Source organism: Gastrolobium bilobum, unplaced genomic scaffold (assembly GCF_033153095.1).
Source record: "Gastrolobium bilobum isolate Gb01-03AN ecotype WA unplaced genomic scaffold, APGP_CSIRO_Gbil_v1 utg682, whole genome shotgun sequence".
NCBI classification, from domain to species: Eukaryota; Viridiplantae; Streptophyta; class Magnoliopsida; order Fabales; family Fabaceae; genus Gastrolobium; species Gastrolobium bilobum.
The window spans coordinates 274131-345736 of NW_026898450.1; the positions used below are offsets into that span (position 1 = coordinate 274131).

The window sequence follows — 71606 nt, forward strand, 5'->3', positions numbered from 1 at the left end:
CTTTTATTGAAATGCTACTGAGTTGTTTTTAAGTGCAAAATGCTTATGATATGTATGTGGTGTTTCGCCTAGACAGGAAGCCATGAGGTTGTCCTGTGGGCGGGTACAGCATGGGCGTGTACTGTGTGGGTAATAGACGTATTCCTGCACTTCTCTTATCAGTAGAATAGTTATAACACACATGACATGATTATCTGCTGCATTGCACTGATTTTGGAACTGATATTGAATTACTGCTTTTAGAACTTATATTACACATGTAAGTGAGCTTGGTGTGGAAGATCCTTGAGGACCCCTTGTCTTACTGAGATTTTTGTTTAGAGATCTCACCCCACGTTTGGGGCACATATTTCAGGTTCAGGTAATGCGGGGGTTGAGACCTCTAGCGGCAGGAGGCCGAAGCTTAGCTGATTGTATATTATTATGATGATTTTGCTGGATACTGACATTGCTTTATCTTTACTGTCATGTTATTTGATTTGAGACTATGTTTGGCTTTGTTGTCTTATTTGGTGAGCATGGGGATTGTCCATGCCACTTTGATTGACTATGTCTTAGTTTAGAGCTGTGTTGTATAAACTATCAGGGTTTGTCTGGTCTACGTGTTGTAATTCCGTGGCTAGAGACACATTTATGTCATATATATTTATGAGGTATTTCAGTTTGCTATCTATATGCAATTTACATACAGGCAATGTTTTGAAATGATTTAGTAATCAAGTTGGTAATTGATAATGACGTCATAATTGAAAAGAAAAAGAATATTCCGCATTTTAATTAAGCGTGGCTTAATACGATGGCATGTTAACAAACCGAGTATACACGGGGTGTTACACTTTATGGTATCAGAGCACTTTCTAGGGAAAAGTCTGTATGTATTGCAATAGCTTAGGATGTTTTGTTGTTAGTCGTTTCTGTGTGTTCTCTCTATTAGGTTTTGCTATGATAATGTATGTGTGACCACACTGCGTGAGCCTGATCAACTCATTCTTTATGTAACTTATGCAGAGTCATGGTACTACCTCAGAGAACCGAGACCCTAGCGGAGATCAACCTGATCCTGTCCTGGCTGCATTGGTTGAGATGCAGGCGGCTCGACAAGCCGACTAGGAGGTCATGAGAATGGCAAACCAGGCTATGTTGGACGCCGTCAGAGAGGGGAACATGAAAGCCACTGAGGATGTATTGGAGGCGAACCGCCTGACGAACATGACTATGATAAGGGTCATGTTGGAGGAGATGAGGGTTAGTCCTGCTGTTGGTCAGTTCCCTCCGCCATCACCTCCACCGCCACCACCACCTCCACCTAGTCTGCAGGACGAGAGCCAGAGCCATGTTGAGGGCACTGGTCAACTCACTGCTGAAGACCGTGATGTGATTGATTTCCGGCTTAATGCTTTCCGCAAGCATAAGCCACCTACCTTTGATGGGTCTTATGATCCTTATGCTGCAGCGAGATGGCTACAGGCGTTGGACAAGATCTTCCGGGTCATGCAGTGTACTGATCTGCAAAAGCTGATGTTCGCCACGTATATGCTGGAGGGTGATGCCCATGAGTGGTGGATGAACACCTCTCACGCTTTTGAGATGCAGGGTCATGTTATGACATGGCCATTCTTCGAGGACTGCTTTCTGAGTCAGTACTTCCCTTATGATACGCGGGAGAGGAAGCAGGGGGAGTTCGACAAGTTGGAGCAGGGCTCGTTGTCTGTTGACGAGTACCTGGCAAAGTTTAATGAGATGGTTAAGTTTGCTCACTTTCGGATGGTTATGCTTACTCTGACCTTTTTGGCTGCTAAGTTCCGTATGGAACTTAGCGAGGAGATAGTTGTTCCTCTTGCTGGAGCGGCTTCGAGAGACTTTGGGACACTGGTACAGCAGTGTCGTGACATCGAGGATGTCTGCATCATGAGTAAGGCCAAGAGGGCCAAGGTTGCTGAGACCAAGGGAACTGGGAGTTCCACTTCTTGGAGAGACAGGAAGTTTGGGGGAAGAGGTAAAGGAAAGCAGTTGGCGACTAGACAAGCGCCGAATCAGTTCAAGGGGACGTCGACTCAAGGGAGTTCAGCTAGACCTCCTACTCCAGATGTACTGGTTGTGGGAGATTCCACGTGGGGCCGTGTGCTACCGGTCATGTCATTTGCTTTCAATGTGGCAAGGAGGGCCACTACTCCAGAGATTGTCTGTCGTTGACGGCGAGAGCTGCAGCGGTTCAGGCAGTTCCATTACAGATGATTCCTTTGGCGTCTTCAGCGGCACCCGTTGTGCCACCTGCTACTGGACGTGTGTACACTTTGGATCGGCAGCAGTCAGACCGAGCTCTGAACCTTGTCAGAGGTACTGTTTCCTTTGGTGGAATTGTTGTTGATGTATTTTTTGACTCCTGGGCTACACATTCCTTCATTGCTACCCCGATTGCTGTGGGGCTTGAGTTGCCCATTGCTGTGCTTTCTCCACCGATGCGGGTGATTACCGCCACCGGAGAAAAGTGTGACACCTCCACTGTATATCGAGATGTCGTGTTTCAGTGGGATGGCCGTGATTACTTGGTAGGTCTGATTGGACTGTCGATGGCTAATTTGGATATCATTATGGGCATGGATTGGTTGTCCAGAAATTGTGTGATGATTGACTGTTGTGTCTAGCGAGCGATGGTGTCTCCGTGTGATTCCACAGCCAGTCCCTCGCCTTTTATTCAGTGCTGCAGGCTAGAAGAGCCTTGTGAGCAGGGACATTGGTGATGTCTTGTGGGGAGGTTTGGTGAGTGGGACACAGGAGGATATCATTGGCATTCATGTGGTGGGGGAATTCCTCGAGGCGTTTCCTGAGGAGGTTCCTGAGTTTCCGCCACAGCGGGAGATAGAGTTCTCCATAGATTTGTTGCCTGGTGTGGGGTCTATTTCATTAGCTCCATATCGGATGTTGCCACCTGAGTTGGCGGAGCTGAAGAAGCTCATTGAAGATCTTTCGGCAAAAGACTTCATTCGATCGAGCGTGTCTCCATTGGGAGCACCGGTCATTTTGTAATAAGGTAAGATGTCTTACGCCATTACATAAGTGTGATGGTTCTTTGTTTGAGAATGTGAAATTCTCTTCTATGAAAAGTAAGTGTGTAACACTTGAACTTTGTGGCAAGGCCACACGCGATCTTGTATATGCGAGACTAGTGCATGTACAAATGGTTTTGTGAGTTGAGTGGTCTCCATGACTCTAGGTTCATATGTTATTATTGATTTGCTTCATAAGTAGTTGGCATGTTAACACCATGGATAATGTTAAGTATGAAATAAGTGCGATAAATTATGGTAATGTGGCAATGTTATTTCACCTTTAATTGACTCTCGATTTTGCAGATACCATGGAGATTGAGGTATACCATTGCATTGAGTTTTTGATTTATTATGTTATTGAAATTGAAAATTTTGCAGGGGTACGTGAACTAAGGTACGTTATTATGTGAATGAATATGTTAAATAACATGTATTGGTTGAAATGAACATGATTAGGATTTCGTACTGTGAAATGAATATGAATTTATGTTGAGGATGTTGATTATAAATTGTAAGTCTTGTTGAGGTTAGAGTCATGGAATAGGACCAAACTCACTCAAGTTTTGTGTAGATTTGAGTATGTGGGGTTAGGTCACCTCTATTGAGAGAGTGACTGGTGATCCCAGTGTGTTGAGCGACACTTTCGATGTTTTTGAGAAGTTTCGAGTTCTGACGGTGACTTCCTTGTTTGGGGTGCTCTTCTTGAGATGGAGACTGCGAGGGTCAGGAATGAGCTTATGGAGGAGATCCAAGATGCGCAAGTGCAGAGAGAGTGCCTGGACTACGTGAAGAACCAAGACGGTGTGTCTTGGAATGGGGATGGACTTTTGTTGTTTCAAAAGAGGATTGGGGTTCCTCGAGGTCCTTTGACCGAAGAGGTTATAGCAGAGGCCCATAAAGGCCAGTTCACGGTCTACCCTGGTGCTACGAAGATGTATCAGGACTTGAAGCGAAATTTCTGGTGGCCGGGTATGAAGAAGGACATAGTTGTGTATGTGTCCAAGTGTTTGATTTGCCAGAAGGTGAAGGTAGAACACTAGAAACCGTCTGGTAAGCTTCAACCTCTTGAGATTCCAGAATGGAAATGGGAGAGCATTTCCATGGACTTCGTGGTGGGTTTGCCGAAGACTCAGGTTGGCTGCGACTCTATTTGGGTCGTTGTGGATAGACTGACGAAGTCTGCCCATTTTCTTCCAGTGAAGGTGAGCTTCACTACTGAACAGTTGGCCAAACTGTATGTTCGCGAGAATGTGAGGCTTCACGAGGTGCCTGAGAGTATCATTAGTGATAGGGACCTGAAGTTCACATCTCGGTTCTGGGAGGCGCTGCAAGGAGCTTTTGGTACTCAGTTGAGATTGAGTACAACCTATCACCCTCAAACTGACGGACAGACTGAGCGGACCATCCAGACCTTAGAGGAAATGTTGAGGGCTTACACTTTGGAGCAAGGCTCAGCATGAGATAGGTACCTGCCATTGGTGGAGTTTTCGTATAACAACAGTTTCTATGCTAGCCTGGGCATGGCACCCTACGAGGCGTTGTATGGTAGGAGGTGTCGGACTCCTACCTGCTAGTCTGAGGTTGGAGGTAAGGATTTTTTTGGCTTGGATTTTATCCAAGATACTACCCAGCAGATTTAGTTGATTCGGGAAAAGCTGAAGCAGGCGCAGAATCGCCAGAAGAGTTATTATGATGTTAAGAATCGTCCACTGGAGTTCAGTGAGGGTAAGCATGCACGTGTTTGTGAGACTTTCATCTGTCATCGGCAATAAAGCACGGATACGTTGTTTTGAAAAAAAATACGTGTCGAACACGTGTCGGACACCGACACGCTCCGACACGCGTCTGACACGCGGTCAATTTTTTTGGACACGTTGACTATCTCGACACGCGAATTTGACCGTGTCCGACACGATCTAGGGGTAGAAATGTAATTTTTTTGAAATTTTTACAAAATTAAAATAATTGTAAAATAAAACTAAAAAATCACCATGACAGAATCTCTTCATCGTCTTCAGACGTCGGGCACCGCCAATCATCCGGTGGCTTCTCAAACTGAAATCTCGCCGGAACCGGATATGAAGGGCCACCAACGGCCTCGTGATATTCATACCCACAAGAACAACAAGATCTCAGTATTCATCACCGCAAATTTCTTTCTAGTCTACGCTTTCCCATTATCCCAGTATTCCACCCACTTGCATTGCTGAGTTTGGTTGCCTAAAGTGAACCTGTCTTGTATTGAGATGTCAACAGAGGTTAGGTGGATTTGTGTTTTCATGGCCATGTAAATTTTAAGGCTAAGATTGAAGCTTATCTACGGTTGTGGTTTTTTTTTTTTTGCTATCCGTGTGCTTTTGCACAAACCAATAGAATGCCCTTATTCAACCCTTTTTCTTCTATTTGTACTGGGTTTTCTCTCTTTTTAAATAGCTTGACCACGTCATTCTTAATTGGTTGTTTATAATTGTTGTCTAGTGCCATTTTATGGATTTTAAAAATAATAAATTTATTTGTGCTTAATTTTTTTAAAGGAATTCTAAAGAAGTCTTGAGTAAAAAAAAAATATTTTCCTTATATAACTTATTATGAGATATTATATGTATTAAATATAAATTATATTATATATATTAAAAATATTATTTAATATCAAAACATGTCCTAACGTGTCGGAATATGATATTTTTTAGAATTTACGTGTCGGAGTGTCGTGTCGTGTCGTGCCCCGTATCGATGTCGGTGCATCATAGGTCACCGGTGGTGGTCGAGCCCTCGGAGTGAGGAAGTTGTGCTCGCGATTCATTGGGCCATACCAGATTCTTGGTAGAGTAGGACCTGTTGCCTACCGGCTTGCCTTGCCACTGAAATTGGCCAACATCCACGACGTGTTTCACGTGTCTCAGCTTCGCAAGTATGTAGCGGATCCTTCGCACGTGGTGCAACCTGATGATGTGGAGGTTCGGGAGAACCTAAAGACTCCCGTCGGACCACTCAAGATTCTCGATCGCGGCAAAAAGCAGCTGAGGTGCAAGATCATTCTGATGGTCAAAGTGTTGTGGACAGGAAGAACTCATGAGGAGTGTACCTGGGAGCGAGAGGACGAGCTTCTCTGACAGTATCCCGACTTCCGAGACAGGTATGTTTGTGATTTTGAGGACAAAATCCTAAAAAGGTGGGGTGAATGTAAGAACTCGCATCATTAATTAAGGAAGTTAATTAATTAATTGTGTGAAATTAGGAAATAATTCCATAATTGACCCTAATAATTATGATAAGGCTTAAATAATATTGGTAAGTGATTAAGAATGCTGAAAGTCGCTTTTCTGACGAAAAGTGCAGATACCGGTTCTGCTCCTCGGTATAAACGCGTACCGATGAAGTATCCCAGAAAATTATGAAAAATATGTATATGTCACTAGAAAAATATGTAAGACTAGCATAACAAGTTTCAGGTCAAAATAATGAGAACTGGTGCCAGAACTGATACTGGCTATGTAAAATCGCGTACCGGAAAGGTGCTGCGAAAAATAAAATAAAAATATGAAAAATCTTAGGAAAATGAGCAGGTTCAGAATCCTAAGTTTGGGAATAAAATGCTAAGCGTACCAATTAGCGCTAATACTGTGTGATTAATCCTTAACCGGCTATAAATAGAGCATTACACAGAACCCTAGGCTGATTCTTTGTGCTCTACGTGCCTCCACTTGCATTCCTCTGGTCAGCCACCTTACCACCTTCTTCCCTCTCCATTGAGCCATCAAGAGATCACATTTTCTCTTGGTTTCTTCACAAAAACTCCATGTGTGAGTGTGTTCAAGCCAATGGAAATAGAAAGGGGTTACATTTCTGAGTTAGGGTGTCAGTTTGAGTGAGGTTTGGGTGCTGAATTTTGGTTTGGTGAAGTGGGAAGCCATTTTCTTGGTGGTTGATGCTCCAAGGAGCTACCTTGTGAAGTAAAAGACCAACCTTGATGCTCATTTTCGTGGACCAGCGTAGTCAGACTTGTGGAGCTTCATAGAGAGCTCCAAGAGCACCCCTCTTTTCTGTTTTGAGCTTTGGGGTATGTCCTTGAACCTTGTTCATGAGTTTTCTTTGTTAAAAGTGAAGTCTTGACATGTAAAATGAGATGAGTAGGTAACCAACATAAACACTTGCTTAAATGTGTCTAAAAATGCATGCTTGGACGTCTGGAAGTGTAAAATGAGATGAGTAGGTAACCAACATAAACATATGAGGTATTTCAGTTAGCTGTCTATTTGCAATTTACATACAGACAATGTTTTGAAATGATTAAGTAATCAAGTTGGTAATTGATAATGACGTCATAATTGAAAAGAAAAATAATATTTCGCATTTTAATTAAGCGTGGCTTAATACGATGGCATGTTAACAAACCAGGTATACACGGGGTGTTACAATCTTTTATCGCTAATTAAAAAGTAACAACCCAATTAAACCATGGTTAATTTCTATTCAAAATAATTTTTTAGTCTTATCATGTGTGATACGTGACAAATCCCATTCGAATGACGTGCAGAATTAATCTTACATAAGATGCAGTACTCACAATATGACATTAATAATATATTTGAAGATCGATTTATTTAAAAAAATTATTTTAAAATTACGCATTAAAATAAGAAACGGGATCTTCACCCAAGTTGGTGGCTCAGTTGGTAGCATGGGGACTGAGTGATGGGAGAGGACCTCAGTTCGAATCCCACCAACACCATCTGGGGAGGGACATAAGTACTGTAATCCTTGGACTCGCACCTGAACTCTGGATTAGTCCCATAGGCGGCTCAAAGAGTCAAACCCGTGGGGATACCGGGAGGTTCTGATTCGCCTCAAAGAGGTAATTAGGATCAGTTTCCAAAAATAAAAAAGAAACGGGATCTTCTTATACCGATATAAGAATAATAAGTCTTACATTAAATCTTGATCATTAATTTGCTTGCATCTAATAGTTGAAATATCTAATAAATCAAATAAGATCAACAATCAAAATCAATGTTATTAAACCCGGCCTGGTTATTGATCCGGTCGAGGTATTAGGTCACTGGTTCAACCAGTGGGTCACTGGTTCAAACGCATTACCCGATAAGTATATGTAAATCTACAATTTATATTAAAAAACTATAAATATACTTAAATACATGTAAAAAAATATATCAATTTCAAATATTTTAATATGAGTATAATAAATTACACATCATTGTCCAACAAAAGATCAATCAAAAATATAATATTTGTGATACTAGTTTTTCAAGTAGGGATGTGCATGGGTCAGGTCGAGTCCGATTTTTGTGCCGACTCGACCTAACTTGGTTTTTATATGTCAGGTATTTTGACTCGACCCGCTTTAATTTGATCCAAGTCAGGTCTGATTTGGTTTGAATTTTGTTTGAACTGGGTCAGATCTGACCTGACTTGGTTTCTGAAGTGGGTCAAATCTGACATGACCCGTTTTTGACTTCATTTTGTCACGAAATTTCGTCGAAATTTTTACGTTGCAAACGACGAAAATTTCGTTACAAATTTATATTTTCATCGAAATAGTTTTTGTCGAAAAGCGACGAATTTTTTTCTCTAATAAAATTTTTTACAAAAATAAATTTTCTTTCGAAATTTAGTTTCCGTCAAAAGTTTTGACGAAAATGATTTCCTCTATCAAATGTTTTAAACGAAAAAAGAATTCCGTCAAAAATTTTGACGGAATATTTTTCGTTCAAAATTTCGATGGGGATGTGTTCTGACGAAAATTTCGACGGAAATTGTTTTGAGGAAAATGCTTAATTCGAAACTTTCGACGAAATTTAGATTCTCTAAACAATTTTGACAATATTTTTTTTGTCAAAATTTATTATCGAAATATTTTTTGTCAAAAAATTTTACGAAATTTTTTGACAAAAATGTGTTCTGTTGAAAATTTTGATGTAAATTTTTTTATCAAAAAACTTGACAAAAATATTTAGTCGAAATTTTTTGATGAAAATGTGTTTCGCTAAAAATTTTGACGAAATTTTTTTTTTGTCAAAAAGTTTAACGAAAATGTTTCCTCCAAAACTTTCGCCGAACTTTGAATTCTGTAAAGAATTTTGATGAAATCTTTTTCCGTAAAAATGAAAATGTGTTTCGTCGAAATTTTTGATGGATATGTTTTTGGTGAAATATATTGACGAAATTTAGATTCCGTAAAAAAATTTGACAAAAAAATTTTTTCGTCAAATTTTTTTACAGAAATATTTTTAGTCACAAATTTTGCTGAAAATATTTTTCGTCAAAAAATTTTCGAAAATTTTTCAGGGAAATATTTTGCGTAAAAAATTTTGACGTTATTGTTTTACGTTAAAACTTTTCTTTTAATGTAATTGTGATTTTTTTTCTTTTTTTTTTTCACATAATGGGTATGGGTCAAGTTTTGTGTCAATGGATCATTATTAAAACCAGTCAGGTCTAAAACTGGCCCAAATAAAGTGGGTCAGTATTTAAACCAGTTCAAAAAAAATAGGTATTTATGGGTCAGGTCAATGTCAGATCAGGGCAGGGCAAGTGAATCAGTTTTTTTGCACACCCCTTGTTTCATGTTCAGTAAACGACATCTCTGGCTATAAATCAAATCAAAATTCCCTGCATTTTGCATAATCAAGATAATATTAATGTTGTAGGTACATAATCTATGTAAGTTAATAAGCTACAAATCACTCAAATATTTCAAAAGAAAACAAATCATTTGTGTTTGAGAGTAAAAAAAAAAAGACATTAATTTATGAAAATAATTTTTTTTTTATAGACCGGGACGGGTCACCAGTTTTTACGAAAACCGACCGGGTCGCACCAGGTCACACCGGTCCTGTAACATGGCCGGTCCAATATGAAAACTGGACCGATTACATGACCGGTTCACCGATTTTCGGGTCGACTCAGTCGGATCGGTTCGATTTTTATAACATTAATCAAAATTGAGAATATAATTTACACTGATGTAAAATGATCCTAATGCTTAAAACAATTATTTACATAGTTTATGCCACGTGACGTCATTTGTGACAACTCTGTGGTGACTTCTTAATGATTATCCATGCAATTACTGAATAAAAAAGAAAAAGGACTTCAATTTTTATTTTGGGCGTTAATCTTATTAGAAGAAATGATTCAATTAGAATCAACACAACGCTATGAAATATGGATAAAGTTCCCTTTCCATATACATTAAGACACATGAGATTCTTGCATGCCCAATAATGACGAATCCATTTTCTCTTGAGGGTGATGTTTATAATAATAAAAATTATTAAATATAATTCATAAATAAAATGTTATTATATTAAGTCAACATACATATCAAAATTACTATTGTTTTTTTGGTATGCCAAAATTACTATTTAAATTAACATTGTAGTTTCACAAATTTTTTTTACTATTTATATAAAATATTTTCATATAACAAAAAATATATATTTATAAGCACTAACATTAGTATGTACCATATATTAATTTATTCTCTGATGTATACCAATATTTTTTACACCGTCTCACTTCTTTCTTACTGTTATTTGATATCGTTGGCAGGGCCAGCCCAACGCTTTTTTGGACCTTACGCAAAAGTAGAACATGTTGGTCAAGTTTCTTCAACAAAATTGTGCCCTTCAACGGACAGAGAGCAAATTTGATTGAGTTTAAATAAACAATGAGACCAAATGATGTTAGCTTAGTTGACGCTAGTGAACTGAGTAAGTAAAGATGAGAGCATGTATTCGACCCTCTATTATTATTTTTGAGAGGGATTTAAAGCTTTAATCTCGGGACCCACCTCGAATTGGACTAGTCACGAAATGAAGAACCGATTAAAATATTTAAAAAATAAATAAATAAATAAACAATGAGAGATTAAAAAAAGATAAAAAAAGTTTTTGGACTTTTAGTATAGAGATATATTTAATTAAAAGATAAAGAGAGTTTTGAGGTGATAAATTTATGGGAAAAGTTATACTTATCAACTTTTTTTTTCTATAATAAAAGTATCATATTTGATTGTGATCCAATAATAAAAAGATTGATTGTAAGGGACGATTAGAAAAAAACGTGGTAATTATAATTTATCCCTATTAAATATACCAAATTTAATTAATTGTAAAAGATTTTAAATTTTGGGACCTTTAATTTCTTTCTGCCAAATGAGGAGGAAGTAGCCTATGACTGCCGCGGTACCACTTGCTGGGAGTATAATTCATCCTTTTAAATGGAATTACATTATTCGCCATAGGATATATCTGCACCTTTTTCTTTATTAGTATTATAACTTAGGGTATTATTCCCTAACCGCCGAAGACTAATCTCCTTGAGGTGTAAAGATTATCGAAGTGAGTTTTGTCTTTACCAACAAAGCTTTTTTTATATATACGGTCAGGAATCAAATCTCTGTCAGTATACTTAAGAGATCCAGTCTTTTCCATACACATTTTAATCGGTGTCTTCTGGACTCATGTAATGGGTTATTTGACTATTATAGGTAAAACCTCCTCTATAAATAAAGAGTTAAGTTTTACAGGCATATTTTTTAAAACTTTAATCTCTCTAACAGTTATTATGTACGCTATGTGCTACGGGTGTTCATCAACCGATCCAAACCGCGGTGACCGAATCGAAAATCGAAAAACCGAAAAAAAATTCAAACCGAATGGATGTTTATATGATCAAACTGAATAGATTTGGTCGGATGATTTTTGCTTCCAAAACCGATCCAATCGAGACCGCAAACACCCCTACCGACACACTTCCCTTCGCTCTTAACCTCTTGTTTGTGTATAGTAATATGCCATCACACATGGTTGTTTTCTCCGTAAACAAATAGCTTACAGATCTAATAGTAGTCCTAATCTGCTAGAATAAAACACAATATTTCTTAAATTAATTATCCAATATTCAACCTAACCTAGTCTTATATTATGATAAAATAGAGGAGAGATATTCTCACTACCAAAATTTTTTACTACCAACTTACTACCTATCTAATCACCATTAGATTAACATTTTCTCTCTCTTCAAAAACTTTTTAATATTCTCTCTCTTTGATCCAATGGTAATGTGATGAGTAATAAGTTACTAGTGAGAATTTTTGGTAGTTAGAATATCCTCGCTCGATAAAATAATATAAGTTTCAAATATAAAAATGGAATTATTTTATCAAACTTGATGTAAATTGCATAGAAAGCTGATAATCAGAAGTGAAGACATAGACAGTTGAATAAGAAAAACAAAGTGTTAATAGAAACAATTGGAAAAGGTACATGAAGATATCCAATTAAGGGAACAACTTAACACCAATCAATTAGGATATCAGTGCTAATGTCAATGAGGTACTTCCACAAATATTATGTGAGAAAAGTTGAAGGGAGCCTATATCTAATTTTAAAAAATAAACAACAACTAAACATAGCATATTCCCAGAAATGATAGCAATACCATTAAGAACATGACAGTCATAATAATGAATGCTGAAAGGCATCTTATTATTACAATAACTAAAAAGATAGGTGGGGAAGTGAGAATCCATTTTTTGTGGCTTTCCAAGAAGAAGAAGAACCAAATTCTTTACTTGAGAATATGATTTATGGGGCTTTAGTCTGAGTTAAGATTCTCATATTCTCATTCCAAAGAATCTTTGAAACTTTCTTTTTCCCTACTTTTCTTTTCTTTTCTTTTCCCTTTTCCCCGTGTGGAATAACATTCCGTGGTCATTTCTCACTTTGCATTTCAACCAACACCATCGTGTTTGCTCAACCAACTCACAACTAGTAACCATATTAACAAATGGTTTTTGCTTTTGATATGATTGACCACTAGTTTGCTTCTCATTTAAAGTTTGCTTCTTGCACTCAAAAGTATATCATCTATCATTCTATATATCTATGTTGATATAACATTTGTAACTTTTTATTTCCATAAAAAAAGAAAATGTAAGTATAATGAAGAATTAAAAAATATATGTATCTAGGATAGTTTTATGATTACATTATAAATACAAAGAGATTGCAGAAAATGGTCTAATGTAATTGTTAGTGTGGTTGCAATTCAGTTTTCAAAATCATCAAAATTGCAATATTTCGTTGCTGTGAACATTTGATACAGATAGATATCTCATAGGAACATTATTGTTATAATTAATTAAATTATTTTTAAATTCTTATTTTAGTCAAATCAATCAATGGCTTTCTGTGCAAGTAAGATTATTGTGAGCATGAAAAGAAATGATATATATATATTGATATGAAAGTGATAAGCCTGTACCAACAAATATTTCTATGTATGGTTAATTTCGATTGTATTAAAAACATTCATTCTTCATTGACACCGCTAAACAGAACCTCTAACTTGCGTAGTCAACAATGATGTAAAAACCAAACAGGCAATGCAAACACAGAGCTTCACCAACTAGCAGAAGCAACAAGGACAAGTAAACATAAAGGTTAATTCTCTTTATATTTTTCATTTGAAGCTGAAACCTCCTTTGATATTAATATTCAGAGGTATATATAGCTGTATATAGAAAAAAATCTGGGGCTATATGTTCATGACAGTGGTGGCTCAGTTGGTAGCATGGGGACTGAATGGTGGGAGAGGACCTCGGTTCGAATCCCACCAACACCATCTGGGGAGGGGCATAAGTACCGTAATCCTTGGACTCGCACCCGAACTCTGGATTAGTCCCATAGGCGGCTCAAAGAGTCGAACCCGTGGAGATATCGGGAGTTCTGATTCACCTCAAAGAAGTAATTAGGATCAGTTTCCAAAAAAAAAAAAAAAATTAAATAGCAGTAGTATTTTTCTGATGAATACTAAAATAAGAAAGTATTCATTGTATCACCAAGTAAATAGATCAACTGGTACGAGATTATTTTAACTTAATCAGTGGTCTCGTACAACACTGTTAGAAACTTGGTCCAATACTCGACATGAAACATTAAATTCAAAATATTTCACATATTTTGCATTGTTAATTATCAAATGTCACAAAATCAATTCTTTTAGCAGTGATGATAAGTTTCCCATATCATGATTTGGAGAATTTGCCAAGTGGTGGTATTAAGTCCATCTAAGGGAGCAAATTCGATATCAACATGAAAAAGTATCAACTAAATCCTCTTGCCCAAATTATTCCAATCCACATGCAAAAAACTACTAAGGAACTCAGCTTTAACTTTGAGAGATTCTCCTTCCCGCATTAAATATTCTCAAAAATCAGTATCAAGAACAAGAATAAGTAGTGATGTGAAGATACTGTTCAAGGAATCTTTGGTCTATTTATTTTTATGGTTAATATAAGTTCTGTACAAAATGTTGGTCTAATTATGCACCTGATTAATGGGTATCAGCATATCAGATACTGTTTATATATAAATAATCCTCTTCTTCTATCTGTAACTTCGGTCTTTTATGGCATATATAAAATTCATCAAGCATAAGCTTTTGATCTTTTAAATGCTTTCAAATTTAATCACCTAGTACTACCCCACTTACTCTTATTGTTCAATTAAAAATATTGTATTTCTTATTGAATAATGCAGATTTGCATTCAGTTGACACATACATTGCCTGTGGAATGCTTGGTTTAAATTAAAACTGAATCAGATTCTGATACATTCTTTAATTTTTTTTCTTAGTGGTTTAGCCTGTATATGCCATGGAGTTAGAGTTAGAGCTACAATAGGCCAAATCTACCATACATCCTAATCCCTTCATTGGCCAACAATAAATCATTTTCTGTTTAAGGCTTTCAGCAGTTTGCTATATAGTACTATATCATTTAGGTCTAAGCCTCTAAGGACATGATCAGCATGCATATGTAGTGAACATTGAACAAGTGAAAGTTCTACATGGATAAGAATAACTTGTACAGAAAATAAAAAAGCTGGCACAGAATCTGCTGCATTAACCAAGGTACAAGTCAAGGGCAAGTGGTCCTATGCTGTAGTACTGTATTTAACCAAACGTAAGTATAGAAGCAAGTACAATTTTTTGCTTTCCCTTTTAATCAGGTCCCTACTGCTCAGGATTCTAGAGGATGGGACTTGCATTTTTTGTGCCAAAGAAAGAATGAAAATTTCAGGGTCCACCCTCCTTTCTATTTTAAACGGTGGGGGCTGAATAAGTTCCAAACTTATGAAAGGAGACAAAATGGAACAAATTCCTATTCTATTTGCTAACTTCAAACAGTCCCATGCAAGCATCTTCCCACAATTTTATTTTATTTTATTTTTTTAATAATTTCTTGTATTTCAAGGTGCTCTAGTCAATGGAATCTTTTTAATAAATTCTTCATGTACAACTAATTAAGACGTTCCTTGGTGTCTCTATCTGCATACTTTAACATACATAACATTCAACCAAACCATATCTATCATGCTAAAAAGAACTATCCACTTTGAGGACTGGTAAAATAATCACAAGATCAAAATGAGGAACAAAAATATTTTTAGTCCTCTAACTTCTAAGAATCTTCCATTAGAACAAAGATAAAGGATGTGTTTTGGCAGCTCCAAGTCGAGAGGAATATCAGATTCCCCAGAACCAAGTCAGGGAAAAAAATATATGTATATATATATATATTCTCTTTCAAATTTGGGAATATGATTCCCACTTTTGCCAGGCAAAAGAATAAGAATGCAAATTTGGTTAAAATTTGAAGGATCAATTCTGGAACCTAATGCAGTTAGGAACTTGATATTTGCACCCCAGTTTTCCATTGGTTCCACCAAAGATTCCATGCGTTACTAGTTCCCCCCATGTTGTCATATATAACTACTGCTTGAGCAGGCTTTGCGCTGAAGAGAAATGTGTAGTAGAGAAACAAGACAAGCATCAAAAGTTGTCAAGGGTTCACTTATTTATTGCTATCAGGTCAAGTGATAATACTTTAAAATAGAGCATTATAGAGTTTCATCTTTCAAAGATAGCAAAGTGACTTAGAAAATAGAAGGCTTCAGGTAAAGGTGCAACTTGCCTTCAGCACATGTGGTTAAGTTGTTTGTTTTTAAATGTTATGGTGCTTACACATGGCTTTTTGCAGGTAGAATGTACCATCATCATCAACACCAAGGAAAGAACATTCATTCTTCTTCAAGAATGTCAATCCCTTCTGAGAGGCATATGTTCCTTCAAACCGGAAGTGGGTCTGGTGATTCTGGACTTGTTCTGTCAACTGATGCTAAGCCTAGATTGAAATGGACACCAGATCTTCATGCCAGGTTTATTGAAGCAGTGCATCAGTTAGGTGGAGCTGACAGTGAGTACAATATACACATCCACTTGTGGTTGATCAAATCTTGAGGAAGATAGAATTTTTTTAAAATTAATTGACTTATTCATAGTACAAACTTTCTAATGCAGAGGCAACTCCAAAAACAGTGATGAAACTCATGGGAATTCCAGGGCTTACCTTATATCATCTAAAAAGTCATCTTCAGGTAAAATTCATTAGTCATCTGTATTATACCATTTAATATTACACCCCCCCAAATAATAATGATAATAGTAATAATAAATCAGGGAATAGGATGCCTGAATTTTTGTTTCAATTATGATATTGTAAATATTTCATTTTTAAGATTTGCATACCACACGAATCAGAACGTGTGTCACATTAAGAAAGTCATGTGCAAACATGATCTTATTCCTCCTTCACCATATATAGTCAATCATATTCCCAAAATTACTTCAATACAATTTTACAGGCTTTGTATATAATATTCTTTTGCTAAATTATATTTCATATACCTGCTAAATTTTATTGTCTGATGCATCATATAGAAACTGCTAATTTGTTATGCAAAGAAATAAATATTTTTATATATAATGTGCACAAAGCTGTAAAAGCAGTATAGCTCTCTGAGCTTTACTTGTATGATACAATTACTGATCTTTTCCTTTTTGACTCCAGAAGTACAGATTGAGCAAGAATATGCATGGACAAAGTAACAATGTGACACACAAAATCAGTAAGAGAACAATCTCTTCCATTATATATAATCTATCTACTTATGTACCACAAAGCTTTGTTTATGAACAACAAACTTATCTTACTAGCCACAGATCCAGGTCCAGCAACAGGAGAAAGACTCTCTGAAAATAATGGAACTCATATGAACAATTTAAACCTTGGCTCTCAGTCTAACAAGTGAGTAACTACTCATTTGCTTTTTATATAATATGAACATTCTATCAAGGTTTTTAACTAACATTCATTGTCTTTGTGGCAGAGATTTACACATAAATGAGGCACTGCAGATGCAGATAGAGGTGCAGAGAAGGCTAAATGAACAACTTGAGGTGTGTGATATCAACTTACTATGCATGCATTTTTAATCTCATCAACTAAAACACTGATACAAACTAATGATATAAATCTTTAACCTTTTTGACACCTCTAAAAGTTTTCTTAAATTCCAACCTCTGACCATGTCCAGGTGCAAAGACTCTTACAGCTCCGGATAGAGGCCCAAGGAAAATACCTGCAAGCTGTGTTAGAGAAAGCTCAGGAAACACTTGGTAGACAGAACTTGGGAATAGTAGGACTTGAAACTGCTAAAGTTCAACTTTCAGAGCTTGTGTCCAAAGTATCCTCTCAGTGCCTGAATTCAGCATTTTCAGAACTGAAGGAATTACAAGGGTTTAGTCCACAACAAACACAAAACAACCAGCCTAATGACTACTCCATGGACAATTGCCTCACATCCCGTGAGGGATCAGAAAATGAGCAAGAAATGCAAAATGGGGGGATGAGCTTAAGACCCTTCAATGGTCATACATTCATGGAAACAAAGGAAGTCATAGAGGCTCATAATCCCAACCTACGGAACTCTGAGATCAAATGGTGTGATCAAGGGAAAAAGAACACTTTTCTTACCCCATTAGGCAAGAATTCAGAAAGAAGAAGTTATGTTGTAGAAAGAAGTCCCAGCAACTTATCTATGAGCATTGGGGTTGAAGGAGAAACAGATGGTGAATTCCAACAGCTAAGCACCATTAGGAAAGAATCAATGAAACCAGGGACTGATAAAGTTTCTCAAGATTATAGATTGCCTTCTTACTTTTCAACAAGACTGGACCTATCCACTGAAGATAATGACGCTGAAACGAGTTGTAAACAACTTGACTTGAATAGATTCAGTTGGAACTGAAAGGCTAAGACACCAAGTAGAGAATGGACAAAGCAAATACAGAAAACAAGGCCACTACAATTTCTGATTCAGTCATTAGTGAAAGATATATGTCAGAAACAATGTATTATTATTACATTACAATATTTATCTTCTGCTCTTTTTTCAGCTTAAGTGGCCACTGGCTGCTAGATGAGTTATTTTTAGTAGAACGCAGGTTGCAACTAACAAAGATCAACGATCACTTTGTTGTAAGCAATCATTATGATTGAGATAACTCTAGCGAAATATCGTTTTATTCTAAGCTTGTTCAACGTTTAAGACATGCATGCCTGATATATTTGACGCATGTCACATGAAATAGCATGCATTATCCTCGTCTTGCATGGAATATTTATCACAAGCATTCAAATTATTTTTACTACTGTGGGAGCTGTAACTATTTATAAATACATTTACTCGTATGTTATATAAGAGGTAGGATCTTTGACACCAGTGTTGAATTTAAAGTTTGACACCTCATAACTTATATGAGAGTCGTTAGATAAAAAAAGATCAATGGTGTCACATGCTTAGTAATCAGAGTCGTTGAACTCTCAGACGAAGTGTCAAATTTCAAATTAAGGATCCTACCTCGTTAATTCAGGCGTCTAAGAGATGATGTAATAGAGCATGATTAAGTAAAAATTCTCGTGTCCCACTCAAATTGGTATTTGACAATTGTGGAGCTATAATAGAAATATACTTATCTTTAAAAAAATTCATATATTAAATAATAATTTTAAGTACCTAAAAAATGGTATAGTATACCTAACTAACTATGTGTTTGGATTTATGTTTCCATATCTCAAACCCCAATTTAGTGAACACTTTTTCCTTGAGAAACACCTTAAGTTTGTGGCTAATGCGTGAAAATTTGTTATAGCTAACAAGGTGATCTAGATCTTACTTACGCGAGATAATAGGCCCAACCAAAGGTAGGCCTAATAAACCCAAAAGACCATTGCTTGTGTAGGGATCTCGCAACCTCCTGACAAATACAACTAGCGGCTCTAACAATAGAATCATGCGACATCAGTTACTTAGAACAACTTGACCTCTACGTGAACCAATAACTGAAGGACAGCACCTCATTCTGCGACATTAGCCTGACTATAGGCATCTCGCCCACAAAGTAGCTTGTGAAAGCTATCATCCTCCTCCAATATGAATGAATACCGCCATATAAACTATAAAGGCGGCAAAAGCAAGACACCTCTTCACTATAAATACAAAGACATTAAGCCGAGTATGATCATTTATCCATCAATACTTGAATACCTTGAACTCATACTGACTTGAGCGTCGAAGTGTCTTGTAGGTACACCCCTCAATCTCCTCAAACTGCCCAAAAGCACCTATACCAGTTCGACTATCTCGCAGAGTATCTCGCCAACAACCCAAACATCTCATAAAGAACATCTCAGCTCAAACATTCACCAACAGTAACAGGATCAACCATATATGATCTAGCCCAATAGTTATTTAACTTAGCACAAAACAAGGCTTTTTTATGATAAGTCAACCATATTCTCTTCTAGATTTTAGGTTTTGCATGAGATATATTCATATACAAATTCAAAGCTCTATAACTAGTTAAGGAAGACTTATAGGTCGAGTCTTCAAAAATCCAGCTACAAGTGACAATTTTGGTTGGCCTAAAAATTTGCCTAATATGTTAATTATGCATGCAAATTATTCTTCCTCCTGCTTTAGCCTTCTATTCTTTCTCCATTTATCACACACACCCGAATGACAAAATAAGATTCCTAAAAACAAATAGAAGTACGAATCTTGCTTAGCCAAAAAAAATCAAGCAAGAAAAAAAAGAAAAAGTATTTGCTTACTAAAACTTATGTTTCGTCTCCTCTTTTCTCTTTCTTCTAAAATTCTTCATATTTCTGCATTTTTCTGTCAATCTCTGACATCCATGTGCACCCATCAGTAGAAAGAAGGCAAATGGAAGAATAAAAAAACCAAAACATAAGCTCAATCTTGAAGAATATCCAGCAACTAGCCATTGTTAAGCGCAAATAATTTACCTCCTCATCAATCTATTTAGCTGATTAATTCAACTATATATGTGATAGTTAATCTGCATTAAGCAATATTAAAATCAATACCCTCATGCTCTATCCCCTGCTAACTTTGTGCTACTTCTAAAGAAAAAGATACGCAAAAGTAGAATTACTCTATCATAACTGTAATGTCCCACATCGGTTGGAGAGGGGAACGAAGCATGCCTTATAAGGGTGTGGATACCTCTTCTAGTGTGAGGCCTTTTGTGGGGTGTCCCAAGAAACAAAACCGTGAGCTCGACGGTGCTTGTGCGCGGGGCAAAGCGGACAATATCATGCTACAGGGTTTGGGGTTGTTATATTTGGTATCAGAGCCTGGCCCTGGACCGGTGTGTACAGCGGGGACGTTGTATTCCCAGTGGGGGAGGATGTAATGTCCCACATCGGTTGGAGAGGGGAACGAAGCATGCCTTATAAGGGTGTGGATACCTCTTCTAGTGTGAGGCCTTTTGTGGGGTGTCCCAAGAAACAAAATCGTGAGCTCGACGGTGCTTGTGCGCGGGGCAAAGCGGACAATATCATACTACAGGGTTTGGGGCTGTTACAATAACAATGACTACTCCTGATCATAGAGCCATAAATATGGTATTTAGTAATTGCCACAGTGAAAGAAAATTATAATACCCAACTATAAATGTTTTTCACTATAAAGGATGTGAACTTGCAAAATAAGATTTTCTTTCACCCATTGTAATTTGCTTTCAAAACTAGTCAAAGTCAAGCATTTCTTCTTACGATGAAATGAAAATTTATATATTACTTACAGGATATTGTAACAATCAAGTTGTGTTACTACCAATCAATCTCACCGTTAGATCGATTATGTTGATCCAACGGTTATATTTATTTCCATCTTTGTATGGTCATGATTCCCCATATTTAAAGTGAAAGCATTAAATATGGTAAATCATAACCATACAAAAGTGAAAATAAATATAAAGTATTAAATTTGAGAAATCATGACCATACATAGATGGAAATAAATATAACCGTTGGATTCACATAATCGATCTATCGATGAGATTGATTGGTATAATAACCCATCTTAAATTATTAGTAAATCAAGTGTAATTAATTAATTAAACATGTTTTAGTGAGTGAAATTAAGTATAAGGCTTAATTAAATGAATCTGAGTCACTTTGGAGTTAAAAAGTGTACTCAGTGAAAATTAAGGGGTATAAATGGGTACTGACGAAAGTGCCCAAAATATAAAATAAAAATAGTAATATTCCTAGAATAATATTCCAGACTTTTGGGTAAAGTTTGGTAATTATTGGAGTTGAATAGATAGATGAACCAATACCCGCTTAAAGCCACTTAACCAATGTTAAGTGACTAAAAGCCAAAAAAATGAGCCCCAAACCCCCACTTTCCCGTCGACAGAAACAGAGAAGAAAGGAAGAAGAAGGAGAAGGAGGAGAAAGGGAGAGAGAAGAAGAGAGAGAGGAGGGAGCAAATTCCAACGGTTTTGGGTGATTCAAAAGCCTAAATCGCTTAGAATCTCGCCCTCTTTCATAATCCAAGCTTAGTTTTAAGTGGGGAGCTTTGTGTGGTGAGATATTGGCTCTCAAAAATTCGGCTCTTTGGTGAAAATTGGGGTTTTGAGAGTTTCTACCTCCATTGAAGCTTGAGGAGCCATCAATCCTTGGTTGTGTGACCATTGGTGGTAAGATTCTAACCCTTGAACCATGTTTTCTTGGAAATTTCATGATATAGGGTTTTGAATGAATAGTGTTATGGGTTTTGTGAGAATTGAGTAAATTAGCTATGTTCTAGGAAGAATGGAGCTTAGAGCATGTTGTGAAAAATGCTAGGAACGACATTTAACCGGTGAGAATGAGCTTAGATAGCTAAATGAGTATACTTGTAAAATGGCAAGAATATGATGCTTGATATAATACCCCAAACTTAAGCATTTAATTGATTAAATTTAATTAAATAATTAAGCATGTTTTAGTGAGTAAAATTAAGTATAAGACTTAATTAAATGAATCTGAGTCACTTTGGAGTTAAAAAGTGTACTCAGTGAAAATTAAGGGGTATAAATGGGTACTGGCGAAAGTACCCAAAATATAAAAATAAAATTATAAATATTCCTAGAATAATATTTCAGACTTTTGGATAAAGTTTGGTAATTAATGGAGTTGAATAGATAGATGAACCAATACCCACTTGATTCCACTTAACTAATGTTAAGTGACTTAAAAGAAAAAAAGAACCCAAAACCCTCCCCATTCCCGTCGCCAGAAAGAAGAAGGAGGAGGAGGAGAAGAAGAAGAAGAGGGAGAGAGAGAGAGAGAACCCTAGAACCTTGAGTTCTTAACCATTTTGGGTGATTCAAAAGCCTAAACTACTCCAAATCTTCCCCTCATCACTAATCCTAGCTTGGTTCTTAGTGGGGAGTGTTGTGTTGTGAGATATCCTCCTCCAAAAATTCGGCCATTGGAGAAATTGAGGTGTTTGAGAGTTTCTACCTCCATGGAAGCTTGAGGAACACTCATTCCTCTATTGTGTGATCATTGGTGGTAAGTTTCCACTCTCTTTCACATGATTCTTGGAGATTTGCATGAGTTTAGGGTTAATGAATAGTGTTTTAGGGTTTTTATGAAATGTTGAGTAGATTGGCTATGTTCAAGGAAGAATGAGGCTTAGAGTATGTTGCGAAAAATGCTAGGAATGACATTTAATCGGTAGAAATGAGTTTATAGTGTTATTTTAGTATGCTTTGATGTTTGGAGAAATCTAGGCTTGGAACTATGGATTTCCTTGCATTGTTAGCATTGTTTGATTGTATTCCTTGTGTTGATAGGATTGAGGCAAGAGGACCAAGTGGAGTGACCAACCCTTGGGGTTGTGTGCAATTGAGGAAAGCTCAAAGAGCAAGGTAAACCTTTGGACCTTGTGGTTGATCCCATTGAGTGTTCCACCATACTCCGTTGAGGAGAAATGGTTTATGAGATGTGATATGTAATTATGATAGTGATTGTATGCTCATGCATTGATTCATGCATTGATACATGTTATGATTGATTGATGATTATTGGTTGATGTTTGATTGTTTAAGAGTAATTGAGGAATGATTATAGAAGTAGCAATAATGAATGAGGTAATGGTTGAGGATTGTGATTGAGGTTATGAGTGATAGTATTATGATGAGGATGATTGGTAGGAACTTCCCTTGAAAACAGCCCTATGTGGATCTCCATGTGGTTAGAGCCTAAGAGGAACAGCCCTATGTGGATCCCTCTTGGAGGTTCCTAGATTGAGGAAAGGACTTCCCTTGGAAACAGCCCTAGGTGGATCTCCATGTGGTAAGAGCCTAAGAGAAACAGCCCTTTGAGGATCTCTCTTTGAATAGATTGAGGAAAGGACTTCCCTTGGAAACAGCCCTATGTGGATCTCCATGTGGTAAGAGCCTAAGAGAAACAGCCCTTAGTGGATCTCTCTTGGAAGTCCATGTGATGCTTGCTGATAAGAATGTGTTAAGCTATTATGATTATGTGTACATCAAAGTGAACCTTAGGGTGGAGTGATCTCCAAGGACCTCTGGTTTACTGTGATATATTCGTATATCTCACCCCGTGTTGTGGGGCATCATTTCAGGTACTGATAGAGGTGAGGTTGATCGAGGCAAGAAGCATGAGTAGACTGTACCTGATAGCTGGACATGTTGAGTTGCATGCCATTTAGCATTGCTATATGTATATTTTGATGTCATATGATGTATTTTGGAGGACTTAGTGCATGATCATTGTAGTAGTAATGGGTATCTGATACATGGTTACTTGCTTTGATCATGTTCATTTTGTAGCTAAGTCCTTTGGCATGTATATGAGATTTGTAATTAAGACATGATGTAATATTGTAAGTAATGAAGATATTTGTGTATGATGATTACTGTAAGTTAAATGCATGAATGTATTTTTATGTATTGGATATGTTGAGCTGGAAAGTCAATTAGGTACCTTGTGCTAAGTTGGGAAACGTTGAGAAAACAAAGGCTATGCTGCCCAATTTCCGTTAAATCAGATGAGAGGATGAGAGTTAAGCAATGATATAGGGATATCACAAGCTTGTTAAATAGGTTGTAAAATGTGTAGGATTGATTCCCCAAGAAAGATACATGAAAAATATGAGTATAGGAAATTGCCCAGAAGAGGGGGCTTAAGCCTGCAAATGGAGGCTTAAGCCTGCTCAGGGGGCTTAAGCGCCCAGGAGGGGGCTTAAGCGCCCTGATGCACCTGTGAAGACCAAAAGCTTTCTGCCGCCTGGGGCTTTAGCGCCCAAAATGGGGGCTTAAGCGCCCAGGTAGCGCGCTTAAGCGCCCTGGAGCGAGCTTAAGCGCCCTTGGTGGCTAAAAATGTAAATTCCCTCTGTCTGTGGGCGCTTAAGCTCCCTGGAGCGCGCTTAAGCGCCCTGCCCGCGTAGTTTTTCAGCATACACCTAAGTTAGTAAAATTGTCATAACTTGAGCTACAGGGCTCCAAATGAGGAGCGGTTTGAAACCACGAGTAGCTAACGAAGAGATCTACAACATAGTAGAAGTTGGGAAATAAATAAGAAGTAAATTAATGGTTTAAAAATGGAATAAGAACATGATGTTAAGCTTGGTTTATCTGATTCCGCAAAGTAATATGGTTATGATCACACAATTGGATATTTTAAATTCGGCGTCGTTTTAAAAAGAAAAATTTGTCCGGATTTTTAATTGAGCCAATGTGATTGTAACTGCGCTTAATATCATAATGCGATGTTAACAAACCGGTTCTAGAACGGGGCGTTACACTTGATATTGGATTTCTTGCATTGTTAATAAATGGTTTGGCTTGGTTGATTGATGATTGTGTCCTAATGATGTCTAGGATTGAGACATTTGGACCGACCGTGAGTGATCAACCGCTTGAGCAAGCTATGGAGCTTGAGTAGCTCATTGGAATTGGTAAGCTCATACTTGTGTAGTGTTTTGAATTGAGTAGTTGATGGTTGATTGTGAAATACTCTTGGATGCAATGTGTTGATTGCATTACACCATGTGTAGGTGTTGGTTTTGGAATAGAGTATTGTTGACATTGGTGGTGAACAAAGGTCGAATTGAAGCTTGAGGTAAGCCTTCGGACCTTGGGTGTAATTCCCTTGATTGTTCCACCAAGCCCTGAAAGGGTAGTGGTGATTATAGTGTATATAAATGCAATGAAATAGTGTAATGCTTTGTTATACGTATGTGTATGCATTTGGTGTGGCATAGGATGGTGTTTCCCTATGTGGTATGTTGCATGACGATGCGTAAATCATACTTGGTAGTTAGCTGGCCAGTAGGACTATTTGCATCTGAGTTTCCTTAGGACAGCTTGAGAGCTCGAGGGATTTCTCCTGGAGATGTATTGCACTTTGCATAGATATGTATTTACTGCATTATTATTGTTATTGCTATTACACTGATATGGAACTGTGGGGTGGAGAGATGCTCCAAGGACCCCTGGTTTACTGGATATATTCGTATATCTCACCCCGTGTTGTGGGGACCCCCTTTCAGGTAAGGATGCTGCAGGAGCCTCTGGTGGCAAGTGGTCATATCTGGATTATGCATGAAATGTGGCATTTCTTATGAGTTTATCCATGCCTTTTGTAGTTGACATGTATAGGATTTTATTTTGAAAGCCCATGGTCATTTGTATATCTTGATTCATTGGATGAACTTAGCCTATGCTCATGCCTTTGGTTACACCTTTTGTTGATGGGAGCCAAGGGAATGATCATAGTGTTTTGTAAGCTAAGTTCCATGATTTGTAATGGATATGTATTGTAAATGATGCCTACTTGAAATTCAATATATGCATGCTTGTTCTGTATTGAGTTATTGAATTGGTTGGGCTGAGAATCAATTAGGTACCTTTTGTTTAAATTGGGAAACGACGAGAAAACAAAGGTTATGCTGCCCAAATTCTAGCTAAATCTCATGACGAGAGGTTGGATGAGTGCTAGGATTTAGTGTTGGGGCATAGACAATTGGGGTTTGGAATGAGGATGCATCTTCCCCTAGACTTGGACTTGAAGAAAGTGGGAATTGGAATTCCCTGGCAGCGCGCTTAAGCGCCCAGGAGCGCACTCAAGCGCCCTGCTGCCCCTGCGAGTGCCAATGCATTCTGCCTCCTCGCACTGGAGCGCCCAAGTGGGGGCTTAAGCGCCCAGGATTGCGCGCTGGAGCGCCCTGGCTTGCGCTTAAGCGCCCTTTGCTGCAGAAAGATGGAATGCTTACTGTCTCCTCGAGTTTTAGCGCCCAGGGCGGGGCTTAAGCGCCCAGGGTTGCGCGCTTGAGCGCCCTGGTCTGCGCTTGAGCGCCCTTAGCCACTGAAGGGGGAGATGCTTCTGTCTCTGCGCGCTAAAACGTCCCAATGGGAGCTTGAGCGCCCAGGATAGCGTGCTTGAGCGCCCTGATGCGCGCTTAAGCGCCCATCTACACTGAAATACCTGATGCTTCCTGCCTCCGTGCGCTTAAGCGCCCAGATGGAGGCTTTAGCGCCCGATAGCGCGCGCTTGAGCGCCCGGTAGCGCGCTGAAGCGCACGGGGCCTGTTACCAACATTCTCTTGTGTTGCTACAAATTGTCCTAACTTGGGCTACAGTGCTCCGATTTGAGCGTGGTTTGAAGCCACGGGTAGCTGATGAAGAGATCTACAATATAGTAGAGGTTGTGAAATAAATAGGAAGTAAATTAATGGTTTAAAAATGGAATAAGAACATGATGTTAAGCCTAATTTATCTGATTCCGCAAGGTAATACGGTTATGATCACGAAATTGGGTATTATAAATTCGGCATGTTTTAAAATGAAAAATTTATCCGGATTTTAATTGAACCCATGTGATTGTAACTGCGCTTAATATCATAATGCGATGTTAACAAACCGGTTCTAGAACGGGGTGTTACAATTGGTGGTAATATGGTAGTAACACAATTTGATTGATACAATATCATTTCTCTTACCTACAATATTCTCTCTACCTCTCTTATCCCCCCTCTCTCCCTTCTTATCTCTTTCTCTAACGGTCAAAATTGTAACACCTTATTCATTTGTAATAAAAAATAAATTCTCTATTGCAATTGGTTTTGACTATAAGTTGCATTTTACTGAGAAGTTTGAAATAAGATATTTATTAAATTTTTCTCTCAGATAATAAAAAGTAGGTATAAGAATTCATATCAGGCCCTTTTAACAAATTAATTTTGGGGTTGCATTTTCTCACGGAGAGCTTTCTGCGTACACATATAACCAAGTGGGCCCATTACAAAAAATATTGACACAAAAAATGAGTTTTCCTTAATATGAGAGGAACTTTGTTAGAGACTTATTTATCCCATTAATAACTTTTCTAACAAAAAGCTATATGGTCTCTAATCTTAAATAAAATTGCAAGTAGATCTCTAAGATGTAACTAATATATCCTTAAAGATTGGTGTAAGGGTTGTTTGGCAGAGAATATATTTTTTTTACTGAGAAAAAAAGATTTTTGAGAATATAGTGAGAATTTTTTTCCTTAGTAAATTACGAAAAGGTGTTTGGTAGGTCCAAAATTTTTCCAAAAATGTTGGGTTAATTATATTGATGCTATGAGAAAATAAAAATACCATATATCATATGGTATTTTTGTTTGGAATTATGTAGTTAAAACTGAAATAATGAGAAAAAAAGTTTCCCTGGAATATTTTCTGTTTCCTCATATCAAACATTGGAAAAAATTTTGCCTTACCCCACTTTCCAGAATTTCTAGAAAAATTCTTATACCAAACAATCCCGTAAGAGTCTAAATCTTAAAAAATTGAAATCGTATGAAACCTTGAGTTTGGACTTAATGTGAAGCTTGTATTTTAATCTTGGTTTTGGACCTGAAATATTTAAATTTCAGCTGAAGGGCTAAATACAGCAAGCGTGCTTGAATCTTGAATTAATTTGTTACTTATTCTTTGATATTAAAAATTGGACGTTGAATTAAACATGCCAAAAATATTCATGCTTGGAATGAAACTTTGGACTTGGATTTTGATATTCATGCCAAAAATATTCTTTGATATCTTAGAGTAGTGCAAATGCTTCAAGAATACTTGGACTTGTTAATGTTTTCAGCCCACTTGTGAAGTGGGCTAACCCAACTTCATTCACATTAACCTCTAATTTGTGGTGGACCAACTCAAGTACACAGAAACTGACCTGCATTAATAGCTCTAGCACTGTATTTTTCCCTATTAACCATTTGTCAAAAAAATCTTTTTAGGTACAAGTGAGATATTTTTATTAGAGTAAACACCATTTTAAGTCCCTGGCAATATCTACGAAATTCTTTTTAGTCCCTGGCAATAAAAAAGGACCAAATTGGTCCCTAAAATTATGAAAAAAGGGCACCGTTAGTCCTTATGTCAACTCCTCCGTCACTAACGTGGCCCTTTTTACATACTGTTAGGGATCAATTTGGTCCTTTTTTATTGCCAGGGACTAAAAAGGATTTCGTAGATATTGTCAGGGACCAAAAAGGGTGTTTACTCTTTTTATTATTAGAAAAATTCACTACTTATCTAATCATCATTAGATCAACATTTTTTCTTTCTTCAGAAACTTAAGTTTTCAGCACTCTCTTTCTCTGATCCAATAATTAATAAATAGGAAAAAATTTAATATGGTCCCGGACTTTGGTGGTTCCTCTAGTAAGAATATGACACTTGTATTAAATTTTTATTTTTTCTTCTCTCTTCCCAACTTTTTCTTTCTTCCTCTTTCCTCCATCCCATCAAATCAAAAGTGCTGCGAGAGCACTAAATTCGAAACAGTGACCATTTTGTCATGTCTGACCAAATTATTTACCAGACTGTCACGTCAACAGTAAAAATTTTCGGAATGCCACGCGGCATAATTCGCTCCACTGTTCAGCGAATTATGCTTGCAAATAAGTCGCTACACAGTGTAGCGAAATATGTCATGTCAGGCTGCACAGTCAGCAAAAATGACACGTGTCAAGCAGGCAGCAATACAAGCATAATTCACTACACAGTGTAGCAAATTACTGCCTGCTTGACACCTGTCATTTTTGCTGACTATGCAGCCTGACATGACATAGTAGTGACTTATTTGCAAGCATAATTCGCTGCACAATGGAGCGAATTATGCCGCGTGGCATTCCGAAAATTTTTACCGTTGACGTGACAGTCTGATAAATAATTTGCTAATTTGCTGAAGTGTGACAAAATGATCACTGTTCCACTAAATTCCTACTCATTAAGTAGGTAGTGAATTTTTTGGTGAGAAGAGTATCCTCTCTTTTGCTACACTTGTCAAAATGAATTAATTACTTACCTACATATCATTAATCACAAATTAATGTTGTGATTCTTTTTTTTGTTTAAAAGGGCTTTTTTTGGGAAAAAAACAAAAGCAAAATTTTTATAGAAAATTGTTGGTGGGTGTGGGCGGCGAATAGGGTATCTGAGGGGTGGCAATTACATTCGTCTTTCTACAGATACCCAATAATAACGCCAACAACGCCATCACTTTCTCTTACTTTGTTTATATATCTCTTTCTCTCTCCGTCTCTCTCTGTCTCTCTCTCTCGTGAATCATCACTTCGTCTTCTCCGCTTCCATCTCAAACCAACAACAGCAACTTCAAGATCTTCTCTGTAAGCCCTTTAAATCTCTCTCTTTTTCCATATCCTTTTTTTCTTCTTCTCGATCTCTCTTATAATCTTTATCTTTGTTTATTTTGGATGGTTAGATTGTGCAATTTATTTCAGCAAGTTATACCTGTCCATCAAACCTTGATCAGGGCTCCTCTTTTTCTATATATCTCATGATTTTTGTACTAAACAGCTTCTTCAACTATTCCTCATATCCTTAAGGAACTTGGGTGTTCTTTATTTTAAAATAACAAAATAACAAAAAAAATCTTTTTTTAAACCCCTTTGATGGGGTTTGGGGTTTGATATGATAACTAGATGGAACATAATTGTGTGTATGAATTTACATGTTTGCTTTTTTTTTTTTTTTTTTTTTGTCTTTCTAGCACTGCTGCTTGGCGAGCGTTGTCATCTCATTAGGAGGTTTTCATGCAAAGAAACGAACTTTATGTTTTGTGCTGAATTTATTTCATTACTTATTTGTTGATGCAATTGAGTGATAGTGCTAGAGCTTTTGGAATCTGTCATTAGACTAGTTATGAAAGGGTTTATTATGTTTTATGCGTAACAAGTGTTTATGAATATTGTCTTTGAGCATAGAATGAGGCCATTTTGTTAGGTTTTTTTTATTGTAAATTTGGAGCCTCGAGTGAAGAGCAGAGAGCCACCAGCTTGCTTCTTCTCATATTGCTCCATATAACAAGAGCCTTTTATAGAACAGGAATGGAGTTGGTTCCATTCTTTGTGAATTTTTACGGCATAAATTCCTTCTTCAACATGGTTGAAGTCAATTTTACAATTTGCTTTTGGATTAAAATCTTTTACTTACATATAATTTTGTTGCAACTGTGGTATAATCCACTTCTCTGGTATTGCGTTGTTTGAAATCAATACCTCTACTAATCTCATCTGCAAGCATTTTCCCTGGCCTAGTAGATGATGGTTGAAGCTTCACTAGTGACATATGGGGATCTTAGCATTAAGATTTCAGACAAAATGAGATGAGAAGAACTTAGGCACTTAGCAAAAAGAAGTGTTGAAGTAAATGTTCATTCGATCATTTTGTGCATGTTGAATGTGTGGGCTACTACGTTGTAATTGGTTGGCAAAAAATCAGATGAATAAATTATCAATTTTTTCTACAAAATGCTGTGTTTTGCAATGTTTTGTTGATGTAATGATACAAAATAAAAAAAGCTAAAGATTTTTTGTGGATATCATGGATGGTTAATTGCACTCTCGATTTTGTGTTACCTGCATCATAATTTTGTACTGTGATTTAATCAGCAATGACAAATATTACATATGTCATATGTAACTCTAGGTGAAATATCATTCGTGTAAAATCTTTGGCCAACATATAATTATAATCAAGTTAATTTTTTTCTTTTAATTTCTTCAGAAGAGTATTGTTATTGCATGAATGTATTTGCCAAACAATGTCAATCTTATTGAACTTGAACTAAATCCAACTCGGTTTCGAGTCTCAATTTTTTATTCATTAGAATATAAAACCTATTTTAATTCCTGCTGCACCTTGTAGTAGGCAACCTCATTATTCTGTAAAAGATTAATTTTATAATATTGATATATTTTCAGGGTAATCATGGCAACTATGTCAACTGTGAAGGTTTCCCCCCTTTGCTTGTTTCAAACTCCAAGCCAAAATCAATCCACTGTTGCTACCACAGTGAAGTGCCGTTCATCTCTTGGGTCTGTGAAGAGTGTTTTCAGATCATTTGGCTTGAAGTCATCCTCTTCATTCAGAGCTACTGCCATGGCTGCTTACAAGGTTAAGCTGATTGGCCCAGATGGAAAAGAGAATGAGTTTGAGGCACCTGATGATACCTACATCTTAGATGCAGCAGAGAATGCTGGAATTGAACTTCCTTATTCGTGCCGTGCCGGAGCATGCTCTACCTGTGCTGGGAAGATTGTTTCTGGTTCAGTGGATCAGTCTGATGGCTCATTCTTGGATGACAATCAACTGAAGGCAGGCTATCTGCTTACCTGTGTCTCCTATCCAACTTCAGACTGTGTAATTGAAACTCACCAGGAAGGAGAACTCTACTGAGAAATGCTGGTCTGAAAGTTAAACCATTGCTTGAGGAAACTGGTAGTTTAAGGTAGACTTTGCAGCTATTTTGCTTGTTCTGCTTTAGAATCAGTCTTTCTTTTGGGATTTTTAGTTATTTGGGATAATGAATTTTTGTTTGTGCAAGCAAGCACTGTGATATTAAGATGATAAGCACCTTCGCCTGGCATTTAAATGTGATAAGTGATGTCTCTAATGTGCTCCATTAAAATGGTGTGTCCCCACTTTATAGCTCTTTGTGCACTTGTGCCGTATGGATGGGAAAACCTTAAGCTATCAAAAATCAAAATGACCTCGCGCCTATGAACTGAGCTTGTGATCCTTTTCTATGTCAATTATTTAATTTAATCAATTGCATTTTGAATCATGATTGAGTGGGGGGATTTAAATTCAGAGAAGGGAAATTGTAAGTTATGAAAATTATTTGTAAGATAGATTTCTTGCAATCACTTGATTATATGTTAAAATGAGAATTCTTGAATAATTTAATACACTCAAGCAAAGCTCACCCGGGATGTATTATATATGGGGCATTGAATAATTATATTACAAATTTTTGTTTGATTAAGTTTTGTTGACATAAACGAAAGGGGATTTACGTTAGGATTGTGTTTCTGTATAAACTTAGGGGGCGTTTGGTTGAGGAAAAAAATTTTGAATACTAGAAAAATGTAATTAATAGAGAAATGGTTGGAAAGTGAATTTGGTAGGAAAATATAAAAAAAGTTGTTTGATTGTAAAAAAATTTACAGGGAAAATTAGGTAAGATTTACAAAGTCTATGTTTGGTTTGAGGTAAAATATAGATGGAAAAATAAATGGCAATTACGAAAATATCTCTGTTTTTAAATTTTTTTGAATCACGTACCCTTTACTTTAAATACCCTGTTATGATGCAACGGCAGCAGCACAAGCTGATATCAAAATTGTTTATTTATCAACATAAAATAAATTCATATGTTTGTCTCCTCCCAAGCTCGTTCCATATAGCCTAAGTTTGTCTCCTCCCAAGCTCGTTCTATGTCTTTTGTGCACGTTTGACTCATTGAAAAAATTTTAATGCTCGGTATCAAATTTTTTACGGATAAATTTCATACAATCGGTTGTGTGGGTTACAGAGACACAAAAGAGAGATAAATTTCATACAAAACACAGTCACTGAATGTAATCAATAGTGCTACGAGAAAAGTTACACATTCAAAGATTATGAATTGAAGAATCATTTTTGCAAATAACTGTCAAGTCCATATACACTTGATACTTTCAACACCACATTTTATATCATGATCACTAGGGAAAGAAAGAAAAATAGAAGATCCTACAACAATGAGGTCAATGGCATGCAAGTGCATCCAAGGCATTATTTTACAGTTTGTTCTTTATCAATGTGTCTTTAAAAGGTGGCTACAGGGATACCTAGCTTATGTTCAATGAACTCACAACATTTACAATACATCATGCAATTTTAAACCAAAAAAAAAAAAAAGGCAAATGGGTTCATGTCTGCATTCTTCATGGCAGCATATGTGGTGGCATGATCTCCAGTATTGAATGCTTGCAAAAAAGCCAAATGTTCTGGTGAAACCTTAGTTGACCACAACAGCATGATCATAGTTCTTCTAGTAATGTTCAAGTCGATGTGAACATCATGATGAACAGAAAACAGACTTGCAGATAACAGATACATTCTAACTGATTAACAGATATCAGTTCAGTTGCATGTTCTTGGAGTTTCCCATCTGCAAAGTACGAGTCCAATCAATTCATAATAAAACTTGTAACTCAGTTCATTGATATCAACCCCAAAAGGCAGCTCAATCATCAAACGAAAAACAGCATGATGCATGTGTCATACCAGTTCGTTTTAACAAAGAAAGAACCAGTGCCAGTGTCATAGCGAGTAGCAAGATTGATACAACCACCACCAACAGGAGTAATTTTGGTTATCTTTGTAGCTTTACCCTCATAAAGAATCCACTCACGAACTGGATCCTCATTCATGCTCATGCTGAACTCTATTAAAACCTTTATTATCTTTCACCAATATATATCTCAATGACATGAAATTGCTCAAACATGATACAAATTTTGCACAAAGTCATAGTACATGGCTGCCATATAGTCCTTTACAATTTGCTAAACTGAGATTTCATTAGTCCCCATACCCTTTTCACAAGAACCAATACAATAAGAGTAAGAACTAAAAAACAACCAAATAATTTAATTGGTTCAATCAGTGATCAATTAATTAAATGTCACAAGTTATGGCATGCAATCTCTGTTAGATTTTCACACCAAACCAAATAAATGTCACCAAGGAAACCATTAACAAATTTGAGGTAAACATAGTTGTATCTTTACATGTTTGCATGAGGTAAAAATAACCCAATTCCAGAGGTAAAAATAACTCGAATATAACATGTTTGTATTTTTTTATCTCACTCAATTCCAGAGACTACAAATGTACATGCTAAATATATATACCATATGTGGTTAATATTGTACATCTAGACTTTTAATGACTGGATAGTCATCCTGAAAAACGAAGATGTTATCAATGTTTGAACCCTCCCTAGAAGACTCACAAACCCTTTACACTACGATCAAAGAACTACCTCTAATCCACATTATCAAGGTACGGAAGGATAACAGAAGCTCTTAAAAATTATGGAGACAAATTTATTCACTGTCATTGTATGTACTCAAATGACCATCATCATGACGAGCCATTTTCCACCATATGGTTCCTCTCATCTATCTTATATCCTGACTTATGATTTGTTGTTTTAGTTCTCAGGGTCCACCTTCACCTGGCTACTACACTAGTACCAAAATTGGTCCTGTTGACTTTCATCAAGAATTTTCAAACCTGTGGCTACATCAGCATCATTGACTACACTAGGCTCACTAACAGTGTGGCTTCACTCTACCTCCTGTACTGAAATGTCTGGCATGAACTCCTAACTTCACTTATATATAGTTAAGTCCTACATGCATACATGCTTATTTAATTTATTATATCTTTACAAATAAAAGTCCCTATCTTTCACTGTCACTACCTTCGTGTATACCCACATCAGAGGAAGTGGAAATGGGGATATTACACGAATGCATTTGTATAATATCTTCAGTTTGACCCAACACAATTTTTAAGAACCAAACAACTTATTTAATTGCAGATATGTAAACAGCTGTGCTAGGTTTGGGTATTTTCGTCTCCATCTAGTTGTCCCCCTTGTCATTTACCCATGCAATTACAAAAACCACCATCGAAGTGGTCATTCGGAACAGTGAAATTTTCTCCATTTTACACGCACGCACTCTTCAAACGCTGGAGAAATCTGTTAGATGGAGAAATTTTTAAAAAACCTTAACCAAACATGAACGTCCAAGAATCTCAAAACCAGATGCATGGGATAATAAAAGTATAACCTCAACCAAACGCCCCCTTATAGTAAAGCGTTCTTGATCGAGAAAAAAAGAAATATTATTCTCTGATAATTTCAATATTTAAAACAAATTTATTTCTCAAAGTTTACTCACAAATTTCTACTGTTGGTTAGGTGATATGCAAGATGAAATAGTGTAGTAGTTCTTTCTCAGACATGGCATAACAAGAAATTCAATTGCTCCATTGTTAAATAATCTCTCCGTATAGCAAATGGCTCGGGTTAGGGAATTGAGTAAGTGGCAGTAAGAGTATCTCTTTAATTTTTTTTTCAGTATCATTGTTTAGAAGAGTTTGAAGTCTTAATCTCAAAATTCATCTTAAATCGAACTAATCATAAAGTGATGAACTGATTGAAATATTTCTAAAAATAAAAAATTATAATATCTTCATGTTTCCAAGAGAAATGATTGACCTCACAGTAAATGAGTTCACACAATTGAGCAAACCTTTGGTGCTACCGATGCACCGTCATCTGTCTAAAAAAATTAAAAAAATTGAGATAGAGATGAAATAAAAATGAAAGTGTGGATTTAAATGGAAAGAAAACTTTTCTTTTCTTTTCTTTTCTCTTTGTAAAAAAAATGTATCTAATTAGGTACATTTGATGTATAGAAAAATATTCCTACACAACTCAATCTTTTTTTTTATCGTATTATAATATTAGCTAAGCTAGGTTTTTTTCTTTTATTATTATTTCCTACAATGGACCCCAAAATAAAAAAAAATAAAAAAAAAAAGAGAAAAAGGAATGAGTATATTATCTTTAATGCCTGTTTAGGAACTCTTATTTTTAGCTTATGTTCTCCTTATAAGTAAAAGTTAGATAAAATAAATTTTTAAAAAAGCTCTTATAATAAAAAGAGTTTTTTTTATAATAAAAAAAAACAAAAGCTCTAGGGAGACCTTTTTTTAAGTTGTATCAGTTTTTGTTAAAATGTGTATTTTTTTAAATGAACATCTTTTAAGTAATTTTTAAGCTAAAAATTTTATATAATTATCAAACAGTTTGTAGCTTTTTTTTTATTTTTTATTTTTAATTTAGAAATAACTTTTAATTAAAAAAAAAGTGCCATGATGCCTTTGGGCATATTGTGATAATGATGATCCAATTTCTTTACGTAGATTTCTCGATGACTCTTCCTCAAGTTTAGAACTCATTTCGATTCCTGATTACGGTGACAAAATTTTATTATTTTTATTTTTATTATTATGCACAGGAAATAAACTTTTTATGTTTTATTTGATCGCTTATATTGTTGTATTATGAACTTTTATATCAATAATCGGAGATAAGAATAATTATTTTGAATATGTCAAATAATATTTGATTATAAATGTTGAATTTAAAAAGTAAGGGCTTAAATATTTTTTTATCATTTGAAATGGATTTGATATGAAACAAATATAATTTCAAGATTTATATATTATTTTGGATTCATGTCAAAATTTCAACATACGTTACCGATTGATACACCTAGTTTTTTTAATATAAAAATGCTATTCATTATACGGATCTAGAGCCGGCAAAACGGGCTCGCTCGGCAGGCAACCCGCCCAACCCGTCAAACGGAACGAGGCGGGCTGAGTTTTTCAACTCATCTCAAAAACGGGGCGGGGCAGGGCGGGTTGATGGCGGGCATAGACGGGTCAAGGCGAGTCAGTGTAAAATAGGCTCGAGCTGGAGGGCTAACCCGCCAAACGAGGCGGGCGGGCTGAGTTTTTCAGCCCACTTTCAAAAGCGGGACGGGACGGGCTGACTCGTTTTTTGGCGGATTAATGGCGAGGTGGGGCGCCCACTTTGCCACCTCTAGACGGATCCATTGATAAATGAAAAGAGTCACCCCTTATAAAATGAAATTATTTTAACTGAGATAATATGATGGGGTTTATTTATGAGAAAAATGTGTGTCATTATAAAGGATGTAAAGTTATGTTATTTTAAGAGAGTGAAAAAGATAGATAAATGAGGAAAGAGAGTTGAAAAAAAAATATAAAGGTGTGGATCCCACCTTTTTGTGAGAGTGAAAGAATATAAGTTGTGTCAATTAGAAGGATAAATAATTTTCCCTTTATTTATTTAGTTTTTTAAACAAAAAAGAGTTGAACGCTAAATGAGATGACTTTCAATAAAATTATTTTTAAAAATAGAATTGCTCTGCGAACAAAATCCGACATAATTGGTAGATAATTAAATCCCTTAATTATATTGAATTCGATTACTGATTTATGTATGGAAAATTTTTTATTGGTATACCTACTTTGATAATCTCTTCTCCTCAAGAGGATTAGAACATTTTGGATCCTCTCTTTTTTAAATTATAAGCTAAAATAAAAATAAAAAAAAGAGCTTAAAAAAACAAAAAACTATTTGATAATTATATAAAAAATTTAGCTTAAAATACATATTTCAAGAAAACTATTTCTTTCTTTCTCTATCTCTATAGTTTTTCATTTAAAAAAACACACAATTCAAGAAAAGCATATAAGAGTTAAAAAAAGAGCTCTTCATATAATCTTTTAGCTTTTATCTTCTTCTTTTTCATTATAAGAAAAGAATTTTTCATTACAAGAATTTTTTATTAAAATCTAATTGACCTAACTTATACTTATAATTAGCTTCTAACTTAAAAAATAAAAATCCAAACAGACAGATAAAGGAGTACCTGTGGATTCATAAAAAATAAAAACAGAACTGCTCTACTCCTTGAGTATGATACAGTGATACACAATTGCTCAGACCGTGGTAATTGCTAATTTGCCATGTTAAAAATCATTTTCAAAAAAAAAAAAAAAAATTAAAAACCATGGTTCTTACGAAAGGAGAATAAGTCACTGGTGAAGCTCTCTCTAATTAAATTTTAGGTCAGGCCGAGGGGAAAAGATTGGGCCTTTGATTGGAGGGACGAGAAAGCCCAAACTATATGAAAGTGTAATGATAATAATGGCGGGAAAAAAAGCCTAGCCGGATAGATACAGAGAAACCCTAACCCTAATTCCCAATTCCAAATCGAAATCGAAATCGAAGATTAGGGTTTGGTTGCAGAGAACTAGAAAATGTCAGAGGCGGAGGAATTGCCCAGGACTATCGTGCGCCGCGTGGTGAAGGATAAGCTCTCCCGTTTCTCCGACGACGGAGACATTTCCGTCCACAAAGACGCTCTTCTCGCATTCTCCGAAAGCGCTAGGATCTTCATACACTACCTTTCTGCAACGTAAGCCCACGATACCATCTTATTTAACCCTAATTTCTCAAAATTTCACACTCAACATTCTGAATTTGAAGTTTCAATCCCTTTTCCCTCTGTTTGGTTAATTAGAAAAAGTAGGATTCAGATTTTGGAGGCAATCAGGAAATTTTGTCAGTGCATTGTGTTCGATGATTGATTCAATAGATAAAGTTAAACTGTAGGAGGATTAAAAATGGAAACTTTTTGAGGTAGAAGAAGCAGAACAGTGATTGATGTTGTATGTGATGATGTGCAGGGCTAATGACATATGTAAGGAATCAAAGAGGCAGATTATCAATGCTGAAGATGTTTTCAAAGCTCTTGAAGAAACTGAGTTCTCTGAGTTTGTTCGTCCTCTAAAAGCTTCTCTTGAAGGTCAGTTTTTGTTTTCTGTCTTACAATGTTGACTTGATGGCAAAGATGAAGCTACTTTTTTCAGACTAGCCATGATTTATCTTTCAGTAACTTGTCAAGTTCCTGTGGAGTTATGTTTTGAAAATTAGCATGTTTAATTTTAGACATAATAAAAAAAAATATCATTTATCTCAACTGTAAAAGTTTAAAAAATAAAAGTATAAAGATTGTAAAAAGTAGCTAGGAGTATCCAAAGTGTTATAGTGGGTAATATTTGGTTCAAAGTTATAGAGAGTAATGGGAGGATCTGTTATTTTATTCATATTGAGGTACGTATGGATAGTAAGAGAGGAGTACATTTTTTAAACATATAAGATTAAGACACTACTCTGTCTCTGTAATCTTTTGCATCAGTAATCAGTCTTAAGAAAATTTATTAATTTTCTTAATGTTAAAAAAGAAAATGTTACATAATAATATAAACCATTAAAAAAGCCCTTATCCAACAGTTTAAGCTTTCAGAGTTGAATTAGTTTTTTACATGATATAAGAGCCTCAGTAACCACTAGGTCACAAGTTGGATCCTCATTGCCTCCTACTTTTTCGTGAAATTAAATAAGCATAAAAAATTGGGAGACTGTGCAATATCCATGCTTCAAGCCCAAATGACTCTTGTGTGAGCCCAAATAACTCTTGTGTGAGGAGGTGTGTTAGAGAATAATATAAACTATTAAAAATACCTTCTTCACCCAAGAGCTCTAAACTTTTGGGTTGAATTCCAGAAGATATATGTAATTGTTTTGATTTGACTAATAGTTTGTTTTGGAAGAATTCATTCACTTTGTCTTTGTAGCCTTTAGCGGACCTTAAAACACTTTTTCTTCGTTGCCCAACAGAGTTCAGGAAGAAGAATGCTGGGAAGAAAGCGGCAGTGTCAAAGGGAAAGGGAAATGAGACGAAAAAGAAAAGAAAGTTGGAAGATGAATCATCTGATAAAGGAGAGGGTGGTGACAGTCAATGAAACAAAAGGGATGGAGGCAGTTACAAGCGTTAGTCATGACTGAGTAAGGGCGTTATGTTTGGTGGTGTATTTGGATAATAGACATGACTCCTTGTTACTTGGATGATGCGCACTTCTCTCCTCTGTATTTATGTCAGAAATATAGCTTTGTCAGTTAAGTCTTAATGACTTGCATTCTTTCATGATGGGTGTGGGGGGTAAAATAAAGAGGTGGAAAAGAGAAATTTTCGTACACAAACTTAGCTTTTAGATTAAATGCGTTAAAATTATGCACCGGACATAAGCAGTTATATTACATTTGGTTATTAAAGCCTGGATTGTATGATCCACTCACTACCTTAACAAATTTTAAACTAATGCGGTAAAGGAGGTTAAAATTAGTCGAGTTGATTACCCATTTCCTATCCTTCTACCTTCAAATGAGGTTATGATATTTGGGTATGCATTAAATTTCTATATCATGTGGTTTTTTTAATGTCAAATAAATAGAATGCAGTGTAGTTTTATTGCAGATGAACCAAATTCGAGAATCTGACAGTAAACCATGCTTAACAAAGGATATGTCGAATAACGTCGGTTTAAATCTCTAAATTCTAATATGCAATGCTTCAAACAATTTTTTAACTTTGATTTTGACTTTGATTCCTCTAAGCGTCACACCTAACGCATTTGAATTCTAGAGTTCTTGTCAGCTACAGAATTCCCGCAACGGTAGGGCACAACTTTACACAATCCGAGTAAGGTAAAACATCTGCCCCCTAGACTAAACGTTCATTAGTGATTGCACAACTTTATTTTCTTATTACTTGTGGCCTTTTCGAGCTCTAAGAGATTCACCTACTATGATCGGGATGGATCGGAATCTTAAACCAAAAAATCTTGAGGAGAAACTAATCATTGTGCTTTTTGCATTTTTTATTGTTATAATTTTGTATTCAAATCTTGCACGTCCATAAGATTAGAGTTTACAAATCCATGGAAAATTGGACGAGCGGGGGCCGGTAACAGTCATATATGTCAGTTTATTAAATACCAATGAGATACCCCAGGATGAGTTACCTTTATAGTATAAACAATGGTCTGCTTGAGGTTTTCTCCGGTTAGACAAAGGTCTCAAGTATGGGACTACGGGATTAATTATCAACATACGAGGAATTCAACTTGCGCATAAACGTCCTCCAACATCATTTATGCAACGTTTTAAAATCCCGTCCCACTCCAATGCCGACCCCGCCCCTCTAAAGTCGACCCCGCCGAGTCATTGACCTCTCCGAAGATTCGAGTTAATAATTAGATCCTACTTGCTCGTTGACTCCTCTTACCCCCGAAACCCCTGATTGAACCCATAACTCCCGAGTCAGGGATCAAAGGGATCACTGCATTTTTTTTAAAAAAATAAATAAATTATACACGAAATGACATCGTTTGATGTGTAAAAAAATAAAATAAAAACTCATTGCCTAGATTTAGTACTAGATCTGAAATCTGAATCGTTCTTCTTCTCTTTTGATCTTCTCTTCCATACCCAGACTCAGTCTCCTTGTTCCAGTAATCTCCACCGTGTTGATTCTTCTCTCCCCACCGTTAATTTGTCGTATCGCCGCCTCTCCTCTACTATTTTCTATCCTATAAGAGATCTCATTTCACATACTGTTATAAGCGCATGAAAAGGACAAGGGACCTGAGTTTGACGATATAACTTTTCATTAACTCCATTGGAATATGTTGATTAGCTTGTAAATATTAACTTGAGGATGTAATTAATTGAATTATATTAAGTATATCATGAATTTTTTATGATATATAGAATATATATTTATATTTTTTTAATGTATAAAACCGGGTTAGCAAAATGACCTCATGACCCCCCAATTAAACCCGTGACCCCTGACCTCGGCCTAGTCAATGGCCCGAGCCGGATTTTTAAACACTGCATCTATGTAATCAAGACTGAATGAACAGAATAAATATTTAATGTAAAAAAAAAAAAAAATTGGTAGCATACTTCGATGAATTAAACGAGCTTGTATAGCCACAAAATCAACTAGACACTTTGAGAGAAGATGGTGCCAGTATAACGTTCCCATCTACATCAAGACAAGCTAATATGGGCGGTATCTGCGCCCTTGGCCACTATCATTGTTGTGCCTTCCCTTACCTGAACTGCCAGAATTCCTGCTATTGCTCCCGCCACCACCACTTCTGCCACCTCTCTGATGTGAGGATGGAATTTGTGGCTGCATTCCTGGTTGTTGCCTGCATAATAAATGAATTTTTAGGCTCTGGATTCAGACAGCTAAGGAGTTACATAAAGCCATTGGAAATTGTTTTTCTTTAGAATATAAAACATCATTGCAACAATATCTGCAATCTACCAAATGTCATGATATAACCTGCTATACACATAACATATTGATCTATGATTAGCAGTTCTACTTACAAGACATATCCAATCCGTCCATCAGCCAGAAGCATAGGCATCATGGCCATTCCAGCTGGAGTTTGACCCGTTCCATATATCAAGGGCTGCAAAAGATACAAGAATCTCAGATTAGAAGATTGTGAATGTGAGAATAAATCAATGGCATATAGTACATAGAAGTTGAAATGTGAAATATTGAATATTATTGCTTGATTATTCATGTACAAAGTGTAACGATATACAAACGGATGCTAATAAAGACCTAATTCAAGGGAAACAAATAAGAAACAAGTCTGCCCTATAATCTGTCTTATAAAAGGAAAAAAAAAATCAACAACAATTATTCCTTTTATATTTACAACAGTACATCACCTGGCATGTAAATACACTTCAAATAGCAATATACTGATATGCCTAGTACACGTGATTTCTAATGAAATTTAAAATATATTGAACATGTACAAGTGGTATGCAATGCTATAAGGCTTTCAATTCTTTCCAAGTTAGTAGAGCTTTATAACGTCATTACTTAGCATCAACCTAATGATTTATGTTAACACAAAATGAGACCATACAAGAACAATTTCGTGTTTGGAAACAAGCTAAAGAATATATAATGGCAACAGAAATGCACACGTCACCTGTGCAAGACCTGGAGCACCATATCCCGCACCAAGTGCACCATAAGGACCCCCAACCAAACCATAACCAGCACGTGGAGGATAGCTTGAAAGCAATCCTGGCTTCTGTGTATTTGATCCTCCAGACTTTTGATCAGCCTGTGGTTTTGCTAGAGAGCACTCTAAAATTTGACCTGAAACTTCGAACAAACCTAATCAATATTGACCAACCTTTACATATGTACAAAAATATGGAAAATTAATAAATTCCAATGTTACCTTCTAATTCATATCTTTCAGTGTTTTTTAGTGCTTTCATAGCATTTGACCTATCTGAAAAATGTACAAAACCAATTCTGTTCTTTTCCTGTCCAGACTTTGCTGGTGGAAGAACCACCTTTGTGATCTTCCCATGGTGTTCAAAAAGCTTCTTCAACTGCTCTTGAGTGACATTCTTAGGAAGGTTCTTCACATATACTGCCTTCACCTGTTCATGCATGCATAAGAATTCACTATATTCAATGTGCACAGACTACAGAGTAATGCATCTAGGACAAAATCTATTAGGATACTAGTCTAGATATAGTAAAAGAGTAGTCTAGATTAAGTAACATATTTAGCGCATGTTAGAAAATTAGTCATCTATAATAATGACTGAAGTAATGTAGTTAATAGCTGATAATTAGCTCTTGTTCATAAAACATGTTAGATAGATTCTTTGTAAGCTAAAGATTCAGTTTCAACATTCATTAGCATAACTAGCACATACTAGGATATTAGTCAACTATAGTTATCAATGTAGTTAATAACTGTTAATTAGTCCTATAGTTATCCCTTGATTAGCTCTTGTACTCACTACTTAATGCACTCATGGTATAGATAAGATGGACTATGTCTAAGCTAAACACACACTCTCCCACACACAATTTCTCACACAATTTCTCGCACTCTTTCAATTATCAAAGTAATGCTATTTGATGAGTGTATCCTGTCACTATTATGCTGCCAAGTTCCCAAAGCCTGGAACTCCTCTCCCACAGTGTCTCTGTCCAGTGAATCTCTTCTCATTGGCTGTGCACTGGCTCTGGCCACCGGAATCCTAGTTTTTCCACCTTACTGTAGCTGCAATCTCCAGCATACTTTTCCTTGCCCACCATGGCTACAACCCAGCCAAGATTAGTGGCTGTGATCCCTCTCTACTGTAGCAGCAATCTCCAGGCCTCCACCATCCCAGTCCCCAACCAACAAACTGAAGCCACCATCGGAATCAGCACGTGCTCATCTGTTAGGGCCTGGAGTATTGCAAAAGAACTCCTAGTCAAATGATGGCACATGAAGTTACATCAGACATCCACTTCACAAAGGACTGCCACAAATTGCCTCATTTCCAAGTTTTCTGGCCAGCCATTAGCTTCATTTTCTAGTTTCAACTTTCAGCCACTTATCCACCAGTTTATTGTCATAAAAAATGTTCATTTTATTCTTAAGCTGTCTGAGAAGGTTTCAGGTTTAAGGTTAATATGAATAAGAGGGGATTTGCTGGCATTAATGCATATCAATTGTTTCACAGTTATTTTGGCAGAGCCTTCTTGGGTTTTTTAAAGGACATGTCCCTAACAGATATGCAAAGGGATAGGAGAGCTATACTGTTTTAACTTGTCCATCTGTTATTTCCGCTTTTGTTTCGAGCCTATGCCAATCAGGGTTTCTTAGGGCCTGTTTGAATGTGTTTTGTTTTTTTTTGTTCTTAAAACTATTTCGTAGAGTAGTCATGAAATGAGTGTTTTCTGCGTTTTTTGTTTTTCGTTTTCAGAGTTTTAAGTCAAAACACAAAACAGAAACAATTGAAATATGTTCTCTAAATTTGATTTGAAAAACTTAAAAACAGAAATAACATTTTAGAAATTTTTACAAAACAGGCATTATCAAACAAGTTTTTTTGTTTTTTAATTCTGAAAATTAAAAAACTGTTTTTGAAAATAGAACTCAAACAGGCCCTTAGTCTCCTCTTCCATTATACTATTTTCTTTTACTAATATTAATTCTTTACTTATTCTATAAAAACCCTCCCAACTAGTTTGAGATAAAGGTAGTGTTGATGTTGTTCTATAAAAACACACCAGCCAATGAATGAACGCTAGCTACACTTGAGACCATGGGTAGTGGTCATGGGGACAGCTCCAAGTAGGTTATAATTTGGTGGCTTCACTATGTTTGAAATAAGTTTTCACCTAGAAGATATTTAATTTCCATTTAATCATGAAGAAATTTTAGAAATTAATGATTGACAAATGAGAAAAAGAATGCAGGAGTTATTTACTTATTTTCCAAAAGCAAGCAGAGCCCAGAAGTTTGAATTTCCCAGAAACAAACCAATCTGTTCCACTTAGTTTAACGATTCGGCAGAATTTTCATTATAAACAATACTTTAAAAATCTAGCAAGCAGCACTTGCACACAAGGACAGTGATGTAAAATACATTGATGGCTCCATCATAATTGCAGACTTCTTATTATAATAAACATTACGAGTCACATTAACCATAACTATCAATTAATAACTGGGCTTAAAATAAGGAAGGCATATGAGTCAAAACCTGAGATGAAGCAGAGGAATCAGCATTTTTAGGGTCAGCCCAGCTCACTGTTGGAGCATTGTCACCTAGCTTAAATGTTGGGCTCGTCATCTTTTGCCTTGAATATTCAGCACATCCATGATTATAATAGTCGACAAAAGCAAATCCACGGTTATTGTTTATATTCTTCATATCCTGCAACGAAAAAAAAATAAACACAAGTGCAGTTAAATAAGAATACCACAATGCTAACTCCATGTAATTGCAGTTGTGCATGATGCAAATGCAATTTACGAATGATTGTAATAAACAACTTTATGATGATTAAGGCATGATGGTAACAAATAATCGCTAGGTACTTTTACTTAAAAGTGGAATGGAATCACAACAGCATAATACATACCTTGACCAGTTCTACAGCAGTAACTCCAGGTCCAATCTCAGTTACAATCTTCCTCAGATCTTCCTCACCCCAGCTTCTGGGAACATTGCCAATAAAAAGACGGTGTTTTGCTTGAGATGTTGAACATTTTATTTTTTTACCCTGAGACAATTGATCATTGATACAGTCAAGCATTGAACGTAAGCCAAATTGCATTAAGAATAACGTTTTCTGCATTATGCATCAGCAAAGTTTGTAATAATAGAGTTGCAAAGCCAACAAATTACAAGGAGAATTAGCTATGAATGCATAATGACTGAGACTATCATATTACCTTAAATTCTGTATTATTCAGCTCCTCAATGGCTTTTGAAGCCAATTCAACGTTTCTAAAAGTCACAAAACCAAATCCCTTATTCTCAGAAGAATCTTTTGCTTTCATTACTCGAACCTGTTTTCATCAAACTTCAAGTTAACGGGTCATATTGTATATACAAGTATAAGCACAGGACAATAAAGACGGTACAGGCTTACCTCCGTAACTTCTCCAATACGTTCACAAAAAGCTTTCAAATCCTCATTTGAGGCATCATGAGGAATGCCACCAATGTATACTTCAGATCCATGAGGAGGAAGAGAAAGAAGTTCAGCATGCTTTTTCTTCTCATCCTCATCTTCCACCATGGTCTCATCACTGCTACGGTTTTGCATGGCATCATCTTCTTCCACTTCTTCAACTTCCTCCTCATCCTCCTCCTCCTCCTCCTCCTCCTCTTCCTCTTCCTCTACCTCTACCTCCTCTGGGTCCTCCTCCTCCTCTTCTTCCACCTCTTCCACCTCCTCTTCTATTTCTTCCACTTCCTCTTCTTCCTCTACTTCTTCATATTCAATTTCTTCTTCCATTGCTTCCTCGGGATCATTTTCCTCATCGAAATCGACCTTCTCATCAGATTCAACTGCCTTTTCAGGCTCAGATGGCTTAGCAACTGATGAAGAATTTCTCTTTCCCCTTGGCATCTTACGAAATTAATTAAACAAGCTTGTGAGGCAACTGTGAAGAAGGCACAGAGGCCAGAAGAATTCCTGGGAAGAAGTATACACATATCGAAAGGAGGAAACAAAAAGAAAGGCCAAAAAAGGAGTCGCAGCGAATGAATCTCAGTGGAACCAGTGCAATGAGATAAGACTTATAGTTATACGGCCGCAATGCGAAAGACTTTTACTAAAGGGGCAATGATAAAATAATTAGCAGCATTGACAGCCAAGTCACAAAAAGATTCTCAAAACGAGACAATGAAGGTGATGAAAGGGATCCGAGTTCAAAAGGCATGTTGAAGAGCACAAGCTCTTATATAACATAAAATCAAATGGAGAGGACAAAGCCCCTCAAGAAAATCCAGAATTGCAGGAGCATGAAATGTAATAAATATGAAAAGTTTCCACTCAAATGCAAGGTGAACAAACAAAGTTAAAAGTTAAGAGTCAATTAGGCATTAAAGGAATGAGATGGCAGAACAAAAAGGAGAATCATGACGTGTCCAATCTCAGAAAAAATAATGGCAGTTTCCAAACAAAATGTACCAATCTGTGCACCTTCCTGCCACAAATTTACAGATACGCACTGAGATAGGCTTTGTTATACACTTCTACTAGCTAACCACTAAGGCAACCGTAACCACCATACATCAAATTTCAGAAGAAGAAAAAAACAAAAAAATTAAAAATAAAGAAAAAAAAAATCCATCTATCCAACTTGCCTACACACACAACAAAGAGAAGAACACTGTGGTAAATGATTGAAAGCCAAATCCTTTCTGTTATGCAGAATTTAAGAGAGAGAGAGAGAGAGAGAGAGAGAGTACCTCAAGGTAAATGATTGAAGCTACGCAATGCAAGGTAAATGATTGAAGCTACGCAATGCAAATTGAGCGAAAAGGGAGAAAAAGGGAACACAGCACTATCGATATCGATCGAAAATTTCAGGTATGATAACGAAATTAAGGGGAACCTCGAAGAACTTTTAATTTTGATAACGAACCCTAGATTCCTGCCTCACTGATTCGCACAGAAGCTAACTTTGGTGCCGCCGTAAATTGGAGTTTTAGATATATGTTTTTGGACATCATGCTATACGACAAGTCGTTTCCATATTCTCCATCCAAGGCATCGATAAAGAAGTCTCTGAGTAAGAGGATATTGTGGTTGTGGTAAATGGGACCATTAGATTCTTTCAGTAACATATTAAAAAAAAAAAAAAAAAAGAAGCTGAAAATCCAGGTCAGAACCAACGAGCCATGTCTAGAAACATACGTGGTTCGATGTCGAAAATATCTTTAATATTCCTGTACTGAATAACTATTACATCATTGTTAAAATTAGAAGAAAAAAAAATATTTAAAATAATAAATACTTTTCCCTTGATTTTATTTATTTCATGTATTCTTTTATGATTAATAACATTTGAGTCCTATTTTATTATTTTTAGTAAAAAAAAATACCTATTTCTGTGACGCTAAAAATATGCTTGAGGGTGATCACAAAATAATCCAACGTCTTTTTCAAAAATTGATTAAATCAATAATTCAATATCCGGGTTATCATCATAACCATAAGGGTAGGTATGGGTTTGTGCTTTGTGAAAAACAATTAATGAATAGATAATTTATAGGTAACTAACTTTAATTTATTTTTTTGTACGAATTTTATAATTAAAATTAATAGGATAAAAAAAATCGAATGTAATATCCTCTAACAAAAAAGTATGTGTGAACCAAATGGTGGTAGCTCAGTTGGCGCATGGGAGCTAAACAGGTGGGGGTGAGAGCATGTGTTCGAATCTCCCCCAGTACCATCTTTGGAAGGGGTTTAAAGCCTTAATCTTGGACCCGCCCCGAATCGGATTAGTTGCGAAACAATGAATCGATTGGAATATTTTCAAAAAAAAAAAAAAAAAGTATGTGTGAATAGAAAGAAAAGACTTATCCAATATCATCATGATGTCATATAGGTATAATAGATTATATGTTAATCAAATTGTATCAAATTAACTAAGTGAAACTATTGAGTGATGAAAATGGGACTGTTTTACTTAATGAAGTGAGGCAGAGATATGAATTCTAAACTCAATGAAGAGTCATCATAAATAATGCTCAAGCGAAGGTTGAGAATCACCCAGGAATGTGTTAGGCATGATAGTTTATGAGGAAAGAATTCAATAAGTACAATAAATATTGAGCTGGGTCTGTCACGTATGGTTGAGGATGAAGAATGTTGATGAAGAGAAAAAAGGTTGAATAGAGTCTTGCCGAGATGTTGGGTTGTTTGTTGAGATGAGAAGTTGCGAGATTGATGTTTGAGTAGTTTGGAGGTGACTAGTGGGGTGGGTACCTGCAAGGCACTTCGACGCTTAAGTCAGTTTAATATTCAATATGGTTCAAGTATTCAAAGAGAGATCTCTTACCTGGGTTGAATGCCTTTGTATTTATAGTGTAGAATGTCTTGTTTTATGTCGCCTTTCATAAGGCGTTGTTCATTTTCATTGGTGTAGGAGGGTGGCCTTTCACAGGTCATTCCTTGGTTCTGAAGCCTATGGCTAGGCTAATCTTTGTAGATGTGGTGGCTAGCTGATGTTGTCATTCATTTACTAGGTTCAAAGGGTTGTCAAGTTGTCTGAACTGCTAATCTTGGTAATGATGTTTTCTTTCACATTAAGTCATTTTGGCTTATCAGTCAAGCAAGCGAGATTTCCCACTGTTTGTACGTGGGATGAGTTGCCTTGCTGGTCAAGTTTGATGGTTCTTAGGCCATATGGACCTTTATTGGTTTGAGCCTCTATCTCGCATAAGTTAGGTCCAGATCAGTATTTAAGAGACTAACAGTTCTGGAAATAGTGTGCAAAAGTTGTTCCCTCTATGTTTGAAGAGGGGTATAAATAGAAAGAGAAAATTCCCCAATGATGAGTATAATCGTTTTGCTCTTGTGAGCCACACTATATGTGAGGCAAACACACTCACTTAATGCATGAGGTGCGAGATGTTCTATGCAAGGGAATGAGATTCTCTACAATAAGGGTCCACAAATCTCACCGTAAAAATAGAGGTGTAACCCTTTATATGAGCTTCGTAAGCCAGCTCAATATGTTGGACTAGTATATCTGGTCAAGAACACTAAGCTACCTGATTAGTTCTAGTTGGATTTATTACTTAAGTAAGAGCTATTTGCTTGAGCCATTTCTATGAAGTAGATAAATTTGGAATTTGTTGAATCTTACAACTTTCAACAAATTTTGTGTTTTTAGTTCAACTAGAATTGAATTTGTACTGTTAAGAGCTGCAAACCCAATATGTATCCTTAGAAGGGATAGAGGTCACTATAGGGGTATCGTTGCTAGTAGAGGTAAAAACCAAGCTGGGCAATGACGTCCTAGGTATGAGGTCCGACAATGTAAGTGGAGGGGGGGTGTATTAAGTTGCAGAGAAGGCTCGTGAAATTGGCAGGATAACGACACATAAAAGATTAGATCCCTTGCTTGGTGATAGAGGAGTTATTTATAGGGGAGAAGATGCCTTACTAGCATGAGAGGGAAAGTCATGTCAACTCTCCTTGGGAAGTGTCATGGGCGCCTGGTATTGCTGCTGCAACAACAATGTGGTTCCTGCTATGCTAGTGGCAGTTGTTGCTGCTATAGTTGTGGAGAGAAAGCACCTATTTAGGGGTCTGGGAGGGCTATTCGAGGGAGATAGCATCCCAACATAGGATATTTTGGTATCTTACGTTGGGGACACTGTCATGTGGGGACAGAAAGGAAGGAGGGTTTATAACCCTTGGTCAGCAAGGCTGACATGGATGGGAGTAAGAGATTTGGGCCTGCCTTAATGAGCCAACTGGTTAGAGCCATCCAAAACAGAATTGAAATGTAATTTAGTATAACCTTTAAGTACTTTCAAAAACCAATATCATTTGTTTATCAAGTTTATCTGAACAAACTCAACCCATTAACTGTAATTTGTGATAAATTAAACCACAATATCTCATTTTACAATTTTTATTTTGGTGATACTAAAATTAAGAATTTACATTAGCTAAGTTGGTTTGAATTCATACTCAACGAGTCAACCTAAACGTCAACTTCTCTCTCTCTCTCTCTCTAACATTCTTCAAGTCAAACTAACTCAAATAAAAATAAACTCATCAAATGAATATTTTTATTCACGAAAACCTAAATCTCTTGACGGAGAGACATTTAAAGTTCAACCAAGGTACAGAGACTTGAACTCCAATATTCACGAGGAAAAGCGTTTGAATTTAACTAAGCAATCTATTTGTTTGATTCTCGTGCTGTAATTACCAACCAGTTCCTAAAATGCTTCGTTAGTATCAAGATACGCTAGAAATTATATAACTACATAGAAGAAGAAGAAAAAAGGTTCTATAAAGGGTTAATATGGATTATCATATTGACAATAACTCTACTTATTTGTTTGCAATGTCAGACTTACATATGACTGCGGCTAATCCTATTTCCGTTAATGGAGGAATGGATCACATTGATAACCTAATGCAAGGGATTTGGATGATAAAGTGAAGAGATGTATTGAGAATACAAGCCTCTACAAATTAGCTTCTAGCTTGTCTTCAGTAAGGATAATAGCAGACTCTTATCTTTCCTTAGTAACTCCTCGGACGTTGATAATTTTTCTTTCCATATTGGTCAATAGACTGTATCTTGAAGATTACAAACGAATGAGTAGTCAGTGTCAATATAGATCACCAGCTTTGATAACTCCGTACATACAAAAGAAAAGGGTTACATAAAAAGAAGAAGAGATAATATCATAATGTACATTGACTAGCACTTCAAAACTTCAAAAGGGGTCACGGATATAAAACAGGTACAACAAACAAAGGCAACCAACCACAGCTTGACTCTATGGTTGATTCTTAACGAACTTCAACCTATCCTTACAAAAATGGAAGCACCCTTAATGTATATATTTTTCTGTATCTGTAAATAGACATTGTACCCCAAAAGGATCTCTATTTCATGAATTCTAAAACTTTCTGAGTAATATCTTCGAGGAAGGAAACAAAACCCATCACACTTGTAAGACCACTTCCATCAACATCCTGCTCTTCAATCAAAAAGTTCTCAAAAATAGAGGCATCATCCTGCCCTCCTCGAATAAAAATGAGTTTGGGAGTGATGCATCTCTCTTTCTTCAATTTGTTGATTGTAGTCCTTAACAAACCTGAAAGGTAATGTTGCATAAAATTTAGGTGGAACACATGTTATATTTCTACCAACTAATCCAGTGCAGAAAAAAAGAAAAAAAGAGAAGGCTTACAATCATGAGGTGGAGGAAAAGGAAGTGATGGGTCTGCAGTCGAAGAATAAAACACAATCAGAATTGTAAATGCATCAAGGAAAAATATCGGACTGCCACTGGTAATCAGTGCAGCACGACTCAATGAATGGCGAGGATATGCTTGTTTATCTGGAGTAGCATATGATGTCAACACTGGGTACACAGCACGATGAAGGGAACTTGGTTCCAACACACTACAAAACAAATGAAAATGAATCGCATAATCAATCCTTGAATATACAAATAGAGAACTACAAATCATGCCGCTGAAGCTTTGCATTTATATTTTTCAGTTACCCAACTAACATACTATATCCTTAGGCCTTATCTATCAATAAGGAGACTCATTTTTGTAGAGCCAATTCTTGTGAAATATATTCTAATTTAACCATCTTAGGCTGAAACAAATTTTACTCCTATATATTTATTAGGGTTGGTACACTACAAACAGGAAAAATAATGTCCAAAGTTAACCTTTATTTCTAAATCAAATGTACATACACAGACTTCTAAATCCACGATGAATACGATTTGTTATACATTTAAGGTCACAAGCACTTTCTTGTAACAAATCGTCACTTTCTTTGGTAAAAGATTTGTCATTGTATATTAATTTATTAAATGCTACTATTTTCAAGTATTCCCGTCACCCCTATCCTCACTAGTCGGGATTTCATAAGGAGTGATTGTTTTTTAAATGCTACTATTTTCATTTAGTTCTTTTTATTTGTTATTTCTTAATGTGTGGGCATACGTTAACAAAATCCTTAAATATATTGGCCATTGTTTTCGCAAGTAAGCATCCTGGACTCACGTTCATTCAGCTTTATGTTAGTATGTTTGATTCCTTCAAACAGACATTTATGGCACTATTATGGAAATGCTGTTTCTCAAATAAACCTGATAGCACCAATTACCTGAAAAGGCATTGAAGATAGATGCGATAGTCAGGGTGAACACCTTCTTCATGAAAGCGGAGAAGGGGATTTCGAAGGAGAGCAAAAATCAGGCGTGGTAGGGGCTGCAATTGAGGACATTGAGAGAATGTAACCTCAATCTGAGATCTTATAGAACTTCCATCACTATACTGAATAATTTTATACGCATCATTGTACTGAGCTGTGAGGATCACTAGCCATTCTTGAAGCAAAATTCTACCCTCTCGAACTCCTTCCTCCAAAGAGGCTAATATAACCTGCAGAATACAATATAAGTAAATTAATCACAAAATTTAGTTGAAGAAAGACAGCAGAGAATTAAAAAAAGACAATAGAACAATATTATTGTGGTAATTATATATTAGTAGAAATAGTTGGCAGATTTAAAAAAACAAGTAAAGAAAGCATACCATATACAGAATTAATTATGAAATGTGGGGCAGAAAACAAACACCAATTCAAAGGGCATAGAAGTTAGGTTGATTTTACAATTCACCTTGTGAACCAGCAAAGATAGCACAACTTCAGGATCACAGCTATCGTAAAGTTCATGAATGTTTTGAGCAATTCCAAACTGCGATGTTCGGATCCTTAGCCGACGTTGAAGGGAATGTTTGGTTCTGTATCAATAGTTAGCACAACAAAGTAAGACCAAAAAGCCTTCAATCCATCTTTTTAATTTTTGGATGTTGGAAGAAAATATGACCAAATAAAATATCAAAAATGAAATGCAATTAACATTACGAAAAGCAGTTGTAAGAGAACAAAGCTAACCCATACCAAAATCCAGAATGTAAAAATTGACAAGTGCAAATATAAATAAATACAAAATTGACCATTAGCAATTAAATGCATGATTGCATATCATGCTCATCTTAACAGTAACAATTTTCTCAGAATGTGAAAAATGAAACTCCTAACTTCAATCACAAATTTACTTATGTGCCAACACAGCCTCTCAAGATGTGATTGATAGTATCAACAACAATTGATAAAAAGCTGTAACTAAAGGTACACTATGCAGCAAGCCCAAACCAAAGAGGAGCCAGGCAGAATGAAAGAAACAAAATTCATCTAAAGATACAACTATTCCGAGCATTATTAATTAGAAAATGTGAGGAATTTCATATCCAGCAAGATATCACATAATTGATAGTATCTATTGAGTTATATAAAACCATTAATGTAGCCTCACCCAATAGCTTAAGTTTTTGGGTTGAATTGGTTATTTATATGGTATCAGAACCTCGGTGTACCGGTTTCGATCCTCCCCGCCCCTCACTTTCTTTCTAGTGGAATTTCTTTCTTCGCACAGGTAGGTGAGCCTGTGCATTGTCCACCCTTCAAGTTCAGTAGGCTCTCGTGTGAGGGACCATGTTGAGTTATATAAAACCATTAATGTAGCCTCACCCAATAACTTAAGTTTTTGGGTTGAATTGGTTATTTACAGTATCAACAACAATTAATAAAAAGCTGTAACTAAAGGTACACTATACAGCAAGCCTAAAGCAAAGATTAGCAGGCAGAAGGAAGGAAAGAAACAAAATCATCTAAAGATAGAACCATTCCAATCATAATTCATCAGAAAATATATAAGGAATTTCACAAGAACCATCTTCATCCAGAATTGGGAATCCTAGGAAGAGAGAACCAGCAAGACATTCCCTCAGAATTATGCTGAAATATTCATTAAAACTTGTTTCAAAATGTTCATAAAGCAGATTTTTTTATTCCAAAAATGTCAAACTCATTTTTATGTTCACCTTATGATTTACAGTTTCATGGAGTTTAAACAAAACCGAGAAACATAAAAAAGTCATGACTGGTAAGACATCCCATCTTTAACTAACAGATAATCCTATTGCAACAAGATGACAGAAAAATTGGTAAAATAAAAATCCATCAACTATTTCTGTTAGCTAGACCACAGGCCGCATCTTCCATGCAATAATATATTGGTAGACATTCAACACCAGCAGGGATATAGTCTTGGGACTTGAAATCAGAGAATATACAAAAACTTGGTTGCACAAGAAAAGCCATTGTCAAAGAACAAGCTACAAACTTTGGAAGAGACATAGTTTATGTCAATTTATGGCAAATAGGAAGTAGTTAAGAAAAAAAAATCTGTTCAAATGAACAAACTTGACCCTGACATCAAATTGGACTGCACCTATCATAGATAATATGGAAAACAACTGTACATATACATTTATAACAGGAGAAGATGAATATAAACAATCTAATGTGTGTTCTCTGCTGGTTACCATACCTACTTGGAGAAACCCCTCCTGAACTGGAAAGTTCCTGAGGAGGAACTACAACTGAGTACTGAAATGCAATCTGAAGTGTAGGAACATCTGACTTAGTTCTGTTTAAAAAAGTAAAGTAAACCTTAATCAGAACAGGAAATATATCAGACAAGAAGTACAGCTATCTTGTGATAGAAATTATATCAAATTATAGAAGGTAAGTTGTTATTTATTATCAAAATAATTCAGCTACACTTTGTTTCAAAACATTTCTCTTGCATTCAATTTGCATGCCAAAAGTATACTTTATTAATATTACCTAAATTCTGCAATCAAAGAGAGAGCATTCTTTTTGTAAGAAAGCTTCTTTTAATATGTGAGGAAATTCACCATGATTCGAGCCTTTGAGGCAAAAAATCTGGATAGCTAATCTTTTTTTTTTCCTGGTTCTTGCATGCCTAGCAAACTCTGATTTCCAAGTTCAGGAGAAACCTAAAGTCAGGCATCTCATTAATAGTTTTGTCACATTCTGATTTCTGAGATAATTGTAACACTTGTGTTTTGTAGAGTGCTAGTCAAGCATATCCATTTGTTTTAGTTCATTATGATGTTTGAGGTCCTACTAGTATTGTGACTTCTTTAGGTTTCAAGTATTTTGTCACTTTCATTGATGATTATTTGCATGTTAATTGGTTATATTTAATGCCAAACAGGTCTGAGTTGTTTTACATTTTTCAAAATCCTAGGAAATCAAAACTCAATTTGATATTCTAATTCACACTTTACATAGTAATAATGCCTGCGGATATTTATCTCAATTTTTCCAAAATTTTATGGCTTCTAAGTTCTAATATCATTCTTCACCAAATTTCCTGTGCCCATACCCCTCAACAAAATGAGGTTAGAACGTAAGCATTCAAGCCAATAAGTGTTAGACATGGCTGTAACCAGTAATGATTTATACCTTGAAAATCCAATGTTGTTCTCAAACACAAAGTCGTAAGCATATGTAGCATAAGAATCACAACATATGATGTGTTGAACATTTTCATATTGTGGATCTGGGAAGAAATGACCATACTGCAATAAAATATTAAGTTATTTATAAGAAAATGCGAAAATTGTGAATTACAAATCCATCATACAACACACTTACAGAATTGCCAGTTTTAAATTCGGTTGAGGTTCTTAATCGCAGGACACAACCAAAAGCATATGGCCGACTCAGCATTCGATACCTGCAAAGAGAACAGATCACAATATAGTCACCCAAAGTGACATATGTGAAAGTGTGCACATAACTATCGTTGATACTTATAGTCGTATTGGCAACTGACTATAACAACATTTGAGTTTAATTACCAAATTTGAGTTCCCGTTTATCACTTAAGGTAAGTGATTAATAAAAACAATAAGTGGTCAATTTAATTGCACCTGATTATTTTAAATAATAAATAGCTGCCTAAAATAATAAGCATTCATTTGATATGGTTAACATAAAAATGTATTTGGTTAATTCAAATCTAATGTGATTAAGGAGAAAGGTAGTATAATACCACCTCAAGTTGAGATTTTATTGAAGATACAGTCACACAGCCAATCAGCAAATACTGAACAACTATCTCCTACTGATCTTATATCAAACAATTGCAATAATTTTACCACTAAAGCATGTCCAGGGATATTAACTTAACAAATGAGACTTACATGTCCTGCGGCAATGTTGAATCCTCAGTACTGGTATATAAAAATAAGGAACCCCCACTTTCAATACTCAGAAATTTTAGGGATGCCAAATCAGTGTACTCATTTGTTACGGCAAATATGTCGACACATACACCTGCTTGAACAGCAACGGCAGCCTGTAATACACATGTCAATTCTTCCACTTCTAAGGAATGGGAGACAGAACTAATAATAACATAAGTTAAATACCAGATCTTTATAAAATGGTGTCTGCTCCGGGAGTAAAGCACGATCTGCATCCTCTCCTTTGCTTGCATATTGTTCACCATATCGTGTCGTGTCCAATTGCCCAGCACCATAATCAGGAGGACCAGACAAGAAGGAAAATATTCTAGCTGCAGTACTCAATAGAAATAATATCAATTTGAAGCTTTTAAGTATGCAAGATTGAACATTAAAGAAACACACTAACAAAATCATGAATAGTGAGTTTGTATTTAATCGTTCAAACCTAAAGCAAAAGTGTTTCCATATTCAGATCCAAGGTAACTGCAAAGGGCTTCCATTGCCATCCCAAAACCACGCCCACCAATCAGAACACCTTCCAGTCCTTGACTAGCTGCCGTGGTTCTCTCCCATGAAGTTGTTGGTCTAAGTGTTTCAAGTGCAGATGCAATACGGTCCTTACAAGTTTCCACCTGCAATATAAATATGGAATTTAGATCTACACATTTTTTCCATATATTGTAATCTTTGTGCTTCAACATGAGAAGAACAAATTTTTAAAATATTAAAAACATCACCTATGATTAACTTACGGGAGCCAGAAACTGTAACAAGGGCATGACATCTTCAAGTTCAATTGGTAATGATCCCTCCGCATCATGAGGGATGAAAACATTTTTCACAACAGGTATTGGACCTTGAACATCATACAATCCTAGTTTGTGGCTGAAGGTAGCAAGCCCAAAAAGGGAACCAGGAGCAAGAGCTGCAATAGAACAAAAAGATTTAAAAAAATAAAATAAGAGAAGTGTTCAGAATATCAATATCTTATGTAGGAAAGAAATATATCAATACCTTCAAAAGCTGCCAGCAATGCACTTTTAGTGAGTTCAATAAACTCCTCTGAAGCTGCAGTAAAATCCAAAATATTTTTCTCAAAAAATAACAATTACAAAAAGATACATCCACGTATTTAGGAAATGAGTCAAAAACTACAAAGGAGACAAGTAGAACGAAAACACAATTCTAGTATTGAATAAAAATTATAGTAAACTAGGGGCAATTTTCTTCACCTGGATCATTGCATCCTTTTATACAAATTCAAAAAGACCAGGATAGGCAGATAGATAGTCAGAGAGAGACAGAGAGAGAGAGAGATTCAATAGGGGAAAAAGATCAAAATCATGGCTACTTTTGTAACCATGAGCTTCTCGTTCTACAAAAGTTACGCCAACAAACAACATCATGTGCTTTGATAATCACAGTTCCAAATCCTATATCAGTCACAACTGATAAGGCACGGCACATAATCTGATAATCACTGCCGTGCTTTTTTCTTTTCTTTCTGATAATCCTATTATCAGTCACAACACATCATGTGCTTTGAATCCATGGTCTCACCCTTCACTCTCAATTCTTAAAGCAAGGAATAGTAAATATTAGAACCGATTACCCAATGGAAAAATGAGACGTATAAACATTTGCATTCATTTGTTGCACATAAAAGTTCAAATCACCATAAGCAACATAACCAGCTGAAGTACAAGTAAAATGTCACTGATCTTACTAACACAACTTTCATTAAAACTTCCTAGTCAGGAACCAAGTCATAATCAACGAAAACAAACTCAACAGGAAAACCTAGAAATCCCTAACCAATTAACCTCACTATTGCAATTAGCATTAATCAATGAGCTGAGACGCAATGCAAAAAGCAAGAAATCTTACAGGACAAGTCAACAGCAGCAACATAGACGGGACAAGCCTGCGTAGCCGCTTCCTCCGACGATTCTTCTGCAATATTCGAAATCAGAAATTGAATTTAAAAAAAAAAAAAAGAAATAGTTCAAATTGAAACCGTGAAAAACCGCAAAGGAAAAACGAAGGCATGGAATTACGTTGGGGCAATTCGAGATCTACGAATGAGGACATCATCTCGGCGCAAGATTGAGGGAGAGAGTAGCGTTGGATAGCTTGTGATGAAAGGCCGTTGAGGTTGCCGCAGAGGGAGCAAGACCACGACCACTGTTCAAGCTCGCAGTAGGTGTTGAAGTAGGCCCAGCAGTTCTCGCAGCGAGGCAAGAGGTCGCCGCCGGATCCGTACGCCGGAGATTGGCCGTTCTCGTCGGTGGCGGCGAAGGGAGTGACAGTCACTCCCCATAGGAGGCCGGAGCCCTCGCGTGCGTCCGTGTCCATCGGGAACCGCGACACTGTGGCCCTCACCGCCATGCTTTACTTACTTCCTTACTTCCTTCCACTACCGAGTCACGACTCACTCCGAGTTGCACACTCGTTCCTGCACTTACACTGCAGATCCTAATCATAAACTGAAAGTAACAAAGAAGAAAACAAAAGTGAGTGCAGGGTGACGTGGACAAATTGCGATGCAAGCGTCGTAAGCTCGTGCCAGTAGCATTAACACATTGTGCCACGTTAAAAACCATTACGCTGACATGGGAATGCAGATGCACCAATGTGTTTGATAATTATTCTTTTTTTAGCATTATTTTTTATAATCAATATTTTTTTAAAAAATTGTGTTTAGAAAGATTTTTTAGGGAAAAAAATATATATTTGATAACAATTTATTTTTATACTCAAAGAGATATAAAATATATTTACCAAATAATACTTTTAATAAATAGTGTGTGGTTAATACTCATGTATTTAATAAATATTATGTTAGAGAAAAATTAAAACATAAATATTATTTTTTTATTTTTATTAATTTATGTTTTGAACAACGGTTCTTTTTGTGAAATAGAAAAATAAATTGATTTTATCAAACATTTTTTTTAATTATTTTTATTTTCTAAATTAAAAAAAAATTTTCGAGAACATTGTTATACAGACCTTAATCTACATTTATTCAGCTTTTTATCATTCATATATGGGTTCATTTAATCTTAAGTTGCATGAGAGATCTTCTCTCATGTTATAGATACATATGTGGTGGGGCTCGCCATTTAAAAAAAAAAAAAGGAGTGTCACAATTTTCGATGGTCTATAGGAGATAAAACTACTCTTATGTTACATAAGAGTAGTTTTTCCCTTCATATATATATATATATATATGGGAAAGTGTGTGTCATTTTAAAGGATGCAAAGTTGTGTCATTTTAAGAGAGAGAAAGAGATAGATAAAGGAGGAGAGAGAGTTGACAAAAAAAATAAAGGTGTGAGTCCCACATCTTTATGAGGGTAAAAGAATATAAGTTGTGTCATTTAAAAGGATAAATATTTTTCCCTATATATATATATGAGAAAAATATTTCTGCAGTTAATGCAGATAAGTTATCAGCATTTATTCCCAAAACGACATCGTTTTGGTATTGAAATCTTAAAAAATTATAAATATAAAGACTAATATAACCCTGAAATAAATTAAAATTATTAAAACACCATGATTTCCGTCCCAAAACGACGTCGTATTGGGCTTACTGCAGATAAGTTATATGCAGTAACTGCAGAAAAAGCGAACCCTATATATATATATATATGGTATAATCATTTCTACATTTGCTTTACGTACAACAATTACAGGTGTATAGTTATAATTCCCCATATTCAATGCTTTCATCTTTTGTATGTTTATGATTTCTCACATTTAATATTTTCACGTATATATATGGCAAGTATTTGACTGCTGCATGTACAGCAGCTGCAAAAATGTAAATCCCAATATATATATGGGCTTATCATTTCTCAAGCTGCCGGAGATAAAGTTATCTCCGGCTAGTAAATCATAACCGTACAAAGATAGATCAATTGTGATAAAGGAAGAAAGAGAAAAAAAGAATCATAACCATTCAAAGATGAATCAATTAATATAAATAAATAAATAAACAAAACGACGTAGTTTTGGGGTGGCCGGTTATGATTCCCCACATTTAATGCTTTTATCCTTTGTATGGTTATGATTCCCCGTATTTAATGCTTTCAAATATATATATATGGCAAGTATATGATTGTTGCACGTACAACAGCTGCATAAACGTAAACCCCTATATATATAATGGGATAGGAACATTTGACACTAGTGTTAAACTAAACAAATTGATATCAAATGTTAATCGCTGATTTTTGTAAGTTTAAATATTATAATTTAGGGGAAGGATATTGTGACAACCAAGTTGTGTTACTACCAAGTGACTACCAATCAATCTTACCGTTAGATCGATTATGTTGATCCAACGGTTATATTTATTTTCATCTTTGTATGGTCATGATTATCTAAATTTAATACTTTATATTTATTTTCACCTTTGTATGGTTATGATTTCCCATATTTAATGCTTTCACTTTAAATATGGAGAATCATGACCATACAAAGATAGAAATAAATATAACCGTTGGATCAACATAATCGATCTAACGATGAGATTGATTGGTAGTCACTTGGTAGTAACACAACTTGGTTTCTCAAGGACAGTTCCCAAGTGATACAATTGTGAATCCAAAGGAGGAATGCAAGTTCATTGTGACAAGGATTGGAATTGTGATCACTCCTCAAAAAAAGCCGAAATCAGTTCAGCCAAAGAAAGTTGATGAGCCAACACCTGAACTAGAGCATGAGGAAGGAGAACCTGCAAGGCAAGACGAAGAAGAAGCAAAGGAGAAAGCTGTTGAAGCTCCAAAGAAACTGATGGATTATTCTCGTTTTGAGAAACCTCCATATCCTATGAAGCTCAAGCAGCAAGCACAAAAACAACAGTATGCCAGGTTTTTAGAAATGTTTAAAAAATTGCATATTAATATTCCATTTGCTGAAGCTCTTGCTAACATGCCTAACTATGCTAAATTCTTGAAAGATTTATTGTCTAGAAAGCATAAGTTGCAGGATTGTGAGACAGTAGCACTTACTGAAGAGTGCAGTGCCATCATTCAGAAGAAGTTCCCACCAAAGCTTCAAGATCCGGGAAGTTTCAACATCCCAATTGCGATAGGCAACACCAATGTTGGCCGGGCATTATGCGACCTTGGAGCAAGCATCAACTTGATGCCACTGTCAATATGCAAAAAATTGGGAATTTCTGAACTGAAGCCAACCATGGTCTCTTTGCAATTAGCTGACCGTTCAACAAGGAGACCCAATGGGATACTAGAGGATGTCCTTGTCAAGGTTGACAAGTTTATCTTCCCTGCTGATTTCATTGTGTTGGATATGAAAGAAGAAACTGAAATACCTCTTCTGCTTGGAAGGCCATTCTTGGCCACAGCTCGGGCTTTGATTGACGTCGAACAAGGAAAGCTCGAGTTACGGATGAACGATGAGACAACCACAATCAACGTGTTTAAAGCTATGAAGAACTCATCTGACCCCAGTGACTGCTTCAGACTTGATGTGATTGATGAAGCAGTAAAAGAAGTGCATTTTGATGATCAAGAGACTGAAGATGAATTTGACGATCAAGATGAAGGAGCTCCACAAGAAGGGCGAGAATCTATCTATGAGGTGTTAGAAAAGAAAGAAGATGATTCAGTTCCATTAGCACCAACGGTAGAACTAAAAGAGTTGCCAGAAACTCTAAAGTATGCCTTCTTGGGAGATGAAAAACAATTCCCAGTCATCATCAATAAAGATTTGTCTCCAACTGAAGAAAAGAAGCTGTTGGAAGTGCTCAAAGAGCACAAGACGGCCATTGGATGGTCTATTTCTGACTTGAAGGGAATCAACCCATCCTTCTGTACTCACAAGATTCTAATGGAGGACAATATTAAACTAGTGAGACAGCCTCAGAGGAGACTAAACCCAACAATGAAGGAAGTAGTCTGTAAGGAAGTGATGAAGCTCCTGGATGCTGGAATGATATACCCCATTTCCGACACTGCATGGGTAAGTCCAGTCCAGACAGTTCCAAAGAAAGGAGGATTGACTGTCGTGAAGAACGATCAGAATGAGTTGATTCCAACCCGCACCATTACTGGCTGGAGGATGTGCGTGGACTACAAAAGATTAAATGATGCCACCAGAAAGGATCATTTTCCTCTGCCATTTATTGATCAAATGCTGGAAAGGTTAGCCGGTCATGCTTATTACTGTTTCTTGGATGGTTATTCTGGCTACAACCAAATCCTAGTTGCACCAGAGGATCAGGAGAAAACAGCTTTTACATGCCCATTTGGAGTCTTTGCCTACAGAAGGATGCCATTCGGCCTCTGCAATGCACTCGCGACCTTTCAAAGGTGTATGCTTTCTATCTTTTCTGATATGGTAGAAAAGTTTTTAGAGATTTTTATGGACGACTTTTCTGTGTTTGGTTCTTACTTTGATTCATGCTTAGTTAACTTAGCTAAGGTTTTAAAAAGATGCCAGGAAACTAACTTGGTTTTAAATTGGGAAAAGTGTCATTTCATGGTACAAGATGGCATAGTATTAGGCCATAAGATTTCTAAAAAGGGCATTGAAGTGGATAAGGCCAAATTGATTTTAATTGAAAAACTTCCCCCTCCCGTTAATATTAATGGTGTGCGAAGTTTCTTAGGTCATGCAGGTTTCTACCGGAGATTTATCAAGGATTTCTCAAAGATTGCAAAGCCTCTTAGCCAGCTGTTGATGAAGGATCAAGACTTCCTCTTTAATGCAGCTTGCCTCAATGCATTCAATGTGTTGAAGGAAAAGCTTACCACGGCACCTGTGTTGACGGCACCAGACTGGAGTCTTCCGTTTGAACTCATGTGCGATGCGAGCGCACACGCTATGGGTGCAGTATTGGGTCAGCGTAAGAATAAAATGTTACATGTCATTTACTATGCTAGCAAGGTTTTTAATGAGGCACAATCTAATTATGCCACTACTGAAAAAGAGATGATAGCAGTAGTTTATGCATTAGATAAATTTAGATCTTATTTGATAGGTTCTAAAGTTATCGTTTTTACTGACCATGCTGCCATTAAGTATTTAATGACCAAGCAGGATGCCAAACCACGTTTGCTAAGGTGGATGCTCTTGTTTCAAGAGTTTGACTTGGAAATCAAGGACAAAGCTGGGGTGGAAAATAAGGTTGCCGATCACTTGTTGAGGATTCAGGACAAGCAATTGCAAGAAGGACTTGAAATTGAAATCAATGAGTCCTTCCCTGATGAGCAAGTGATGGCCATATTAATGCATCCATGGTTTGCAGACTTTGCAAACTACAAAGCTGCGGGGTCAATTCCTGATGATCTTACTTGGCAGCAGAAAAAGAAATTCTTCCGTGATACAAGGAGGTACCACTGGGACAATCCATTCTTATATTTTTAATGTGCTAACAGTATTATTCGTAGGTGTGTAGCTGAAGTTGAAATACCGGATATTTTGTGGCATTGCCACGCGTCTGACTATGGAGGTCATTTTGGAGCAAACCGAACTGCGCTAAAGGTGTTGGCGTCCTTTACTGCAATAGTTTTTCTTTTAATATTTTTCTCAAATCTCAATCTTTGTTTTTTTAATTTCTTCAAATTTCTCTCTGAATTATTCACGAAATATTGAATAGTTCACAATTGTTACAAATACCATTATTTTCAAACCAACCCTTGTTCATCCAATAAGAAAGGAATAGTTAAATTTAAATCTGGTGCCTCAATCCTCGTGGGACGATATCTTACTCACTTTCATTACTTGGTACGATCGGTGCACTTGCCGATTTTACGCAACAAGTTTTTGGCGCCGTTGCCGGGGATTGACTACGCCTAATTTATTTTTAACTTTTGAATTTCTTTATTGGATTTTGTTTTGTTACTGACCTTTTTCTTTAGTTTATGCGAGGTAAAGTACATCGGGATTCTTTACAGTTCGATCCAGAAATAGAGAAAACTGCAAAGAAAAATCGGAAACAAGCCAAGCAAAGAAAGCAAGAGGAGTCCTCAAGTTCCAAGCCACAAATAACACCCGTGATGGCTGCCAATAATGGAGATCAACCTCCTCCTCCAGCGGTGTTGATGGAGTCAATTTTGGCTCCTATGTTCACAAGGCCGAACTCCAGTGTTGTCCGACCACAGATAGATGCCAACAATTTTGACATCAATCTGTCGCTGATCAACTTGGTGGAGAAGAACCCATTCGGTGGAGAGGATTACGAAGATCCTCATGACTTCATGGACAGATTTCTGAGAATCTGTGACACCACGAAGCATCATGGAGTTTCTGATGATGCAATCAGACTCAGGTTGTTTCCTTTTGCTGTGACCGGAAAAACCCTCAGATGGCTAACTCGACAAGCTCCCAACAGTATCCGAACATGGGAGGACTTAGCAGCTAAGTTCTTTGCTGAACATTTTTCTCGGGAAAAATACAACAAGTTGGTGAACGAAATCACTAACTTCATTCAGCAACCAGGAGAGACACTCTGTGATGCTTGGACGAGATTCCAGGAGTTGATCAGAAAATGCCCACAATATGACTTTCCAGACGAGAAGAAAGTCAGAGTCTTTTACAGCGGGATGACACCGGATACCAGGATGATTGTCAACAGTGCAGCCGGTGGAACCATCGGAAAGAAGACAACAGAGGAAACCCTGGAGCTCATTGATTATTTGGCACGGAATGATAATGCGTCAACTACAGTTCCTCTGGTTCAAACAGCTCAGCCCAAAAGGGGAATTTTACAACTAGGGAACACTGACGCCTCATTAGCTGAACAAAGGATGATTTCGCAGCAGCTGGCCAGTCTGAATGCCAAGCTCGACAAGATGCAGCTCTCAACAGCCAAGGTAGATGTATTCGACTGTGAGTATTGTAAGGAGCCGCATGATACTAATGAGTGCCCTACACTCAATAACGCTGAACCATTCCAGGTCAATGGAATTTGGTATGATCCACGGCCTCCACAGAACACTCAAAGTTACCAGAGAAATCAGGATGGAGGCAAAGGGAACAACTTCCAAAGGAGGAATCAAGGGAGCGGCTTGGATTATAAATCCAACAACTATCTGCAACCTCCTCCGCTGCAACAAAAAGAGCCATCCGAATTGGAGAAAGCGATGATACAGCTGGCCAAGACCACCAATGATCACATAATGGAGACCAGAGCCCACCACAAGAACCAGGATGCTTCCATTCGAAACTTGGAGAGTCAAATAGGCCAGTTGTCTAGAAGGTTGGCTGAAAGGTAGAGAGAGAGGGAGGGTTGCGTGTGGTGGCTAGGGTACGGTGGTTATGGGGTGTGAAGAAGATGGCTATGGGTTTGTGGTGGTCACCGTGGTGGCTGGGAGAGGGAGTGGGTAGGTCGTGGGGAGATGACCGCCGGTGATGGTTTCTCGGTGGGATGGTTCCACTTTGTGTTTGACACCAGACTTTGCAAGCAAGCTGTCAAACTGCTTGTTGCAAAAGTGTGTGCCTCCATCACTGATGATTGCCCGAGGAACTCCAAAGCGGGTGAAAATGTTCTTCCGTAAGAAAGACACTACCACCTTTGCATCGTTTGTGGGTAAGGCAACTGCTTCTACCCACTTTGACACGTAATCCACTGCAACCAATATGTATTAGTTTGGGTAAGACATAGGGAATGGTCCCATGAAGTCAATCCCCCAAACATCGAAGAGTTCCACTTCTAGTATGCAGTTGAGGGACATCTCATCTTTACGGGAAATGTTTCCCGTTCTCTGGCACTTATCACACTTCTCTACGAAGTCTCGTGCATCTTTGAAGATTGTTGACCAAGTTGTGTTACTACCAAGTGACTACCAATTATTCTCATCGTTAGATCGATTATGTTGATCCAACGATTATATTTATTTCTATCTTTGTATGGTCATGATTCTCCATATTTAAAGTGAAAGCATTAAATATGGGAAATCATAACCATACAAAGGTGAAAATAAATATAAAGTATTAAATTTAGAGAATCATGACCATACAAAGATGAAAATAAATATAACCGTTGGATCAACATAATCGATCTAACGGTAAGATTGATTGGTAGTCACTTGGTAGTAACACAACTTGGTTGTCACAATATCCTTCCCCTATAATTTATTGGGTCATACTTATTAATTCTCAATAAATCATTATCATTAAAATTTGGTGTTAAACTTTTTAATTTGACCCGACATCAAAAGATCATGTCCCATGTATAATATATGGGATTTGTTAATCTACTATAGCAGAAGATAGCTTATCATATGCTATAGATACAAATTGCATGGGTCCCACAATTTTTTTAAAAAAAAAGCAATGGCACGACGTTTAATGTTTCACTCACATGAGAGAATTCTCTTTTGTGACATATGATAATTTAAACCCATAATATAATTGGGAAATGAATTCACGGATAAAAGTAACATTCTTGTAGACACAATACATAAGCACAATACATAAGAGAGAGAAAGTGAGATACGTGGAAGAAAAAAAAATTTGTGAGCCTCATATCCTTATTGTATGTGAAGGAACAAACAATAATTTTCTTGTTACATTACATAAGAGACATATAACCCGCATATATTGTATGTGTATTTGAGTTTTATGTTCATGAAGCAATAAAATATTATTAAGTGCTTGTAATTAGAGTGTTCAGATAAAGTACCTAAACATAGAACGAATTGGGTTTAACAAAATATAGGTTGAAAGCTTTTTATGCTTAGCCTTTACTTCACGTGATTATAAATTTATAAGCCGGCGTGTCACGGGCTAACTCACTTTGGGTCGGGTCAGTCCATTGAACCGAGATAGAAAAGACCCAACACTAATTCCATTGGCCCAATAATTAATTGAGATTTTGTCAGGCCCGTATGAAAAAAGAAGGCCGAACCATATTGTCTATGGCTTTTGATCCTGCGCTCCATGGTCCGCACCAAGACTACAAGCATAGTAGGACTAGGAAGTAACATTAGGAATATTAAAAAAAAAATATATATTCAAAAAAAGAGAGGAAGTAACATTAGGAACGCACGCATAAACACAACGGGCAAAATACAATGATAATTGTGTTATACACAGCAAAGTTAGTATATGCTTGGTTTAGCTATAAAATAGAATAGATTATGTCAAGGGAAAAATATCTATCCTTTTAAAGGATATAAGTTTATATCCTTTTAGATCTTAACCGTTGATTTCCGTCCATCAACGGTTATAATCTATTGTGCCAAACTTAATGGGCCAAATTTATTATTAATTAATTAATAATTTTAATCCAATAAATTATAACCGTTGATGGATGGAAATCAACGGTTAAGATCTAAAAAGATATAAGTTTATATCTTTTAAAAAAATAGATGTTATTTCCTTATGTTAAAGTTTGATTATATGTATAATTAACTATGCATATAATCATTGAAATCTATTTTTTATATTTCACTTCAGAAATTTTTTAATATAGTACAGAACCACCGTGGTTCTTCCATTCAAAAATTGATAGATGGATCAATTTTTTTCTTTCGTCTCTTCTCTCTCCTCGCCCTTTTCTCTCTTTCTTTTATGTCAATTCCATCCAATTTTTTTTCTCTCCCGGAACACATAACTTCACTCTTCACTTTGAAAGGGATAACCTATTATTTCTTTAGAATGGTCCCTAGTTATGGAGAAATTCTTTACTCCTCTTGGTCATTAAAGATGAAAACCATCCATTTTTGTAAGTCCCTTACTTTACACAAATCTGAACATTATTTTAATGATATAAGATCCTCCATAAGGACACAAAAATTTCCCCAATTTCTATCTCTGACTTGTAAATCATTGGGCGGTCAACTGTATCGTACCCTATATATCATAATCACAATCTATAGATAAAACATCAATTTTGGCATCAAATCAAAGAAAGAGTCATTTGCCAGTTTGCCCTAAATAAAAGAAAAAAAGAGAGTCAGGCACAAAAATAAAGTAGCCAAATTATAGCACTATATTCGAGGCATAATCATTGTCATGAAGAAACAATAACAAAGTCTTCATATCACGCGTTATTCATTCAATGATTTGGAATTGGATGCCCAACAATGCTTTTGCCGCACAATAAAATGCCATTTTGTTGCACTTTTTTCGTTAGTACTCAAGCCTTATATTATAGCTAACGAAGTACGGACACTTGTAAAAATAGGAAGAGTCATGTCTGACACTGACACGGCGATACGTTCCGACACAGTGTCAGACATGCGGTTAACTACTTTTTTCGACACGTTGACTATTTCGACATGCGCGAATTTGACCGTGTCCGACACGGTCAAATGACATTTTGTAATTTTTTTTTTAAATTTTTTAAAAAAAAATTAAAATATATTAATAAAGCTTCCACTTGATCATATCAATTTTATTTTTTTGTCTTTTTTCCCTTAAGTAGATAAGAGATCATCTCAGCATCATTGTTGTCAATTCCTATTACGCTCTTGTTGTATCTTCTTCTCTCTGATCTCTTTCTCTAATATGATTTGATCTCCCTATCTGATATTATATCTCTCTCTCTCATCCCAGTTCTTATTTTTTTTTATTAAAACTTCCAATTTTATAACGCGTTGATGGGTATTATTAATTTAGTTTCATTTTTTTGTTAAATTATTAAATATTAAATGAAATATACACTATATAAATTAAAAAAATTATGTAATATTAAAACATGTCCCAACATGTCGAAATCCATAATTTTTTAGAATTGACGTATTGGAGTATTGTGTCGTGTCGTGTCACATGTCGTATCAGTGCTACGTATAGCTGCAAGAATCAAAACTTTAAAGGGGAAGAGCTACACCACTATATCAGAACAGTCATCCTAAAGCAAGTACCGGAAGAAAGATAGCTACGAAAATAGAAGTTTACAAGCCAACTAGATTGATTAGCCAATTCAATTGGGAAATTGGTAAACCCCTCAAGTCATTTGAGTAACTCGAAAAATCGATGGTGTTTGAACTGGTTCAAAATCGATAAAAAAAAAAATAGTTAAAAACCAATTTGAACCCATTTTTTATTTTTGTTATTTTTTATTCAACTAAAATTGTTTTTTGAGAGAAATAAATATTTAAATATCTAATGTTACTATTTAACGTTTTTGTTATTACTTTTTTTTCTTTCAATACATATAACATTTTTATTTATACTGATTTAAAATTTTATTTTATTTAAGGAAAATATTAGTCTCTTTTTACATGAGGTAGCTTATCTCATTTTCTCTCACTTCGATTTTCGCACCTCACTTTTTTTTTCTTTTTTCTTTTTTCTTGTAATGGTGGGACCCACCTAGTTTCTCTCTACAACATAAGATACCTATCTTATGTAAAAGGAAATTAATAAAACCCTTTATTTAATCTCTTAAAATTTTACGGTAGTTGAATCATTGATAACAGTAATATGAGATAATTTTAATCATTTATGAGTAAATTAATGATGATACGAAATAAAAGAGAAAAAAATATTAGGATTGAGAATGACAAAATTATCACTCTTGATTTGTCCATGAATGATCAAGATCCTTTCACATAATATATTATTTAAATAATACATAAAAGAACTACTACCATTTTTATTATAGGATAAAATATTTATGTTAAAAATTAATATTTTCTCTCCCTATAACTATCTTTCAATACTTGCAAGGTGGTTGTTCCCACTTCCCACAATTGGGACTATATATTGACCTACAATAATTGTTCATTCATCATGCATATTATAAAATATTTATTATAAAAACTCTACACTTATTATAGAAACTCTACACTTGATGAACTTGCCAACTATATATGCTCTGTATAACTTGGTAAAGGAATAAATAGTACAGTGCATATATTCCTCATTGCAGAATATTCATTGTAGTCATATTGAATGATTTCGCCTCATTAAAAAACTTATGCCAGAAAAACCCATTGGGACAAAAATCGGACAAAAGAAAAAGAGTACAGATCATCATTGATAATATCTCTCCCTCAATTGAACCATATAGCTATTGGCAGAGCTAATTAATCTTTCACCTTATGTACTCGCCGCATACCAATGGCATATATCAACTTTTCAAAACTTGATGTTGGCAATGATTTGGTAAAAAGATTTGCAAGGTTATTCATGGATTGAATTTGCTTAACATCAATTTGTCGACTTTTTTGGAGATCATGAGT

At 36.1% G+C, this 71606-nt stretch overlaps 5 protein-coding genes and 1 non-coding gene across 11 annotated transcripts; 3 read left to right on the top strand and 3 right to left on the bottom strand.

Moving 5' to 3' along the window:
• The first annotated feature begins 15900 nt into the window (after positions 1-15900).
• Positions 15901-18489, top strand: LOC133316360 (myb-related protein 2-like). Of its 3 annotated transcripts, none has more exons than XM_061518094.1 (7): positions 15901-16036; positions 16120-16335; positions 16440-16516; positions 16990-17047; positions 17136-17226; positions 17309-17378; positions 17516-18489. In XM_061518094.1, the coding sequence occupies exons 2-7, from the start codon at positions 16125-16127 to the stop codon at positions 18227-18229; spliced, it is 1221 nt and encodes a 406-aa protein (XP_061374078.1). In that variant the 5' UTR covers positions 15901-16036; positions 16120-16124; the 3' UTR covers positions 18230-18489. The 3 variants fall into 3 exon arrangements, with proteins under 3 accessions (XP_061374078.1, XP_061374079.1, XP_061374080.1); XM_061518095.1 differs by having other exon boundaries at positions 17142-17226; XM_061518096.1 differs by having other exon boundaries at positions 17148-17226.
• An 11273-nt stretch (positions 18490-29762) lies between these two features.
• LOC133316362 (uncharacterized) lies at positions 29763-32318 on the top strand. Its single transcript, XM_061518100.1, has 2 exons — positions 29763-29988; positions 31585-32318. Exon 2 carries the CDS (start codon positions 31592-31594, stop codon positions 32057-32059), a length of 468 nt encoding a protein of 155 aa, XP_061374084.1. The 5' UTR covers positions 29763-29988; positions 31585-31591; the 3' UTR covers positions 32060-32318.
• Positions 32319-38499: 6181 nt separating this feature from the next.
• Positions 38500-40291, top strand: LOC133316356 (DNA polymerase II subunit B4). The gene is made up of 3 exons (XM_061518089.1): positions 38500-38742; positions 39014-39132; positions 40008-40291. The coding sequence occupies exons 1-3, from the start codon at positions 38585-38587 to the stop codon at positions 40130-40132; spliced, it is 402 nt and encodes a 133-aa protein (XP_061374073.1). The 5' UTR covers positions 38500-38584; the 3' UTR covers positions 40133-40291.
• Positions 40292-41977: 1686 nt separating this feature from the next.
• LOC133316354 (heterogeneous nuclear ribonucleoprotein Q-like) lies at positions 41978-48196 on the bottom strand. 3 transcript variants are annotated; one of them, XM_061518088.1, is made up of 9 exons: positions 47994-48196; positions 46666-47214; positions 46466-46582; positions 46153-46293; positions 45771-45944; positions 43454-43661; positions 43196-43368; positions 42573-42658; positions 41978-42388 (listed from the first exon to the last, which is right to left on the bottom strand). In XM_061518088.1, exons 2-9 carry the CDS (start codon positions 47146-47148, stop codon positions 42235-42237), a joined length of 1536 nt encoding a protein of 511 aa, XP_061374072.1. In that variant the 5' UTR covers positions 47149-47214; positions 47994-48196; the 3' UTR covers positions 41978-42234. The 3 variants fall into 3 exon arrangements, with proteins under 3 accessions (XP_061374072.1, XP_061374070.1, XP_061374071.1); XM_061518086.1 differs by having other exon boundaries at positions 46666-47728; XM_061518087.1 differs by having other exon boundaries at positions 46666-48196.
• Positions 48197-51886: 3690 nt separating this feature from the next.
• LOC133316365 (protein transport protein SEC23 D) lies at positions 51887-59884 on the bottom strand. Of its 2 annotated transcripts, none has more exons than XM_061518106.1 (14): positions 59496-59884; positions 59326-59388; positions 58453-58506; positions 58191-58363; positions 57884-58070; positions 57622-57767; positions 57394-57548; positions 56843-56924; positions 56651-56766; positions 55707-55805; positions 53931-54054; positions 53414-53691; positions 52476-52690; positions 51887-52379 (listed from the first exon to the last, which is right to left on the bottom strand). In XM_061518106.1, exons 1-14 carry the CDS (start codon positions 59824-59826, stop codon positions 52168-52170), a joined length of 2235 nt encoding a protein of 744 aa, XP_061374090.1. In that variant the 5' UTR covers positions 59827-59884; the 3' UTR covers positions 51887-52167. The 2 variants fall into 2 exon arrangements, with proteins under 2 accessions (XP_061374090.1, XP_061374089.1); XM_061518105.1 differs by having other exon boundaries at positions 59326-59391.
• Positions 59885-65873: 5989 nt separating this feature from the next.
• LOC133316385 (small nucleolar RNA R71) lies at positions 65874-65980 on the bottom strand. Its single transcript, XR_009752200.1, has one exon. It is a non-coding gene; the product is annotated as a small nucleolar RNA R71 (small nucleolar RNA).
• Between the last annotated feature and the right edge of the window lie 5626 nt (positions 65981-71606).

Bases quoted from the DNA above. Each gene is read 5' to 3' on its own strand.
- LOC133316354 (XM_061518088.1), bottom strand. From the start codon at position 47,148: ATGCCAAGGGGAAAGAGAAATTCTTCATCAGTTGCTAAGCCATCTGAG. The intron at 46,583-46,665 runs GTAAGCCTGTAC...TGATGAAAACAG, and splicing joins GTATTGGAGAAGTTACGGAG to GTTCGAGTAATGAAAGCAAA. The intron at 43,369-43,453 runs GTAACATTGGAA...TCGAAGTTTCAG, and splicing joins TGAAAGATATGAATTAGAAG to GTCAAATTTTAGAGTGCTCT.
- LOC133316362 (XM_061518100.1), top strand. From the start codon at position 31,592: ATGGCAACTATGTCAACTGTGAAGGTTTCCCCCCTTTGCTTGTTTCAA.
- LOC133316365 (XM_061518105.1), bottom strand. From the start codon at position 59,826: ATGGCGGTGAGGGCCACAGTGTCGCGGTTCCCGATGGACACGGACGCA. The intron at 57,549-57,621 runs GTATTTAACTTA...TGTGTATTACAG, and splicing joins CACCATTTTATAAAGATCTG to GCTGCCGTTGCTGTTCAAGC. The intron at 55,806-56,650 runs GTATAAATCATT...TTTTTTAAACAG, and splicing joins AACAACATTGGATTTTCAAG to AACTAAGTCAGATGTTCCTA.
- LOC133316356 (XM_061518089.1), top strand. From the start codon at position 38,585: ATGTCAGAGGCGGAGGAATTGCCCAGGACTATCGTGCGCCGCGTGGTG. The intron at 38,743-39,013 runs GTAAGCCCACGA...GATGATGTGCAG, and splicing joins ATACACTACCTTTCTGCAAC to GGCTAATGACATATGTAAGG. The intron at 39,133-40,007 runs GTCAGTTTTTGT...GTTGCCCAACAG, and splicing joins TCTAAAAGCTTCTCTTGAAG to AGTTCAGGAAGAAGAATGCT.
- LOC133316360 (XM_061518094.1), top strand. From the start codon at position 16,125: ATGTACCATCATCATCAACACCAAGGAAAGAACATTCATTCTTCTTCA. The intron at 16,336-16,439 runs GTGAGTACAATA...TTTCTAATGCAG, and splicing joins TCAGTTAGGTGGAGCTGACA to AGGCAACTCCAAAAACAGTG. The intron at 17,227-17,308 runs GTGAGTAACTAC...TCTTTGTGGCAG, and splicing joins CTTGGCTCTCAGTCTAACAA to AGATTTACACATAAATGAGG.